Here is a 61,003-nt window from a genome sequence, read left to right on the forward strand (position 1 = left end):
GCTGAAGGTAGGGAACGAGAGAGGGCACTCCATAACTAAGCACATTCTGCTGCCAATAACTTTCCTCCAAACCCCCAGGGCAGACATTTATAGAGTGTCAGGAAAAAATGTCAGCCTGAGCTGTCATGGGGGCCTGAGGAGAGAGAAGTTCCGATAGCTAAGTTCCAAACAATTTACCATACAGTTTTTTATCAATTGGAACCAATACCTTAATTTGCATCCAATGCAAATTCATGCTGATCCCTCATTCCCCCCCCCCCCCCCCCCCCCGAGCAAGCAGGCTGTCCCATTCTGTGCTAGATGTAATTTCCAAATGGGCTACAAGCCCAGAGTAGACCACACTGCAGTATCTCAACTAGAAGGTGACATAGGCATGGATTGCTCAGGTGAAGTCTGCATCAGAAGCCATAACCTGATAGCTAACCACAGGGGAGAAAGTGGTATGAATCACTGCTGCTACCTGGATCTTTGACTGCTCTTGGACTCCCGAAAGATGGGTACATTCTACTAATAAATCAGTCATAACCTTTGCTAATTCTGCAAGTTACCCCTCTCTCTGACACAAAAGTCTCTTCTAGATCCACCTTCAACTTGTTCATTCTCCTCCAGCTCCTAGAGTGTTACACATTATAACACTTTTTTATGAAAAGGCATGTGATCAAATTATACTAGCCCCTAGGCAAGTCTAATCTGCACAAGCAGCTCAGCGACAAAAGCTACAGATTGTAGGATATAATAAAAAGAGTGTAGTCCAGGATCAGCAGAATGGAGGGTGGGAGAGGGAGGGAGAAAAGTATCCGTATAAGATCAGAGAATGAAATGAAGTCTCTGGAAGGCAGATCTCAAATTATATTATGTAGGAATAGTGGAGGTCAATGAGGTGATATTATATAATATCTGTGATGGGGTGTGCATACCTTGCACTGGGCCGGAAAGGGTTAACCCCACACTATGGGTGGAGGAAGTCCCATCCCTCAGATTGTACTGGGCATGCTCCACGTGCTATGCTAGTATAAAAGGGAGCAGCCTGGCTCAGTCTGGGTGGACCATCAGGGAGGGAGGACTTTTGGTGGAAGCTACAGCTAAGGCACTGTCACAGCCCTTGCCTGGGGGAGTCGGAGATCCTGAGATCTGTGGCCAACAGAGCCCCAGGGAATTACCCGGGCTGAGGAGCCTGCAGACCCCGATGCCCCATGGACTACAGCTTCAGGAAGCATGGTATGAAGTGACCCAGGGAGGGTGAGAAAGTGGTATAATTCACCTGTGTGAGGTCAGCATATTTCAGTGGGATTCCTTGCCAACCCAATGATGGACCACTCTGCCACTGTTAGGGCCCTGGGTCGGGGCCCGGTGGAGTTGTGTGGGCCTGGGCCCCCCTACTTGGGCTGCCACTCCTTGGTGGCAGCCCCTTGGGTATTGGCCACTATGTTGCACTGCCCTGTATCTGCGGGTGGCTATATAGATTCTGGCTGCTTAGCCATCTGGCCCTGTACCTGAGGGTTGCCACCTTGACACCTGCCACTAGGCCACACTACCCTGTACTCAAGCAGCAGCTCTTATTGCAGCTGCCAGCTCTTTGCCATTTCCTCTCCCCATGGCTGTAGCTCCCAGCTTGCTGGCTCCAGCAGCTGCTGTGCTGGGAGGAGGCCCCGGCAGCACCATGTGACCAAGCGGACCCAGCAAACCCTGACAAAAATTTGGGGGTGGGCCTGTGACCCCATGTGACCTCCACACATATTGCCTCTGGCTCCTGCCCAGTGGGGTGGAGCGTCTCAGTGCTTCAGCCATGCAGTGTGTGCCTGGGACTGAATGCAAGAATGGGACTGAAGCCCTGAGCTCTGGCAGATGCGCCCCAGCTCTTGAACTTTTGAAGATTGTCGTATGCGGCTAGAGGGTCAGTACATTTGGCCACCCCGATATAGTCAAGCCCTTTTGTGGTTAGGTATCTGCGGATGTAGCTCATGTACTTGTTTATATACATCAATTCATTGTCATGACATCTTGTGGTTGGGCATGTAGCTGTGGTCAGAACTTCCCTTTAAACACTCTATTTTCAGTTCTCCAATACTTAAACAGCCAATGGAAACTCTTATCTGTTTGTCAGTTCAATGGTTATAGCTAGAGCCCTGCCCGGATATACAAATGTGCATCCACATCCGACCTGCCATCCGCAGGATATCCACAGATAACCACGAATTTGCAGGGCTCTACACTGGCAACCGGACTGAGGCTCCGAGGCATCCCCCTGCCAGAGCCCGGTCGGGCAGAGCCACGGGCAGTTGTGGGGAGTCCGCATGGAGTCGCAGACTCGCCACCTGCCCTCTGCCAGGATGCTCTCCTCTTCCCCACCCCCCACACCGCAGGCAGGTGGAGGGTCCACCGTGGCTCCCCACAGCTGCCCACTCAGCTCTTACATTGGCCAGGCTGTGGCTCAGAGCCACCCCCTTCCCTGGCCAGAGCCGAGTCGGGGAGAGCTATGCTGGCAGCTGCGGGGAGCCGCAGAGGACCTCCACCTGCCCTGGGTGGGGGGCCCAAGCAGCACCTGCCCAGTGTCCCTGCCCCCCCAGACACCTGCCAAATGTCCCAGTCCCTCTGCCCAGTGTCCCTGCCCCCTAGTCCCTCTGCCCAGTGTCAGTGTCCCTGCCCCCCAGCCCCTCCACCCAGGGCAGTTGGAGAGAACCAGCTGCCAGCGTGGCTCTCCCTGACCCAGCTCCAGAGGAGGGGGTGGCTCGGAGCCGCAGCCTGGCCACGGTAAGAGCCGGGGAGGCAGCTGTGGGAGCTGTGGCGGACCCTCCACTTGCCATAGGTGTGGGGACCAAGCAGCACCATGCTCCCACCCAGTGTCCCTGCCCCGCATGCCCCCCTACCCAGGGCATGTGGAGGATCTGTGCTGTGGTTCTTCACAGCTGGCCACTGGGCTCTTACCGTCAGAACCCTGCACAGATACAAAATTTGTATCCACAGCTGCACTGCTATCTGCAGAAATGATCCACGGATGCAGATATCTGCGGCTATAAAGCAGATACCTGTGGATTTGCAGGGCTCTAGTTATGGGCCTCAAGCATTATGCTAACTTGCTGCAGCTAATATCTTGCAGGATATAGGTTTGTGGGCTCCTTGCATTACTCACAAGGGTGAATTCCTTGCATTACTGCTGAATATAATGCAAAGCAGTGAATATAGACCTTGCCTGGACACTACTAACTCACCTCTTCCAGAGATCACACATCTCTGGGTTCTGAGGAATCCTTTTTCCTTCTTTTGAATACTCTAGACTATACCAAGTTTCAATCATAGATGTGTGTGTATATATATATAGATATATACATCACACCCCTGAATCTCTTTCAAAATCTTCACGTCTGTTTCATGTTACGTGGCCTGAAAACTGCTTGATCAATATTCTTTTTTGTTGTTGTTGTTCCTAAAAAGAATTTCCAATTAAGCTTTTTTTAACCCGTGTCTGCCCAGTGATATTGCTCCCTCCTTTATCATGGTTCTAAGGAAGCAGTTGGTTGTGTGTAAATGAGAAACCAAATGAATATATTCCCCCAGGCTGTCAGTCTGCTCTCCTATGAGCATAGGCACTCAGGACTACCACAAGTTAACTTGTGATAATTTGAGGTAGGGTTACCATATTTGAACATTCAAAAAAGAGGACACTCCATGGGGAGGGGTATTTGCTCACGCCCCCTGGCCCTGCCCCAACTCCACTTCCTCCCTGCCCCATTGAACCCCTTCCCCAAATCTCCACCCCGGCCCCGCCTTCTCCCCTGAGCACGCCGTGTTCCCCCTCCTCTCCCCTCCCTCCCAGCGGTGCGAAACTGCTGTTTTGCAGTGCAAGCGCTGGGAGCTAGGGGGAAAAAGCAGGCACTCTCTTGAGTGATCAACATTCACTCTTTCTTGAATGATCAACTCTTCTTTGGGGAAAAATAATAATGGCAAAATCCCAGACGATTTTAGATATTTAATAATTCCTCCTGGATGGTGATTTAAGAACTAAAAAGCCGGACAAGTCCGGGAAAATACAGACATATGGTAACCCTAATTTGAGGGAGCTCCTTAAGAAAATATTGGCAGCCCATTGATGGGCAACACTGTGTCCCTCTGAGCTGAACTGCGATCTGAAACATCTGATCTGTTGTGGGGGTTGGGTCCCAGAGTAGCAATGTATTTTCAGATGTCCCTTTGTGTGTGAGAGACTCCAACCCTTGGAATCCTACCCCTTTTGGATTTGCTTCCAGCAAAAATAATCTTTACATAGCAAGCCGGGGGGATGGGGGGGCTAACCACTGGGTATAGCTGTTCCTCCCACTGCAGTTCAGGAGTGAAACTTTGTGAGATGAAGTGTTGCAAAAAAGGGTTAAATGTGAAAATGTTCATTTTCTTGAATCATTATGAAACAATACAAAAGGTTTATCAACACCCTACCCAGTGGTGCAAGTAGAAATCATTTCTTGCCGGTACTGCACTCCTGGCACGGACATAAGGGGGGGGTGCATGTGACCTCCCCATGTGACCCTCCATGTGACTCCTCCCACCCCACCCCCAACCCAGGGCCCCCACGCTCGCCCTGTCCCCTCTGACACCTTCCTTACCTGTCTGTCTTAGTGGCTTCTAGAAGTTTTGTAGCTTCAGTGGGAGCAGCTGAATTTTTGTGTTCATTAAGTTTTTTTGAAGTGATGTGAGCTGTGTTTTTCTGTTTTTCCCAAAAGATGAAATCTGACATTCAGCCCATTGAGAAGCAATATGCACGCCTCAAGCAGAGAAAAGCTTTCAGCTGGAAACGTGTCTACATGTTCTATACCCAAGTTTTCCACTGGATGCAAACAATCATTTTTCCTTTGGAATTCATCAAAGTGAACCCTTGACTGCACAGTTGGGTATTGCTTTTCATCAGTAGGGTTACCCCGTGATTCAGCAGACCTGTCGCTGTCCTCAGGCTGTAGATTTGGTCTTTCTATGGCTTTGTGCGGTGTTGGTGACTCATTTGTCATTTTTCTACTTTCTCCCCATCCACCCTCTGCTTTACGCTTGAACATTAATGTTTGTTGCACTGACATTGTGATCAACCCTTATTAACCCAACAACCACTTAATTAAAACCTAAGTAGCTAGCTAAATTTGGTTTCTCAATTTGACGGTCTTCAATTTCACTATCTGCCCAGATTTTTTATTTTTGTGCCATGCAACAGCAGCATATAACTGATGTTTAGTTGGGTAGGTTTAGAGTGAAATTTGTTGCAGAGCTACCTAGTGGAAATGCAGTTGCTTTACCTTTCTGGAGGAAGGCTGAGAGTCCGAGTCCGGCTCCTGAGATTGTGAATTTAGTTCTCTGGATCAGGTTTGTAGCAGTGATGGAATAAACTGCTGGCTTAAGTCAAGTCTTTGGTTGCTTCCAAATCATTAGAATGTACTCAGTCCCTTGCAATGTTCCCTCTAATTTTTGACAGCCTGTGTGCACAAATAATTTCTTCTGAGCAAATTTTTGTGTGTGCAGTGTTTCGCCGTGTGCATGGGGCTTAGGATCTGCGTGCATGCGCACAGCTTAGTGGGAACAGTGGTCCCTTGGTTAGAATGCTCCCATTAGTATATGTTCATAGTCCAGAGGCAGGAGCAGGAAAGTGGCAAAATGGAGATGTTTCCAGGCCAGGGCCTTCTAGCTTCTGCCACGTGCCAAGTGAAGGGAAATCCGTTCTCTCTGTGAAAGATGGTGTTTGGAGTCACATGGGCAAGTTACACGTCTATCACCTCCACCCATATTCTAGTTAGAATGTTTACAGGAAAAATCCATTAAGTGTAGACAGGCGTTTTCCAGGGTCCATTGTGAACTAAGTGTTCCTTAATGGGCCACTCAACTTGACCCTTCATGTGCTGGCTAAATATCTTGTGGGCATTACCACAGGAGCAAATGTAGTAAACATAGCTAATACTCATAGCTTCAGATACCAATATGATTATACATGCATAGAAATAGCATAATCATAAGTACCAGCTATTTCACCTACATGACGATTCCCAAAATCGATGAAGCTGTAGCTCACAAAAGCTTATACTCAAATAAATTGGTTAGTCTCTAAGGAGTACTTGTGGCACCTTTTCTTTTTGATTCCCAAAAGAGATTCTGAAAAATTACACCACATACCTGAGACCCTATGTGCCAGCACCATGCCCCACTGGAATTTTGTTATCTGTTATGTAACAACAGAGATGGAGCCAGTGACATGAATCTGTTTAGCCTAAAAGGGAAACGTTAATTTATTTGTTCAGATTTAACTACACCTTTAGTCAGTGAGGGCATATTGGCTGGCACACATCCAGGTTAATGGGCTTCAGTGTTCGTTTGCAGTTAACTTTTCAATGTTCATAAACCTGGTATGTGCTGAGGTGGTTAAAAGCATGACAGGTTTTTATTTTTACTTATTGCTGGTCATAATGTGGGAGGGTATCCGCTCCATCCTCTGCTCATGAGGTTATGTATGTGCCCTGTAGCACTCTTCTGAACACCAGGTGGAAGGATTTTTTTTTTTAGTAAGTGTGGACTGATTCTTTTCTCTTAGAAGGCATGTAATTTTTTCAGGTACACGCTGTTTAACACAGAAAACAATTGGGGCTGTTAATCTTTCTTCAAATTCCATAGAAAATTAAGTTCAACTATATTTTCCAGTACAGTGATGAAATGGATGTTTGTATATACAAACATCAACATGCTTAACTACTCATTTCCCCCAGATATGTAGTATTTCAATCTGTTTATATGGGAGTTGGGTCAGGAGCCATTTCAGCATATGTATTTAAAAGACAAATTTTAAGTAGAACTGTATCCTAAATTGCATTATGGTATTTTTGCATTTCATTGAACTCCTTTATAGGAATAGACTCCTGAACCGCTTACTACAAAAGCAGTCCATAGTCATCCAAATAGTCCCATTGTCTTCAATGGGATTGATCAAATGATTAAGGGGATTAGGTTCCAGTTTGTAAATCGTTCTGGATGAAAACTGACAATGCCTGAGCTGTCAGATCAGAAGGAGCTTCATTCGAATGAAGGTGGGCAGACGTGTGATAAGTCTTAGCTCAGATGCTAAGACGAGGAACATATTTTCAGCCAAGTTCTTAGCAGATTCCAAGTCTGAGGCAGTTGGTTTAAGGCTGTCAGTGTCCGGCATTATAATCTTCACTTATAGTTCTCCCACGAATGAGGAAAATTAGGCATTTGTATTTTTTGTTTAGCTGATCAGTTCCAGCTAACAAGATGCACGTTAGACTAGTTTGGCTGCAAAGAAGAATTCTATGTTTTTACACTGGGGACAACACCACTGATTCCTGACAGGCTGCAGAACTGGGCTGACATCAGAATCCAAACGTCCTCTGGTCAGTGGAAGCAGAGGCATTCCTCTAATGATTTGTACTTGATGTGATGCAGTATGAATATCATGGATAATTCAGACCACTGGGGAGAAACAGAATCAAGAACATTGTTTTAAAACACTTTCCATCTCCCCCCACCCCCTACTTCTCCCCTCTTGAGGACTCCAGTCCTGGCCAATGTAAAACAGCACAATATATATGATAACAAACTTAAGCAAAGCCTTTGTTTAAGTTTGTTAGCATATGTATTATGCTGTTAAAGTCATATAAAGCATGAATGCCCTCCCTAGCCACGTTCTGCTCCTTTGAGCAGAGCGCAGCCCTGCCCACCCCCGTCTTTCCGGTACCCTGTACCGGCTAGAAATCTCTTGCCGGTACTGCATACTAGAGGGTACCGCCCTACTTTCACTCCTGACCCTACCCCCATTTCGATGCCTATGGACTTGGTTTCTCTGAGCCATTATGCCAGTATTAACATAATTATCTGCTGTTGACTTATGTTGTCACTTACTATCACATAGCTAGCCAGCATTCCCCGGGGGAAACGGCAAGTGGCCAGAAAAACCTACCGATGAAGAAAACTGTTCCAATGGTCCATTCAGTCTGAGGGGGCGGGAGTGGGGGAATGGTCTAAGAGGTACAACACAAAACTCAGGCCATGTGGGAGGAGCGGCTAGGGTGGCTTTAAGACATTTTTGCACCTTCCTGATTCTGGGCTGCTGTTGGAGCTGGTGTGGCCTCTGGAGTAATTGAGGAAGTCTGTCCCAGCAGCACCCTAGCATACCTACTGTGTCAGTGCTCGCAGTGGGGGGCTCACAAGGAAGTGTAAGGTACTTTGTGAAAAGCCTGCACTAGGGGAATACTCCCCTGGTCAGCTGTGGGACTCTTAACAGCAGCTACACCAGAGAGCTGTGGTGGAGTGGAATATCCCTCCCCTGGAATCTATTCTCAATTTACTTCAAAATTCTGTTCTTAAAACTCAGAATTTGGATTAAAAATCGTTATTTCTGAGGACTTCACACATGATTTCTTTGAATGTTTGGAGTTGGCAATAGTAATTAAATATGTGCTCAACTTTAAATGATCCACTGCCTTCAGCAGAACCAAAGTTGAAACATATTTAAGCATGTGTTTAAGTGCTTTGCTGGAGAGGGGTCAAAGCTATGGAGGCAAAAACACGCTTGTAGGAATCTCTCCAGTCAAATCCCACAGAAGTTTTGATCCTGCACTGTGCCAAGTGTGAATAAACACAAAGTCAAATGGGGTGAGGTGGACAGAAAACACAGGTGAGGCCAATCCAGCATTGACAGCAGCACACACTGATGCTGCCATGTTACCCTGCTAAATAGTCAATTTCCTTTGCATGATAAGTAAGCTTGGAAGGAGTAGACTTTGTCTGTAAATGTTCGTTCCACCATGTGAACACAGACAAAACCATATTTCTATCAATAAAAAATTATGGATAGGCAAAGTAAGAAAAATGCTGCTTGAGAACTTAGTTTGATTTAAGGAGATTTACTCCGTATATTTTGATATGTGATCTTGACAATTTGTTTTTTAAATGATCACAAAGCTTTAACTTTTTGAATTCAGCATCTACTGTCATTAAATAATTTAACATTTAAAAAGTGAAGCTATACTCTTGTAACTGCATGAAGGAGTAAGATAAAGACCAGCCCTTCTTGACCTTGTTATCTGAAGAAACATATCCCATTTTATTTTATTTTTTATTTAAAAAAAAAAACACGCCAGCATTGGTCATTGATGAATGAAATGAAAAACACAGTAACATTAAAAAAAAAGACCTGTCTTTACAGTATAGTGGATGTTCTGTAGAGCTTTAGTGAAACAAAAATGTTTAAGATACACTATCCTAGTGTATGCGGGGGAGTAGTCCCGCTCTTGTGGGGAACTTTCCTGGCTTCTGCACTACCCCGGTGAAGTGGGCTAGCGAAAGGATCTCAGTCCTCGCTCCCATTTCCTTTACCCAGTGGCCTCCCTGCCCTTGAGGACTCCCCTTCCACTCTCCTGTCTGGCAGAGTCCTCGTAACCCCAACAAGGCTGGGCCCAGGATTCCTTGGGGGTTCGACTGCCAACCCTGCTGTGGTCACGTAGGACAGCGGCTAGGGTGTCCCCACTCCGGGGTACTCTCTCTGCACTGGGCACTTCTCTGACCCACTGACCATTACATACAAGTTAAAGCAAATGCAAGTTATTTAAATCAATAATTAATTTTAAAAAGAATAAGGAAAAATGGGAAAGGCTAAAGGAAACACATCAACCCGCTCTGTGGCAGGGAACATCATAAACAGTGTCTCTGGAATGTCAGGGCAGTTCACAGTCTGTTCCTTGTAAGTCCCAGGCCTCCTTCTCAGGCCCTGGCTGTGCTGCAGGGATGCTGTGGGTTGGACACTTGCTCTGGTGGTGGCCACACACACTCAGGCTCTAAGTGGTAGGACCCTTCTTCCCAGTGTCGCCCCCGCCCCCGTCAGGGTTACGATCCAAGTCTGGCCTGCAGAGCCCCTTGGCTGAGGCGTCTCCCTGTGCTGGGCCTGCTGCCCAGGGTCCCCCTCACTCTGCCCAGCTGCTCACCGCACCCAGATCCGGACTGCTCCAGCCCCAGCTGCACCACTCTGTCTCTGCACTGCTGCTGTTACTGCTGTTGCTCTGACTCCAGCTCCCTGGGCTGCTTCTCTGGCCCCTCTGGCTCTGGTTGCTGCAGCTCTGCTCCCAGGGCAAGTCTGCTCCCTCTGGGCTGTGCCTCTGGTTTTGGGGCTGCAGCTCTGCTCCCAGGACAGGGTCTGCTCTCTCTGGGCTGCTTTTCTGGTCCCTCTGGATCTGGCCCAGCTCTGCTCCCCAGCTTAGCTTGGGCCCCTGCTTTCTCCTTAGCTCGGCCCCACTCTTCTGACCCAGGCAATTCCATCTCACACGGAGGACGGGACCTGCCTGGCCTCCTGACTCCCTGATTAGTCTGCTCACCCTGTCATTCAGGATGACCTGGAGCATTGGCCTCTCCCCACTGTTCCTGGGGTCTGTCAGTCTCAGGGTCCTGATTCCCCATCCACCCTTCCCCCTCTTTAGTACTGGGAGCTAGCCAACCAAAACACCCCCACTGAATGTTAGTAAGGGGGCAACAGTCCCCTTACACTAGCATTAGCTTATTTTTAAAGTAATGACTACAGAAATTCTTAACCTAACAAAAACTGTTCTTCTTATACGCTGTAAAGAAAGCTTTACATGCCAGCGTATACTATAAAAATCCTCAATTGAGGGGGCTTCCAATCAAATTTTACTTAAAGCACAGTGGGAAATGTCACTATGGATAACCCATATTTACGTATGTGTTTCAACTAAAAACAAAGCTTAAAAAGACAAAAACCATATGTCAGCACGAATGATTGTGTAACTACTAAGGAGAGAAATGAGCGTGGGGCATGTTTCAATCAGCATGTTTCCCCACATCCCCTTTTGCTTTTTAAAATACTAACTTTTGCAGTGAAAGAGTTTTTCATCACAGGATTAAAACTAAATAAAATGAGGATTGAAATAAAGTGATTAAAAGCTATATTGTCAAATTTTAAAAATAATGAAAGCATTCTTTGACATCTGAAAGAATTTCCAAGAGCAGGAAATAGATTAAGATAATTATTTAGTTATGGAAATTAAATTATCATCCCTGTGACCTAACTTAGATAAAGATTTTTTTATACAGTAATTTTTTTGGTCATAATGACTTGCACAGTAAGAAGAAAAAATTCTGTAAAAATAGTTTTCAGGAATGTAAACTGTGAAGAAATAACTTCCTGGAGAAAAAGCAATATTATACAAAATCCTCCTGTAAACCAGGGTTTTACAATTAAAAATAAAAGTAAAAAGACATGTCATAGGTTTCTAAATGTTTAAAGGGACTCTTTAAAAAATAGGGCTAGTTTGCTTTTTAGAGTTTTGCCTAAGTGAAATGACCAGAATACAAGAAAAGCCAACTAAACAAAAACTGCTCTAAAGACTAACCATTTGTAAAGAAAGTTTTAAACATTAGGGTACGGTATAAAACCCACAACTGATAGTTTTTACAATTAAAAAAAAATTAAAAGACAAAAGCCATAGCTTTGTGATCACACAAAATTCAGAGATAAGGCTATAGCCTATGACTCCATTATCTGAATTAACTGCCCCACCGTACCTACCCACTCCCTGCTCCTCCTTTTTGAAATTTAAAACGGTCATCTGTTCATGTTCTTTAGCTAAACTTAGAATTTATAATCCCATCAAAGTTTTAAATGAAACTTTAAAAGGTTTAACAAGTAAAACAGGATCGGGGGAATAAGAACTGTCCTCGATTTTAGGGGAATATTGATAACTGTCTGAAATATTTTTTAGTGGAACAGCTTTGTAGGTAGCCATTCTTTGTTTGTTATCATGCTTTAGCATGGGCAAGCGGTTGTCATACAGGAGCATTTCCCCATTTTGTGAGGCTTTATTTCCTCCATTCAGTGGGCTATCAGAAATAAATAAATAAGTCTAGAAGGAACACTGGGGGATTACTTTTTGTGAGGCTCCTAGGGCAACACACATACCCCCTTCCCTCATAAACTAAGTGGTGTAGGACAGGCTCAAAGCTTTATTTCCAGACATAAGAATGTTTACTTTGTAAACTATTGCAGTTGCCAGATCACAGATTGTTAGATTGCCACTTAAAAAAAGTACATATGGTTGTGAAATCTGTTGTTTTCCCATAGGGTTCTTAGTAGCATCCAGTTCTCCAGGGCTATAACACTACAGATCAGAAATGCAACACTCATTAAGCCTATGCAACCTGTTGGTTCAAAGTGGGGAAGTGTTTCTATATGGCAAACACTTGCCCATGCTAAAGCATTACAACTAACAAAAAATGGCTACCGACAAAACTGTTTCATTAAAAAAGATTTCAGTCAGATATCAATATTCCCCTAACTGCTGAGGCTGACTCCCCTGGATTTTACTTACAACTACAGATAAAATCAGAAAAAAAAAATGCTTTAAATAGTGATACCCATCAAAATTATTTAAAAAAATAATAAATCAAATTCTGCCAAACTTAATAAGGATCACACTTAAGTCAGTGTTTCCTCACACACTCCTGTGCCCTCACTCTTGCATAAGAGGATATGTACAAGAGGCATCAGACTACTGCTTAGTACAGAGGACTATGTTCAGTAGTTAACCTCTCCTGGAACCATGTGTAGTTTCTACTTTCATTTACCACTCTAGTATGTGTGGACAGGCAGGGGGAAAGCCCAGTTAGTGCTGTGCCAGCTCTGCCCACCCAAGATGCACCAAGTAGATCTCACAAAGGAGTGAATTCAGCTTAAAAAAAAGTTTTAGGCCTAGGGTACCACAGATTTGGACTACTGCCTTGAGCTTAGCTAAAACATAAGATGTTATTCCACCCTTTAGGTGTTATAACGAGAAGCAGCCTCCTCAGATGTGAAGCCTCTATGGAGATGGATGTATTTCTACATATTGTACAGGTCCTGTAGGACCAAAAGGACTCCACAAAATATTCCTTCTGAACAGCATGAAGTACTTACACAGCTCCTAGGATGTAGTGCACACACTAGGAAATGTGATGGGTACAGTGGTGATTAAAGGGCTTAATTCTGCAAAGTGATGAGCAATTTGGCCTCAGACCAGCACCGCACTTAAGCACCTGCTTAACTTTAAGCACCTAAGTAGTCCCACTCACTTCAGTGGGGCTTCTCATATGTTTATAGCTAAGCGTGTGGTTGAGTGGTCAGTACCTTGCAGGTCCAGTCCCATACTGAGAACCAAGAGACCTAAGTGTTCAGAGATCACTCAAGTACATTTCTCTGCAGGAGAGAGGCGCTGAAGAACATTTCAGTGAATAGCCTTCTAGAAATGTGTTCTTAAAACATATTTTAGTTGGATTGAAGACTATGAAGCCAATAAATCCTGTGTAGACAAAGAGAACTTTCTTTTTAACCACAGTTTATTTCTTCCAAATGAAGTTTCAATCAGCTGGGGTTAATTTTAAGATGCCTGTCAATCTCTTTACTTTTCTACAAGCTTCATGCTGAAGAAATTAGCTCATTAAGTGGGTTTCTGCCATACACTGTCCATAGATGTAAACAGTATAACTGAGAAAAGAGGAACTAGATATGTGCTCATCTGAAAGATTTCACCATCTTGGATTTAACTGAAAAAAACTGAGGCAAGCATAATGCGGAGTAGGCTAATTGTTGTCTGTCTGCACAGCACCTTGCTTAATGAGGCTCTGGCCCTAACCTAATAATAATAATCAAATGTGTTAACAAAAAAAAAAGCTGATGGGAAAGCTGAATAATTTAATGGAATGGAGATGGAATTATTGTGGCTTGAAGCTAGGGGCTTTAAAAGCAGTAAGTTAATATAACAGTGTACCTATAGGTTATGAGTCTGCTTTTTCAGAAGTGGCTAGTGATTTGGGGAACTTTAATTTGTAGGTGACCAGCTTGAGACAACTTAAAATGCTGAGCACCTGCTCTCTGAAAAGTAGGCCTCTATAAATTGTCTGAAATTGGGGCACCTAAAAACGGAGGCATGTGAAATCACTGGTCACTCTTGAAAATTCAGGTCATGTGTACCACTAGGAAACTATGGAGCCAAAAGTTTGATTACATATGGAAAAAAAAATAAAGGATCAGCTATAAGAAGGGACTGGAAAAGCTTCAAAATAGAACTAAAGGAGTAAAACTCACCCTAAAACTAAGGTGGAGAATGAAAGGTGACACTTTTAATAAGCTATTACATTTGTAAAATATCCCCAAATACTGAAAAAATAGATCTGTCTCCAGAACAAATGCCAAGGATAATTCTGAAAGGCAAGCTCTGTTGGAGCAGCTCAGAAAAAAAGGATACTATGAACAAATATTCTAAAGTTGCCCAAGAACAAATACGTTATTGATATGATGTTAATAAAAATCATACATTTCAATCCTATCTATCTAGAAAAATCAATGACTAGACAGTTCATATACAGAGGCTAAACAGGTCTTTGGCTGCAAAAGATTGTATTTAAACATTCTAAGTAGTGGATATGTCAGGGCCATCAGGGAAAGAGTGGACATCAGATCTACTCTAATCGTGAGCTATTACTGAGACACAGAGGTGGTTGCCCCTGTAAAACGCTAATGTAAGCTGTTGCTGGAATGTCTAATGCTCACTTGCACATGTGTGATTGTTTTAGTACAATATGGGACAGATCTCTGGCTGGCGTAAAGTGGCATAGTTCCAGAGACTGCAGTGGAGTTACAATTTATACCAGCTCAGGATCTAGTCCTAGAATATAAATGTGTTGGAAATAAATTTTAAATGCTTGGGATCAGATTCTGCTCTCAGATAAGAATGTGACACTCCTTAAAGTTAATGGAACCTTTGAAATGTGTCCCATACCAAGTTTAAAATGCAGAGGAACTATGTGGTTTTTTTGTGCTGACAACTATCTTCAGTGCAGCTGTGTTGTGAAATCATTAGCTGCCAAAGGAAGGAAATAGTGGACAGATGTTAATTGTGATAGGTTGACATTTTTTCATATGGAGATGAAATTCATTCTTCAATGCTTTCTTCCTTCTCACCTTAGGGAAAACCAGAATCTAGACAACAGTGGGTAAAAATTAGTCAGTCTATGGCAATGACCAACCTTCATTTTTCTCAAAATACACGTTGGGTAGGCAGACAGAGTTCCTACCAACATTTCAACTACTGGTCTTGATGTCCACCAAACATACAAGAAATCATCATGACTCCATGTAGCAAAATCAATAGACAACAGTGGATTAGATAGCTTGTTTCCTAGCTGCCAGTTCACCATTCTTATGCTGCACTTTTCTGGGGGTGTTAAGAAAGCTAGTGAATGCCTTGCAAGTGTCATTCTGACAAATACCAGTGTTAAAGACCATGAGGCAAAATATAATCTGTCATATCTTTGATCTTACTACAATCATCTTTACAACTAGTTTGTTACCCATACATTCACTTGGTTATTCAATATTATCAAGCAAAAATTAGCTGTATGGACAATAATAAATTTAATAATCAATTTCAGAATGGCTGCCTACAGGTATCAGCCCCAGAAACTTGTGAGGATAAGGGACAAGGAGCCATTCAAAAGAGCTAAGGACTTAAGTTGAGAAAAAAATGACTCAAGGTGCCAGAAAGTTAAGGTACAAGTGGAGTATAAGGAATGAAGAGCTCATAGTTATCCTCACATTAAACTTTTCATGTGAACGGATTTCAGGAAAAACAGTTTCAGGAGAACCAAAATGGAATTTGTCAGATTCCTAGCTGCCTGCCTGGAAGACTCTTGTTAGTTTCATTTTCTGCCCCTCTGTCCCACTTCAGGATGAAAGTTTTTTCAAAAAATGCAAAATTTTTCTCAGGAGGGGACTTCAGTTTTTCAGCCAGCTCCAATCACATTGTTTATTCACCCAAACTGCACGAGCAGCGAAACTCATAAGTGTTCCTACTACTGTAGACACAATAAGAGGCTTGCTGCAGGGACTACCTTTCCTGTGTGCCTTGGATGGAATTTACTCCTGGGCAGAGGGCCAGCACATGATATAGGCACTACTTAAATTCCATTTTGAGAATTGAAGCATTGTGTGTGTATCTTATACTAGGGCACTGCATGGGAATAAATTTCATCCTCAAGGCGTTTCGCAGCTAGGGAATGGAGATATACATGCAGTCTTTACTGTGGTATGTCTTAACTTGAATGCTGAACGGTGCAACCATGATAGCATCTTAATGTCTGTCACTTTTGGTACAGAATAATTTGTTTAGCACTCCTAATTCAGGCAAATTTATTGGGGTGGGGGTGGCAAATTACATTTTTAATGATGATCTCTAGACTGGGTCTATAAAGTTAAGGCAATATGTTAGCCTACTTCACAAATCTCCTTCTAGAAAGGTTACTTACATCTTATGGGGGAATCTTTTTAATATTCTCATGCTCAAAATAACTGAACCATTTTTGTTCAAATTCATCTTCAGATAGAAACAAATCATGGAAAAATTCAGCTCAAAAAGAGTTTCAGAAAACAAGCAAATTAAAATTGGGCTTGTCACTTATGAGCTCCCCCAAAATCCACACAACTCCTGGTTTCATGTATGTCTTTGATCACAAGAGATGACTGGGAAACTGTCTTCCCCTCCCACTAATATGTGAGAGTTTGATTACCCTCTCTCCCCCCTGCATTTGAACGGGACAAAAATCAATCTCAAAAATATTTATGAACTAAACAAAATGAAATTTTGTTTTGGGGCAATAGAAACATTTTGTTTCAATTTTGATTTCAACTTTTTTCAGTCTATTTAGCTGAAAATTTCTAAACAAACAATCATTTTGATCCAGAGAACGGAAATCTTTTATTTTGAAAATACCAAAACATTTCAACAATTTAAACTTTTTTCTCAACACTTTTTTATTTGGGAAATTTGTCTAACTGACCCGGTTTTATGAACAGTTTTGATTTGTGACTAATCAGTATTTTTCAATGAAAAATTACTCGTTTAAAAAAATCTGGACCAACTCTACTGGTCACCTACCTTTCAAAGTTGTTATATATACTACGGACTTGTCTCTGGAGAAGTCTGTCATGAGGGTACTAAATGCAAATTTAACATGGCACATCGAGACTCACTTCAAGTCTATATAGAGCCTAACTTACACCTTCTTAGCCCTGGTCTACACTAGGACTTTAGGTCGAATTTAGCAGCATTAACTCGATGTAAACCTGCACCCGTCCACACAATGAAGCCCTTTATTTCGACTTAACGGGCTCTTAAAATCGATTTCCGTACTCCACCCCTGACAATTGGATTATTGCTTAAATTGGCCTTGCCGGGTCGAATTTGGGGTACTGAGGACACAATTCGACGGTATTGGCCTCCGGGAGCTATCCCAGAGTGCTCCATTGTGACCGCTCTGGACAGCACTCTCAACTCAGATGCACTGGCCAGGTAGACAGGAAAAGAACTGTGAACTCTTGAATCTCATTTCCTGTTTGGCCAGCGTGGCAAGCTGCAAGTGACCATGCAGAGCTCATCAGCAGAGGTGACCATGATGGAGTCCCAGAATCGCAAAAGAGCTCCAGCATGGACTGAACGGGAGGTACGGGATCTGATTGCTGTATGGGGAGAGGAATCCGTGCTATCAGAACTCCGTTCCAGTTTTCAAAATGCCAAAACCTTTGTCAAAATCTCCCAGGGCATGAAGGACAGAGGCCATGACAGGGACCCGAAGCAGTGCCGCGTGAAACTTAGGCTTGCCTCAGCTCCTTATCAGAAAACCAGAGGGGCAAACGGCCGCTCCGGGTCAGAGCCCCAAACATGCCGCTTCTATGATGAGCTGCATGCCATTTTAGGGGGTTCAGCCACCACTACCCCAGCCATGTCGTTTGACTCCTTCAATGGAGATGGAGGCAACATGGAAGCAGGTTTTGGGGACGAAGAAGATGATGATGATGATGAGTAGGAGGAGGTTGTAGATAGCTCACAGCAAGCAAGCGGAGAAACCAGGAACTGTTTCTCACCCTGGACCTGGAGCCAGTACCCCCCGAACCCACCCAAGGCTGCCTCCTGGACCCGGCAGGCGGAGAAGGGACCTCCGGTGAGTGTACCTTTTAAAATACTATACATGGTTTTAAAAGCAAGCATGTGAAAGGATTAATTTGCACTGGCATTTGCGGCTCTCCTGGATGTACTCCCAAAGCCTTTGCAAAAGGTTTCTGGAGAGGGCAGCCTTATTGTGTCCTTCATGGTGGGACACTTTACCACTCCAGGCCAGTAACACGTACTCGGGAATCATTGTACAACAAAGCATTGCAGTGTATGTTTGCTGGCGTTCAAACAACATCCATTCTTTATCTCTCTGTGTCATCCTCAGGAGAGTGAGATATCATTCATGGTCTCCTGGTTGAAATAGGGTGCTTTTCTTCAGGGGACATTCAGAGGAGCCCGTTCCTGCTGAGCTGTTTGCCTGCAGCTGAACAGAAATGTTCCCCGCTGTTAGCCACGGGGAGAGGGGAGGGGGTAGCCACGCGGTGGGGGGAGGCAAAATGCGACCTTGTAACGAAAGCACATGTGCTATGTATGTAATGTTAACAGCAAGGTTTACCCTGAAAGACTGTAGCCACTGTTTTATAAAATGTGTCTTTTTAAATACTGCTGTCCCTTTTTTTTTTTCCTCCACCAGCTGCATGTGTTTCAATGATCACAGGATCTTCTCCTTCCCAGAGGCTAGTGAAGATTAGAAAGAAAAAATAAACGCACTCGTGATGAAATGTTCTCTGAGCTCATGCTGTCCTCCCACACTGACAGAGCGCAGACAAATGCGTGGAGGCAAATAATGTCAGAGTGCAGGAAAGCACAAAATGACCGGGAGGAGAGGTGGCGGGCTGAAGAGAGTAAGTGGCGGGCTGAAGACAGGGCTGAAGCTCAAATGTGGCGGCAGCGTGATGAGAGGAGGCAGGATTCAATGCTGAGGCTGCTGGAGGACCAAACCAGTATGCTCCAGTGTATGGTTGAGCTGCAGCAAAGGCAGCTGGAGCACAGACTGCCACTACAGCCCCTGTGTAACCAACCGCCCTCCTCCCCAAGTTCCATAGCCTCCACACCCAGACGCCCAAGAACGCGGTGGGGGGGCCTCCGGCCAACCAGCCACTCCGCCACAGAGGATTGCCCCAAAAAAAGAAGGCTGGCATTCAATAAATTTTAAAGTTGTAAACTTTTAAAGTGCTGTGTGGCATTTTCCTTCCCTCCTTCACCACCTCTCCTTGGCTATCTTGGTAGTCGTCCCCCTATTTGTGTGATGAATGAATAAAGAATGCATGAATGTGAAGCAACAATGACTTTGTTGCCTCTGCAAGCAATGATCAAAGGGAGGAGGGGAGGGTGGTTAGCTTGCAGGGAAGTAGAGTGAACCAAGGGGCGGGGGGTTTCATCAAGGAGAAACAAAGAGAACTTTCACACCGTAGCCTGGCCAGTCATGAAACTGGTTTTCAAAGCCTCTCTGATGCGTACCGCGCCCTCCTGTGCTCTTCTAACCGCCCTGGTGTCTGGCTGCGCGTAACCAGCAGCCAGGCGATTTGCCTCAACCTCCCACCCCGCCATAAACGTCTCCCCCTTACTCTCACAGATATTGTGGAGCACACAGCAAGCAGTAATAACAGTGGGAATATTGGTTTCGCTGAGGTCTAAGCGAGTCAGTAAACTGCGCCAGCGCGCCTTTAAACATCCAAATGCACATTCTACCACCATTCTGCACTTGCTCAGCTTGTAGTTGAACAGCTCCTGACTACTGTCCAGGCTGCCTGTGTACAGCTTCATGAGCCATGGCATTAAGGGGTAGGCTGGGTCCCCAAGGATACATATAGGCATTTCAACATCCCCAACAGTTATTTTCTGGTCTGGGAATAAAGTCCCTTCCTGCAGCTTTTGAAACAGACCAGAGTTCCTGAAGATGCGAGCATCATGTACCTTTCCCGGCCATCCCACGTTGATGTTGGTGAAACGTCCCTTGTGATCCACCAGAGCTTGCAGCACTATTGAAAAGTACCCCTTGCGGTTTATGTACTCGCCGGCTTGGTGCTCCGGTGCCAAGATAGGGATATGGGTTCCGTCTATGGCCCAACCACAGTTAGGGAATCCCAGTACAGCAAAGCCATCCACTATGACCTGCACATTTCCCAGGGTCACTACCCTTGATATCAGCAGATCTTTGATTGGGTGAGCTACTTGCATCACAGCAGCCCCAACAGTAGATTTGCCCACTCCAAAATGATTCCCAACTGACCGGTAGCTGTCTGGCGTTGCAAGCTTCCACAGGGCTATCGCCACTCGCTTTTCAACTGTGAGGGCTGCTCTCATCTTGGTATTCATGCGCTTCAGGGCAGGGGAAAGCAAGTCACAAAGTTCCACGAAAGTGCCCTTACGCATGCGAAAGTTTCGCAGCCACTGGGAATCGTCCCAGACCTGCAACACTATGCGGTCCCACCAGTCTGTGCTTGTTTCCCGAGCCCAGAATCAGCGTTCCACAGCATGAACCTGCCCCATTAGCACCATGATGCATGCATTGGCAGGGCCCATGCTTTCAGAGAAATCTGTGTCCATGTCCTGATCACTCACGTGACCGCGCTGACGTCGCCTCCTCGCCCGGTATCGCTCTGCCAGGTTCTGGTGCTGCATATACTGCTGGATAATGCATGTGGTGTTTAATGTGCTCCTAATTGCCAAAGTGAGCTGAGCGGCCTCCATGCTTGCCTTGGTATGGCGTCCGCACAGAAAAAAGGCACGGAACGATTGTCTGCCGTTGCTCTGACGGAGGGAGGGGCGACTGACGACATGGCTTACAGGGTTGGCTTCATGGAGCTAAAATCAACAAAGGGGGTGGCTTTACATCAAGGAGTATTTCAGGCAGGACTTCATGGAGGGTTCCAATATGAAATGGTGCACCTAAGTTATTGTTCTTATTGGAACAAGGAGGTTAGTCTGGCCTCTGATTGATACATGGCTAGATTTACCTCGCAGCACCTTCTCTGTGAGTGACTGCAGTGCGACCTAGAGGAATGAGTCCCCTAGACGGGGGCTGGGGGTGGGGGGAAGCAAATGAGTACAAAACAAATCTGGTCTATTTCTTGTTTTGATCCCCTCCATCTATCTTTTACATCTTTGGCTGGCAGCAGACGGTGCAGAAGGACTGCATGCCATCCAGATCTCATGGCTGCCCGGCAGAAGATGATGCAATAGGACTGCTAGCAATCCGTATCGCCTGCCTGCTCACCATAAGATGGTTCAATAGGACTGACTGCAGGACTAAAGAGAATGACCTGGTCAAGTCACTCCAAATTTAGTCCCTGCGCCCATGTCTGCCCAGGCGCTCCTGGCCGACGTGGCCAGGAGCACCTCGGACATGACGAGGACGGCTACCAGTCATACTGTACCGTCTGCTGCCACAAGGCAAGGGGTTGATGCTGCTGTGTAGCAATGCAGTACCACGTCTGCCAGCACCCAGGAGACATACAGTGACGGTTACCTGAGCGGGCTCCATGCTTGCCGTGGTATGGCGTCTGCACAGGTAACTCAGGAAAAAAGGCGCGAAACGATTGTCTGCCCTTGCTTTCACGGAGGGAGAGAGGGAACGGGGGCCTGATGATATGTACCCAGAACCACCCGTGACAATGTTTTAGCCCCATCAGAGTGCTCCATTGTGACTGCTCTGGACAGCACTCTCAACTCAGATGCACGATTGTTTGCCGTTGCTCTGATGCAGGGAGGGGCGACTGAGGACACGGCTTACAGGGTTGGCTTCGGGAGCTAAAATCAACAAAGGGGGTGGCTTTACATCAAGGAGTATTTCAGGCAGGACTTCACGGAGGGTTCCAATGAGAAATGGTGCACCTAAGTTATTGTTCTTATTGGAACAAGGAGGTTAGCCTGGCCTCTGATTGATACATGGCTAGATTTACCTCGCTGCACCTTCTCTGTGAGTGACTGCAGTGTGACCTAGAGGAATGAGTCCCCTAGACAGGGGAGGGGGGGAAGCAAATGAGTACAAAACAAATCTGGTCTATTTCTTGTTTTGATCCACTCCATCTATCTTTTACATCTTTGGCTGGCAGCAGACAGTGCAGAAGGACTGCATGCCATCCACATCTCATGGCTGCTCGGCAGAAGATGGTGCAATATGACTGCTCGCCATCCTCATCTCTTGCCTGCCCGGCAGAAGATGGTGCAATATGACTGCTATCCATCCTTATCTCTTGCCTGCCCAGCAGAAGATGGTACAGTACGACTCCTAGCAATCCGTATTGCCTGCCTGCTCACCATAAGACGGTTCAATAGGACTGACTGCAGGACTGAAGAGAATGACCTGGTCAAGTCACTCCAAATTTAGTCCCTGCGCCCATGTCTGCCCAGGCACCGTCTGCTGCCAGAAGGCAATGGGTTGCTGCTACTGTGTAGCAATGCAGTACCGCGTCTGCCAGCACCCAGGAGACATACGATGACTGTTACCTGAGCGGGCTCCATGCTTGCCATGGTATGGCGTCTGCACAGGTAACTCAGGAAAAAAGGCGCGAAACGATTGTCTGCCCTTACTTTCACGGAGGGAGGGAGGGAACGGGGGCCTGACGATATGTACCCAGAACCACCCGCGATAATGTTTTAGCCCCATCAGGCACTGGGATCTCAACCCAGAATTCCAATGGGCAGCGGAGACTGCGGGAACTGTGGGATAGCTACCCACAGTGCAACGCTCCGGAAGTCGATTCTAGCCTCGGTACTGTGGAAGCACTCCGCCGAGTTAATGCACTTAATGCACTTAGAGCATTTTCTGTGGGGACACACACACTCGAATATATAAAACCGATTTCTAAAAAAACGACTTCTATAAATTCAACCTAATTCCGTAGTGTAGACATACCCTTAGATAAACCCTCCCTAAGGTCTAATTCAGGTGCAGTTTTATATTAGAAACAGAAAGTGGCCTGTTAATCATAAATAGGTAGAGTGGACATCCTCGCCTAGAAGGCAGTTAGAATCCTGATTAGTTGTCGCACAAGTTCCTTTCGAATTCAGTCAATATACTTGTATTACTATGACTTTGGGGAACAGTCTTTATAATTTAAGTTCTATCTTAAATAATTAAGGTTGAGTTCTACCTTAAGGCTCCTTTTCTCAGTCACTCATAACTGCCCCAAAGATTCCTTTTGGGCTGAAATTTTCCAAGCTTGGTTTCAGGCAAAAGGCAAATGTTTCTGGAAAGTTTAACTAAAACTTATTCAGCTGTCTGTTATTCAGATACGAAAATACTTTCCCTCTATTTTCCTCCAGTTCAGCAGCTGAGCTTGGTAAATTCCTGAAGCTACAAAATGAACTACCTGTGCACACCGATCATTCTTAAAGTAGGCCGCTAAATTTTAACCTTTTCTTCTGTGCACACTTAACCCTCCATTTCCAAACCTTTGTTATATGTATATTTAAAAAAAAATCTGCATTCAGACATTTACTGCTAGTGATCTATCATGTTAGAGGTTTTTAAGTTCAGCTTTTCTGAGGTACCCCCCTGGGGGAAGGGGGCACGCGCGGCTTGAAGAGAAAAAAACCTGTGAACTCTCAAAAAAGTCTAAAAATCCCCCTTTGAGCAGACAGCAAAGAAAGTGGAATTTCAGTCCTATGGGGCATGTGAAGCAGGGACTTGGGCTTGGAACTGAAGAGGGCAGCGAACCTGCGAAGGGAGCCCTGCTATTGGGCGAGGTACAGCGCCAAGCACCGGGCCCGTGCCCAGCCAGTAACTAGAAGCCAGGTTAGGAGGCTGAGCGCTGCGCTTAGCAGGAGCAATCATCAGCCTCAGCCAAGTCGCTGCATCCGATCCTGGTTGCTTCGCTGCCTCTGGTTTCATGGGCGAGGGCGCTGCCAGAGCCAGCGCGCGGGAGGGCCGTCCCGCCCCGCGCTGCCAGCAGGGCGGGGGTCAGCTTTGCAGGACACAGCCCGTGCGCTGCACAGCTGGGGATCGGGGCCTTACCGGCTAATGGGCCACCGGCTCCGGGCCTCCAGAAGCAAGGGGGAAAAAAAAATGACACCTCCCCGTCGGGGAATCGAACCCCGGTCTCCCGCGTGACAGGCGGGGATACTTACCACTATACTAACGAGGAGCTATATGACACCCATCGCGCGTTCAACCCCTAAATCCTTTTCTACTCGCCCCTGGTGGGTGGAACTCTTAAGCAGTCGGCAGTATCCAACCAAAACTTCCCCAGAGGCCGTTGGGCGCGGCTTCTCGCAAAGCACCACGGGCATTATTGTCCTCCAAGGCCCTTCCTCAGCCCCTTTTCCAGCAGTGCGGAACTACCGTTCCCAGGGGGCCTCGCGCGGCCCCTCCCCGGGCGCGGCCCCGCCCCTGACTCTATCCGCCGGCGCTGCCCCGCCGCCACAGCGAGTTCGAGCCTGAGCCATGGCGGAGTCGGACCCGAGCTCCTTTTCCTCCCCTGCCGACCATCTCACGCAGCACCTCTACCTGCGCTGCCGCGTGGACTTCGGCTGCCGGATGCTGCGGGGCACGGCGGCCCTCACCGTGCGGGCCGGGCGGGACGGGCTGCGGTGCCTGGTAACGGCCCGGCCTGGGGTCCTGGCGCCGGGCGGGCTGCCCGGGAATGGCGGGGAATCTCCCGCATGGGGCGGGGTGGGGGGCGCTGGCCCTCACACGGCCACTGGCTCAGGGGCGTCCTGCCGCGGGAGGCGTCGAAAACAGCGTTGGCTGGGACAGGCTCGGACCCCTCAGCGGTCCAGGGAGCCGGAGGGTGGGGGCGGGACAGCAGCATCTCCCCTCCCCCCCCATGGACGGCGCGGGGCTGGGAGCCTGGGGCGGGGGTTAACCCCCCGGCTGGGCTTTGAGCGGAGGGTGGGGAGTCCGGGCAGTGCCCGCGCCCTGTGGGGCGGGTCCGCGGGCGGGCTGGATGCGAGAGGGTCCGTGTGTCCATCCCTCTCCCCCGCCCGCACGGCGGGGCCCCTCTGCGGGCAGCGCTTTGCTCCGCCGCGCCCCGAGCTCCTGTCCGGCCTGGGCCGCCTCGAGGTGCAGGGCGGGGCGCCCCCGGGGCTCGCTCTCGCCGGGTCAGCGCCGCGCCTGGTGCCTCCGGGACCGATGTGCTCTGGGCCCTTGGGAGGATAACGCTGGTCTCGGGCTGAGAAATCACCGCTAGGTGGGCAGAGCTCTCGATCCCGAGGTGAGGCTGAGTGAATGTGCAGAGAGAACCAGGGGGGATAAAAATCAGATTTTTTTTTTAAAAAAAAATCAAAAAAAAATGCGGCTGATCTTTTGGATAAAAGGCTTTCTGAGGAAAAAGCCTATCTAAAGGTAGTTTTAATTCAGATACGTTATAGCTCAAAGGTATCTCATTATGGAATAGGGATTATACATTCTAATTCTGTAGTGTGAGGCAATATATTCGTGTCACGTTTAAGAAAAGTTGTGCAAATGAGTTCCCTAAAAGAGACCCAATTTAGGAATAGTACCATAGAGTAACAACTATATTTTTTGCTCAAACATGAGAAATTCAAGAGTAGTCCAGAAGGAAGACAGGCAGTCCTTAAGAAAGAAGTATGAAATAAAAGTTGACCAACCAAAAAAACCTGCCTGTGCAGACATGTTCCTTTCATCATTTTCAATGCAGCTTCCTCCTGAGAGGGAACACTTCTCATGATGATGTTTCATTCAGGCAACCAGGCCTTGGATTTCTTTGTTGCACTGTTTGCATTTTGTACGCACGCCGGTCTTACCCACAGGTAGAGGAACTTCATTAAAATATTCCCAAACTGGGTCTCTTTTGTGGCCTTTCTCTTCTTGTGAGCGAATGGTATCATAGATCTCAAATCAATGAAGGCTACGCTCAGAAAGACCTCAAGACTTCTGGAATATGCTGCTCAAACAGTTTAACTTTTGTTTCTGCTGCCTGTCTCTCCTGTCTCACATTTATCTCCAGACTTCTTTTCCTTGTCCAGATCTATTCCGCCCCCAACAATCTTCTGTTCCTTGAACTTCTTGAAATTTTGCACTTTTAGAGAGAGGTAAGGGATTGACTCTGTACACAAATTTGCAGAGGGACAATAGGGTTGCTGTCTTTTCTATATTTTTATCTACATTTTTGCTGTTAACAAGCATATTATCTCTGGAGACACACATCCACAGTTTCAGAACTGCAAAACTAAGCATCTCTGATGGTATCTTCTAGGCTGAGCACTGAGTCCCATTGGGTAGATAGAAAGATTAACCTAAATAATCTGTACAGAAGCTCCTGGAACCCCATAAAATTGGGTCCCTAATCCATGAACTATTGAAACTCATTTACAAAATTTTTCTTAAACATGACATGAATATATTGTCTCATACTATAAAATTAGAATTTATAATCCCTATTCTGTGATGAGATACATTATAGCTCAAAGGTATCTTAATTAAAACTGTCTTTAGATAGGCTTTTTCCTCAAAAAAGCATTTTATCCAAAAAATCCGTTCTTTTTTTTTTAAAATTGGATTTTTAAAATTTAAATTTTTTTTAAAATCATTGATTTTTATCCACTGTGATCAAATTGATTTAAATCACTAGTCAGGAAGACTCGATTTACTTTAAATCAAATCCACCCTGATTGTTGGTGCACATTTTATGCAGTATAAGCCATACACTCATAGGTTAGCATCCCTTAGCATATGATGGCAACCATTATTTCAGGCATTGTCTTTGAGTGTATTAAGAACAAGATAAAGGAAAATGTAGGTCCTAGCATGGAAGGTGAGCTGATGACCTCAATATATGGCTGAGGTGTTTAGGGAAGACTGAAAGAAAATAGGCATTAAAGAGGTTAATAGTGACTCAACACAATTAATATTAACAAGGGGGGAGGGTAAGAAATGCAAGCCAAAACAGGCAAAGAACAGGTTATAGACTATTTTGATAACCTAGGGATGGCTCTAAATCTAGCTTATGGCAAATTGGGGGCCCCCCTACCAACATCTCCCCCCCACACGCCTCCTGCCTTGCCGATCAGTGTTTTCCCTTTCCTCCCAGTGCCTACCGCTTCAGTGTGTCTGGAGGTCCTGGGAGGAAGGAAGGAGGGTGCAGCACGCTCGGGGGGGAGGGGTGGAACTAGGTGGAGAAGAGGCGGGGTGGGGGCCTTAGGGCAAAGGATGGAGTGAGGGCGGGACCTGAGCAGAGCTAGGGGAAGCATCCCTCTCCCCCCCACCCAGCAGATAGAAACTTGGTGCCTATGCCCCGGGCCCTGCACCCTCCTAGGGACAGCCCTGGCTTGATGTATTCAAGACAAAAGGGCCTGAAGAAATTAATCCTACGGTACTTACAGACTAGCAGAAGCCATCTAAGACCATTAGTAATGATATTTGAGAACTCCTAGAGGACTGGTGACGTTCCAGAGGCCTGAAGAAGGGAAAATATAGAACCTATCTTTAAAAAGGGGAACAAAGAGGACCCAGGGAATTATAGTCCAGATACTGGAACAAACTATTAAATCATCAATTTGTAAGTACCTAGAGGATAATAATGGTATAAGAAATAGCCAGCATAGATTTGTCAAAAACATGTCACGTCAAACCAATCTAATTTTCTTTCTTGATAGGGTTACTGGCCTAGTGGATGGGGGAAGCAATAGATGAGCTATATGTTGATTTTAGTAGGCTTTTGACACAGTCCCACATGATATTCTCAAAAAGCACAGTAGAGAAATGTGGCCTAGATAAAACTACTATAAGGTGGGTGCACAACTGGTGAAAGACCATAGTTAAAGAGTAGTTAACACTGGATTACTGTCAAAGTGGGAGGGTGTATTCAGTGGGGTTCCACAGGAGTCAGTCCTGGGTCTCATGCTAGTCAATATTTTCATTACTGATTTGGATAAAGAAGTGGATAGTATGCTTATAAAATTTGCAGATGACACCAAGGTGGGAAGGGTTGCAAGCACTTTGAAGGACAGGATTAGAATTCAAAATGATCTTGACAAATTAGAGAACTGGTCAGATATCAACCCGATGAAATTCAGTAAAGATAAGTGCAAAGTACTGCTCTTAAGGTGAAAAAAATCAAATCCCCAACTACAAAGTGGGGACTAACTGGCTAGGTGGTAGTACTGCTAGAAACGATCTGGGGGCTTATAGTGGATTACACATTGAATAGGAGTCAACAATGTGATGCAGTTGAGAAAAAGGCCAGTATTCTGGGGTGTATTAAGAGGAGGGTTATATGTAAGATATGGGAGGTAATTCTGCTCTGCTCTGCACTGATGGGTCCTCGGCTGGGTATGTCTACACTGGAATGTCTAGCCATATCCATAGTCTCTCAGTCACAGATGTGGTGAAATTAAATTAATGCATTCCAGGGGCGGGGGGAACAGGAACAGCATTAAAGGCAGAGCTAAGAAATTGTGCTGTTGACTTCAACAAATCCTTTTCCACTCTAGATTTAACATGGTTACTAGATGTTTGAACTAATTCATTAGGCAGAGACACTTTCAAGAACACAGAGCTGCCCTGGAAAGATATATTTTATTTATGAGTTTAAAGTGTTACTTAGGTATTTTGTAGTCAGCACCTAACATTTGTTTGGTTACAGGCTTTGGATACAAAGGATCTTCAAATATCTAAAGTGGCAGTTAACGGACAGGAAACAAAATTTGCTCTTGGACAAAGACACAATTTCAAAGGGACACCATTGGAAATCACTCTTCCTTTTGAACTGAGAAGGTATGCGTACCTGTTTGTGTCCTCCTCCTCTTTGTACAGACCTGCTAGGGATAGTCTATCTACAAAAGTGGCATGCTAAAGTATTTACTGAAAAAGTGCCAAGTATTTCAAACAGTCTAGCATTTCCCATAAGTGATCACATTTGTACTCTGGCTGGTTTGTGCAAGTTTGCTTTTGTTCAGAATTGTGCTGATGAGTTTCTTTTATAGTTAACCCTAACCCTAAGTGTTTTCACTCATCAAGGCCTGAATTCTAGCCCTGACATGTTTCTGCTGCAAGCTTGGTAAGAAGGGGGACTGCCCAAGATTTTCTGCCAACATCACTAATGCCTATAGTGGTGTATAGAGTTGCAGTCTTTGTATTCTTTGCTCTTTATAGGGGCCTCTTCTTGCATTCCTGGCAAACCCCAAGTTGCCATTGTAGTCAGTTGGGAATATGAGAATACAAAGAATGCAAGTTCAGCTCATTAATTACAGCTGTGCAAATGCAAAACCCTAAGAATCTGAACTCCTCAGGTTTTGGCAGCTCAGTTGAGAATGAATTCGTTTTCAGAAAGCTGCTTTAAAATGTTAAGTGAAAAAGCCACTGCCAAACAACTGTTGCAATGTCTTTAACAACTGAGACCCTACCATATTTGCTGTGTGATGTACCCAAGCTGAAAGCTGTATTTTTTGTATATTGGACTTGCCTGGTTTGAATTAGACTGGTTACTGAAATTGTCTGTTTTACGTCATCAAAACTGGCCACTATTTCTGGAAACACAAGTTTGGGTCATGGTAATCACTAGGGGCTGTTGATTTAATTGCAGTTAACTCTCACGATTAACTCAAAAATATTAATTGTGATTAATCACACTGTTAAGCAATAGAATACCAGTTTAAATGTATTAAGTAATTTTGGATGTTTTTCTTCTTTTTCAAATATATTGATTTCAATTACAACACAGAATACAAAGTGTACAGTGCTCACTTTATATTTTTATTACAAATATTTGCACTGTTAAAATGATCAACAAGAATATATCAATTCACATCATGCAAGTACTGTAGTGCAATCTCTTTATCATGAAAATGCAACTTACAAATGTAGGGTTTTTTGTTACATAACTGCACTCAAACAAAACAATATAAAACTTTATAGAGCCTACAAGTCCACCCAGTCCTACGTCTTGTTCAGCCAATTGCTAAGAGAAACAAGGTTGTTTTTCTTTTCTTTTCTTTTCTTTTTTTTTTTTTTACAGGAGATAATGCTACCTACTTCTTATTTACAGTGTCACCTGAAAGTGAGAACAGGCATTTGCATGGCACTGTTTTAGGTGGCGTCCCAAGATATTTACGTGCCAGATGCGCTAAAGATTCATATGCCTCTTCATGCTATGGCCATTGTTCCAGAGAACATGCATCCATGCTGATGACACTCGTTAAGAAAATAATGTATTAATTAAATTAGCGACTGAACTCCTTGGGGGAGAATTGTATGTCTCCTACTCTGTTTTACCCACATTCTGCCAAATATTTCATGTTATAGCAGTCTCGAATGATGACCCAGCACACGTTGTTCACTTTAAAAAGAATTTCACTGCAAATTTAACAAAATGCAAAAAACACACCAATGTGAAATTTCTAAAGATAGCTACAGCACTCAACCCAAAATTTTAGAATCTGAAATATCTTCCAAAATCTGAGAGGGCTCAGGTATGGAGCATGCTTTCAGAAGTCTTAAAAGAGCAACACTCTGATGAGGAAACTACAGAACCCAAACCACCAAAAAAGGAAATTAGCCTTCTGCTGGTGACATCTGACTCAGATGATGAAAATGAACATGCGTCTGTCCGCGCTGCTTTGGATCGTTATCAAGCAGAACCCATCATCCACATGGATGCATGTCCTCTGGAATAGTGGTTGAAGCGTGAAGGGACATATGAATCTTCAGCGCATCTGGCATGTAAATACCTTGCGATGCTGGCTACAACAGTGTCATGCAAAGGCCTGTTCTCCCTTTCAAGTGACATTGTAAACAAGAAGCAGGCAGCATTATCTTCCGCAAACGTAAACAAACTTGTTTGTCTGAGCGATTGGCTGGACATGGACTTGTAGGGTCTAAAGTTTTTTACATTGTTTTATTTTTGAAGGTAGGTTTTTATTGTACATAATTCTATATTTGTAAGTTGAGCTTTCATGATTGCACCACAGTACTTTTAGTAGGTCAATTAAAAAATACTATTTTTGTCTTTTACAGTGCAAATATTTTTAATTAAAAATAAAGTGAACACTGTACACTTTGTATTCTGTGTTATACTTGAAATCAATATATTTGAAAATGTAGAAAACATCCAAAAACATTTAAATAAATGGTATTCTATTGTTTAACAGTGCGATCCATCACGCAATTAATTTTTTTGACAGCTTTAGTAATCACCTCTCACTCCCTGAGCCAGTGGGTACTGGGCAGATTGTGGAAGTAATGGTCTCATCTTTATTTTTGTGGGTAAAATGGGAGAGAAAGGAGTTGCACAGCAGTGATTCCTTTGGCTAAACATAAACATTATTGATAACTTTCGAAGAAAGTCTCCTCTGGCTCATACTTCTTGGAAAGCTGGTCGCTGTGGCTTTGGGCTAGACTCTTATAAGAGAAACAAGCAGCTGTGCACTTTACAGCACCTATAGAGAGAAATTGGTTTTAGATACAACCCGGTTTGGGTGTGGGTGATGAGGGTGTAACAAAACAGTGATATGGAAGAATGAGCTATAGCTATAAGCACAAGCACTTAGTCGCATGGTGGATTTGATTTAAATCAAATTGATGAGGAAGAGTGGGTTTTAATCATGGATTTCTAGATAAAAGTGCATTCTGGAATATGCTGCTCAAACAGTTTCACTATTGTTTCTGCTGCCTGTCCCTCCCTAATCACATTTATCTCCAGACTTCTTCTTCTTGTCCAGATCTATTCCGCCCCCACCAATCTTCTGTTCATTGAACTTTTTGAAACTTTGTGCTTTTAGAGAGAAGTAAGGGATTGACTGACTGTGTACACAAATTTGCAGAGGGACAATAGGGTTGAGGTCTGTTGTTTCTCACCTTGATATATTCTTTATTGATTTTAAAACATTTTTGCTGTTAACCAGCATGTTATCTCTGGCGACACAAATCCACAGTTTGAGAACTGCAAAACTTAGCCTCTCTGATGGTATCTTCTAGACTGAGCACTGAGTCCTGTTGGGTGGATAGAAAGATTAATTTAAATAATCTATACAGAAGCCCCTGGAACCCCATAAGATTGGGTCCCTAATCCATGGACTATTGGAACTCATTTACAAAACTTTTCTTAAACATGACATGAATATATTTTCTCATATTATAGAATTAGAATTTATAATCCCTATTCCATGATGAGATATCTTTGAGCTATAATGTATCTTAATTAAAATTTATGTTTAGATAGGCTTTTTCCTCAAAAAGCATTTTATCAAAAAAATCCAATTTAAATCTGGTTTTTTGTTTTTGTTTTTAAATTGATTTTTATCCACCCTGTTTAGTCATAACCATGTGTACAGTATAATGATTCAAATGAATTTTTGGGTTACTAAATAATAGTAGTCTGTTCTGATAATACTGCAAATTATTTGGCTGATCTATCTAAAATGTTTGACTAGTTGCTTCAGCTTCTGAGTTTAACTACCATTCATTTTAATTTATTATTAGGGTTGAATTCAAAGAGATTCACATTTGTGAATCTAGGAACTTTCATAAAATGGGGTAATGATCAAGTACTTCAGTATAACCACTTACAGCAGTGATTTTTATTTATTTATTTTTAAAAGCTAGCATGCAGAAATTGTTCTTTGTATCTTAGAACTCTTGTTAGTATATCAGCATTTGCGTTATCCACTGCTCTTTGCTTTCGTTGATTATGAACTGTTGAATCATGAGTTCTGAATAAAATTGGGGCATGTCATATTTTCTCTTTAATGGCATTAATCAAATGGGATTGTTCATATGCCAGTCTTTCTTCTTCCGCCATTCTTTTGCTTATATTCAGTAAATAAGATATTCAGTCTAAATCCAGTTGGGAATGCGATATTTTTCATTCCAAAGTGCACAAAGCCCACTTTTTTTTTTTTTAAGATAGATGCTACTTGAATGTGTGATGATACATAACAGGCTTTATTAACTTCTGCCTGGCTCACTACTGTGTTTCCATACTGAAGTGGTAAGTAGCTTTTGATGGTAGGCCATTAAACAGTTGTGGAAACCTTTGTGAGGCTTCTTGAAGGAAAATCCAATTTCTAGCTCCTTTTCGGTTGGGGAGAGGAGAAATTTCTCATTAGAGGATGAAAGAGAACCCCTCCTGGGAGGGTATTAATATTCGAAACCTAATGGGTAGTTGTTGGTACATTTGTATCCTAGCCACAAGCAAAAAGTGGCTTCCGTACACAACTTCATAGCTTCACTTCAGCTGAGACAGTGTTACAAAACTGTCTGTTGTACAATATCTTCTGAAAGGCTTTGCCTTACAGTTCACCTCTCTGACACACAGGGCATGTCAGAAAACGCTTACCTGTTTAATTTGTGCAGGGGACAAGATGTGATTGTGGAAAGTTCTTTTGAAACCTCTCCAAAATCTTCAGCTCTCCAGTGGCTTACTCCAGAACAGACTTCGGGGAAGAAACATCCATTTCTCTTCAGCCAATGTCAGGTTAGGAGGATTTTCTGAAATTAGATGTTGTCTAGATACCTTAATAATCCTTCATAGTTTAAAAAAGGGCAACAGAGGGGAAGACACAGACTGTAGGTTTATTTAGTATAGGCTCTAAGTACTTGTATAGCTCTTGTCACGTTTGTTCCTAGATGTTCGTTATCTAAAGGGTAGTAAGTGAAAGTACAGCAGTCCACAATTTTTAGTTATTGCCAAAGGCCAAGGATAAAACAGTATGCAAATGATGGCATTTATTAGTGCTGAGGCTATAAAACTTAATAATTGCAAACTTACTGTCATATCTCCAAACTGCTTTCATTATTCAGTTCTTGCAATCAGTACATGATGGCGGTTAACTTTTTTTCTTATAGCATTGTCTTCTAGGAAGTTTTTAGCTATGAAAACTAGCATAGACCATCAAAAAGTAGGAAGTATGGATTCCTGTTACAGTTAAACAAGCTACCCCTGAAGAGTGTAAACAGTGGAAGAAGTGTGCTTTAAAATATTGGAGTGGGAGGTCAAACCTTCTTATACAGGGAGCTATAGTCCAGAGGAACAGATTTAACTGAAAGCTAGAATGGTAGAACCACACACATTTACAGCAGGATGACGATCTCAAGATACACATCTGAGAACCATCCTGCAGAACTCGTGGCAGAATTTGGCCCTTGGATAATAAAACTAAAATAGCACAAAACCGTTCACCCCAGAACAGTTTACAACACTTGTATTATATTGGCTTTGAACCTTTGCAATTTGAACCTTTGCAATTAAAATAGCTAGTCAATTAAAAGCTTTACACTTTTATTACCTGATGGGCAGCCTCTAGTAAGGGGTGTGGAAATAGTGTGAGAATTCAATCTGTAGGTATATTGGCAGGCAGAGATTTCTTTGGGGGATTTCATATACAGACTGCAGAATATGGCCTATTATGAAACCACCGAATGGGGATTTACCTTACTATACATCTTTAACAACTAAGTACTTTTTTACTGTACATACGTCTTTAACAACTAAGTCTTCAAGATCCATGTTTCAATTTTTTAAAACATCTCAAACTAGCTCTAAAGTGGTACTGGTTCTTGCTCACATGCTCAGGGTCTAACTGGTTGTTATATGTGGGATTGGGAAGGAGTTTTCCCCTGGATCAGATTGGCAGTGATTTTGGGCTTTTTCACGTTCCTCTGCAGCGTGTTGGTATGGTCACTTATCAGGATTATCTGGAAGATCTCATTTAATCATTTCTCTTGCTATTTTGGGGGCATTGGGCACTGGTGCACCTCGATTACTTGTATGCTCTGCCTGTTGCATGAAATAGTCTAGTCTCCTGTGGGCTGTAATACTTTGGTCTAATTTTGGTGATTGGGTTCACTGTGTGGGTCCTGGGTCATGGTAGTGCTGCAGGTCAGGTTAGATGACCTGGTGGTTCCTTCTGGCCTCAAATTATAAGACTGAGAAATTGTGCTTCCCTTCTTTGTCATTGAGAGTTTTTTCTGTAATGCTGAAGATGCATTAATAGCATACGTGTAGTTCAAAACATACTCCTTTCTCAGTATATCCTTCCATATCACTTGATGCTTCTGCAGTTGCAGTGAAAGTTGCCCTATACCTAGAAACATTTGCTAGACAGGCTTCATTTTCTGTATAGGAAAGGAGCAGAACTGGCCCTTGAGGAAGGAACTTTTAACAGCAGTCTGATATACAATGTTACAATTTTGCTGGTGATATTACATTGCCCTTCTGTTTGGCTCTTATTCTTCTGTAACTGTACACCATATGTTTGTGTAATGTATTGCAAAAGCTGCATATAAGAAATATCTGTAATGTGTCTTTTTCCAGGCTATCCACTGCAGAGCCATCCTTCCTTGCCAGGACACACCTTCTGTGAAACTAACCTACTATGCAGAGGTAGATGAACACAAATCATGCATATCTGAATGAAGAGCACAACTAGAATGAGAGAGCCTCTTCTAGCTGGCAGGTTTTTCTGTGAACAAGACTGTTTGCAAGAAATTTATTAGAGCATTCAGATTTCACTGCCAGATAGCAACTTGCTTATGTAAATTTTCACTCTACCCTGCAATTAAAATAGCTAGTCAATTAAAAGCTTTACACTTTTATCACCTGATGGGCAGCCTCTAGTAAGGGATGTGGAAATAGTGTGAGAATTCAATCTGTAGGTATATTGGCAGGCAGAGATTTCTTTGGGGGATTTCATATACAGACTGCAGAATATGGCCTATTATGGCTGGGGGTGCAGGCTCTGGGGTGGGGCTGGGGATGAGGAGTTTGGGGGTGCAGAAAGGGGCTTTGGGGTGGGGGTGCAGAAAGGGGATTGGAGTACAGGCTTATCTCCGGTGGCTCCCGGTCAACAGTGCAGCTGGGGTACAGAGGCAGGCTTCCTGTCTGTCCTCGGACCACACTTCACCCCAGAAGCTGCCAGCAGCAGGTCTAGCTCCTAGGCAGAGGCGTGCAAGCGGCTCTGCACATCTCTTGCCCGCAGGCACCGCTCCTAGCCAGTGGAGGTGCGGAGCCGGTGCTCGGGGCAGGGGCAGCATGTGGAGCCCCGTGGTGGGGACCCTCACCTAGGAGCTGGACCTGAGGGAGACATTGGGGGAGATTCTGAAAGGTTACTGAATAAAGGTGGCCATGCAGGCTTCCTAATCTTTTTCTAAGCAATAATTTTGCCTGCAGAAAGAGCACTTATCTGGCATTTGTACACAAAGCATTCCATCTTGAATCTTAGTTGACTTTATAGATAAACTTCCCTTTGGTTTTCCATAAGAGCCTCTTGATTTAGGTAGACAGCTGAACAATGTGGGAACAGTTCTGTGGCTTGGTCGAGCACATTGGGCCTTTCACCAGTTTATGGAAGCCACATCTGCAGAATCCACTGGTCTTTTATGATGACTGTGGCCCTAAATATTGGATGGGTGATGGCAATAGAGATTCAGTCCCCAAAAATATTGAATCCTTATAAACTGCCTCAATGACGTGTCAAACTCTCTCTAAAAGGAATGAAAAGGTAGTAGGGACTTTTTAAAATAAACACAATTATGAAGTCTTCACAGCCTTACAAATCCTGTGCAATAAGGAAGGTTTGACCTGTGGTACAGACTGATTGCTGAGTAATTCTAAGCTAAACATGTGGAAATGTTTCAAAATATGGGAATGTTTAAAGCTATAGAGTCAACTTAAAGTCACATTGTGAAAAATCTATTTACAAGTAATGCCTAAGATTACCATAGCTGAAAGGTTGAAATAAAAATAATTTCCTCTGTTGATTTCAGCTTGTTTACTTGTGCATTTGACAGCACTCTGTGTACAGTTTTTCAATCTTACCCTGTATATTCAGTCATTTCCCTCTATTCATGTATATTTTTATTTTCACACAGCAACAGGCGGGAGATTATTCAAATCAGGAAAATCTGATTGTAATACCACAAAAATTGGCATGGAGGAGATATTTGAAACTACTCTTAACTCATCTTATGGAGGGGTTAAATTTTCAGTTAACTGTCCCTTAAATTCATTAATCCTCTTTTTTTTTTTTTTTTTTTTTTTTTAGTCAACATATGAACAAAATGCTCTTGGTGTGCTGGTAGTGATGGGTTGTTTTTTTTTGTTCCCTTTTTCTCCTTTTTGAGATAGTAAAAGCTGGGAGTCCATTGAGACAGTGAGTTGGGAATCTAAAAAGGAGAAAGTAACATGCATCATCTAAAGCAACACTTCTGGCTGATAAAGCATTGCTGGTTTTAGAGGGAGGCCAAACTGTCTATTTCTACTTGACGTGAGATTCTAGTTGTGGCAGAGATCAAAGGGGGAGAGAAGCTAAATGTAAAATATTAGCTCCCACTACACTTAGGTTATGCTACTTGCTGTAGCAGTTTTGAGCATGTGGTATAATGTTTGAGGGTGGCTAATGCTGTCCAAAGATGACTGATATCATCTCAATTGTGCTGACTTAAACTCCCTCATAATTCAATATTTCCTCTGTCATTATTTAGGTGTCTGTTCCTAAAGAACTTGTGGCTCTCATGAGTGCCAATCGTGATGGAGAGATGCCAGACCCAGAAGACTGCAATAGGAAGATATATCGTTTCAGTCAAAAGGTAAGACCCATGGTCTTTGTAAATCAAAACTAGGAAACTCTATGAAGCCAGGCAGAGATTTGTATTAATTTAAAGTATTGTGTGCATGAAACCTACGCAAGTACAGATTTGTGTGTGCGCTGTAATTTGTCATCTGTAGGCTCATGGAAACTTTACTGCACATGTGAACAAGATGAGATTTGTTTTTTGTTTTTTTTTTAAAAGCAACAGATTCCATAAAACAAATTCTAGTCTGATCATTGGCCCTAAGAAGTAGGCTTGCCAAACTTTTCTAAATATTTTCCCTAGCATTTACTTCCTTGACCATGAGGGTAAGAGGTTGGTCTTCATTGCACCTTTTTTTCTTTTTTAAGAAAGTTCATGTTCTGTTATCCACTGAGATCTGAAACTTTAAACCATTGGTGGCATACCAACCTGCAGTTTAAAGACCTGTTAGAACACAAATAAATGGATTTGAGCATCTGTTCTTGAGTCCTTTGCAGTGAACATGTAAAACACCCACCCCAAAATCATGTGGTGATGTGATCCTTTCAATAGGTAACCATATGATCACAAATTATTTATTTAATGACCATTATAATTAGTTTGATAACAAATGAAGGATATAATCACAACATGGGAGTTTTTACACAAGAAGAGGAACAAGAATTACAGCAGTTCGTTTTGATCCCAAATATGGAAATTAACTTTGTTTCTGTGGTTGTCTTCTATATTCTTAAATCCCCTTCCTGCCTATGTGGTGGTTTATGAAGCCCGTGTGTAGACTAATCTCTCTAGTGTTGCTCAATGTACAAGATACCATACACTGAACAAAACACCTCTCTGAGGCTCCCTGGTGTATCTGGTATAACTTCAAACTGCTATGTTCCCATGAAACAGTGGCACTTAAAAATGAATTGTTACAACAGTAAAGTATCCTAGCATGTCACTAACATGAATTAATGCGAATGTGCAATCAGACTTTGCAAGAAATTGTAGTAAATTTGGTATTTGTCAATATTGAATAGTGCATATTCCGTTTCAGAGACAGTGTTCTTAGGTATGAATGTGGAAGAGGCAGGGGATCTAGGCTTGAAAAACTGAGGGAAGGTGTTTGCATCTTTTTGGAGTGGTTAGTTTGGGAAGGAGGAGCGTCCTGGAGAAGACCTACAGGAAGAGAGGGGAGGCTGGAAGAATTTTCATATTGGAATCTGGAAGGAGAATGTTGACCCTTCTTATGAGGATAAGAGCCCCATGGTATGGTGGGGATTTGTGCTGGTGTCTTTTGCAATCCTTTTTTTTGAGATACTCTTGTTTCAGCAACTGTCCCATCTTCGCAGCTACTGCAGTGTAGTTTTCAAAATGACCACTCTGCCATACCCTGAACTGTGGAAGCCTGAGGTTTTTATATACTCCTAGGGAAATTGTACCTTAACAATTCTGCACATAATATTTTAAAATTCTGTATATTGTGTCAAATTGACACAATATAATCATTCCAGTTTCAATTTATTTTGGTAATTTATTTCAAAATACTTGTCAGCAAATTTGTCTGTAACAACACAGACAACAAAACAGTTTCAGAAACTGCTGACCCCTAACCTCTCCCATTCAGTTAGGCACATCTGCCCCGTCCCAGTGTGTCCCTGCACCCCCCCATGTGGCACTGGCTCAGTGCTGTCACCCCACTAGCTCCTATGCCCCTACCCAAGTCTGTCCTCTCCAGATCCTGTGTCTGTCTCACTCCCAGACAGGGTGCTGTGAGAAAGCAGCCTCTCCCTCTCTGCACCTGGCTGCTCCGGCCCTGCACCCTCTCCTGGAACCACAGCAGCCCCTGGTGGGTGAAAGATGTAATTGCAGTGATTTGCTGGCAGAATTTATTTTCTGAGGAGGAGGAAAAAATCTGCAGGTGACATGTATGCACAGTGGTGCAGAATTTCCCCAGGAGTACTGTGCAAGAGAGTGGTCGTGAGGGTTAGGATTCCTTAGTTGCCTGTGGTACTGACCAAAGGAGGGGAGTCAAGGCAGGAAGAAATGGTGTTTCGTTAAACTGGGATTGAGATGCTTAATTGCAATACTATTGCTTTCAACACCCCGATGCCAGGTATGATATAAGCACGCTCCCCGAAGATAATATAGGACACATTGATCTCTCCTAAAGATAAGGTCAGGATGCCAGGGTGATGGATAGAAATGTTTTGATCAAACCAGCATGTACAAGATAAAGGGTGGTAACTAACCACGTCAGAGGGGCAATAAGTAACTTGTCTGTGTATAAACTTTTTTCCAGTTTATAAAAGAGGGGTTGTAGAGAATTTCTTTGTCCAGACAAAGGGGGAATGGAAAGTCCCACCATTCATTGAGCTGAGTCCAGCGCCACAGGCATACATGTGCTAGTGTAACTGTAGACTTTGATCTGGGAATCTAGGACCGTGGTTTGTTGACAATAAACCTGGCTGAGTGCCTTTGCTATGGAACCGAGTCTGTGGTCTTTTTGGGCAGTTCGATCGAGCTCTGCTGGGCCAGCTATCTGCGCAGAACTGGCACAGCACACAGAACACACACACACATGCAGCCAACAACTGGCAACACGCTCTTGATCTACTTCTTTGGGCTGGGGTTGAAGATTAAGTAGTCTACAAGTAGGTCTGTCACAAACCAATCATTCTCTTTTGAGTTTGGGGCACAATTGTCTCTTGTCCTAACAGGATCCCTCGATGGCCCACAAAAGCAAATGGAACCAGGGTATTTATAGAAAGCCAGGAGGGAAGATGTGACACTTCTGTAACGCACATCAAAGGTTCCCAGGGTGGCTTTTGTATACTGCGAAGCAAGGAGATTCTTTTCCCATAGAATCAGGCAGGCACAGACAATACTGAAGGGGTTTGTTCACGGTAGTGGGAAGACTGATAAACAGCTTCAAAAGTGTGGGATTGCAGTGACCAGTTATACCTTTTTCTTATCACTTCATTTCTTATCACTTCTTGTTCTTCCAGAGACAAACATGGTTTCAGAGACAGAGAAAGCACTTAACAGGATACTGACAGAAACAGAACATACACATCAAAACTATTTTGATTACATAGTTTATCTATAAGTGCCAGTTGGTTCCTTAACAATAGAATCATAGAATATCAGGGTTGGAAGGGACCTCAGGAGGTCATCTAGTCCAACCCCCTACTTAAAGCAGGACCAATCCCCAACTAAATCATCCCAGCCAGGGCTTTGTCAAGCCTGACCTTGAAAACCATTAAGGAAGGAGATTCCACCACCTCCCTAGGTAACCCATTCCAGTGCTTCACCACCCTCCTGGTGAACAAGTTTTTCCTAATATCCAACCTAAACCTCCCCCACTGCAACTTGAGACCATTACTCCTTGTTCTGTCATCTGCTACCACTGAGAACAGTCTAGATCCATCCTCTTTGGAACCCCCCTTCAGATAGTTGAAAGCAGCTATCAAATCCCCCGTCATTCTTCTTTTCTGCAAACTAAACAATCCCAATTTCCTCAGCCTCTCTTCATAAGTCCTGTGCTCCAGCCCCCTAATCATTTTTGTTGCCCTCCGCTGGACGTTTTCCAATTTTTCCACATCCTTCTTGTAGTGTGGGGCCCAAAACTGGACACAGTACTCTAGGTGTGGCCTCACCAATGTCAAATAGAGGGGAATGATCACGTCCCTCAAATGCTGGCAATGCCCCTACTTATACATCCCAAAATGCCATTGGCGTTCTTGGCAACAAGGGCATGCTGTTGATTCATATCCAGCTTCTTATCCACTGTAACCCCTAGGTCCTCTTCTGAAGAACTGCTGCCTAGCCATTCGGTCCCTACTCTGTAGCGGAGCATGGGATTCTTCCGTCCCAAGTGTAGGACTCTGCACTTGTCCTTGTTGAACCTCATCAGATTTCTTTTGGCCCAATCCTCTGATTTGTCTAGGTCCCTCTGTATCCTATCCCTACCCTCCAGCGTATCTACCTCTCCTCTCAGTTTAGTGTTGTCTGCAAACTTGCTGAGGGTGCAGTCCACATCATCCTCTGGATCATTAATGAAGATATTGAACAAAACTGGCCCCAGGACCGACCCGTGGGGCACTCCGCTTGATGCCAGCTAGACATGGAGCCATTGATCACTACCCGTTGAGCCCGACAATCTAGCCAGCTATCTATCCACTTTATAGTCCGTTCATCCAGCCCATATTTCTTTAACTTACTGGCAAGAATACTGTGGGAGACCATGTCAAAAGCTTTGCTAAAGTCAAGAAACAACACGTCCACTGCTTTCCTCTCATCCACAGAGCCAGTTATCTCATCACAGAAGGCAATTAGATTAGTCAGGCATGACTTGCCTTTGATGAATCCATGCTGACTGTTCCTGATCACTTTCCTCTCCTCTAAGTGCTTCAGAATTGATTCCTTGAGGACCTGCTTCATGACTTTTCCAGGGACTGAGGTGAGGCTGACTGGCCTGTAGTTCCCAGGATCCTCCTTCTTCCCTTTTTTAAAGATGGGCACTACATTAGCCTTTTTCTAGTCATCCGGGACTTCCCCCGATCGCCATGAGTTTTCAAAGATAATAGCCAATGGCTCTGCAATCACATCCGCCAACTCCTTTAGCATTCTCAGATGCAACGCATCTGGCCCCATGGATTTGTGCACGTCCAGCTTTTCTAAATAGTCTCGAACCACTTCTTTCTCCACAGAGGGCTGGTCACCTCCTCCCCATGCTGTGCTGCCTAGTGCAGCAGTCTGGGAGCTGACCTTGTTCGTGAAGACAGAGGCAAAAAAAGCATTGAGTAAATTAGCTTTTTCCACATTCTCTGTCGCTAGGTTGCTTCCCCTCATTCAGTAAGGGGCCCACACTTTCCTTGGCTTTCTTCTTGTTGCTAACATACCTGAAGAAACCCTTCTTGTTACTATCACTGGCTGATAAATCTGTTACCCCACATCAGGCAGAAGAAAAACAAGGTCCATGGGCTAATGCAAGGCAGAAGGTTTTGAAGAATATGAATTTACAACTATGCTTATATAACTTTTTTTCTTTGATTAACTTGGTGGGTGATAGTTCTGATATTACAAATAGGATTTTAAATAGATAATTTTAATATCTTCCATTAGGTTCCAATACCCTGCTACTTGATTGCATTCGTGGTTGGGGCTTTGGAAAACAGGTAAGTGTGTATGGTACACATTGGCTAAATTTTATCAATTACAGAAAGTTTGAGAGAGTCTTGACGTTAGTTGGACTCCTGATCCTAATTTGAAAACTCTTGGTCAGTGGAAGAGTGTTAAGATGCTCCTTCATATAACATTCAAATATGTACTCCCCCAACCTGGAACACTGCTGAGCGTATTAGCTAGTCTATAAGTCTTCATTTATTATTCTCATCTCAAGGAGTATCTAGCCACAACACAAGAAAGAGAATGCTACTGAGCCTGCTCTCTCACTGTAAGGGTAAGAAATGGAATAGAATCTAGCCACTGAGTCTTTGTTCCTCTCTTCCCAACCTTTTAGTCCCGAGAATAATCTAGAAACTAATCACTCACTAGATGAGCCTTTGTCTCCTCCATAAGTCCTAATATACTAGCGTCAACCCCATCACTCATTTGCACAAAAGTATGTTAATCAGGCCCAGAGTGGTGGTGGTGGTGGTGCTGTATTAACACTGTAAAAGCACGAACTTCAGTTTATCCCCCATCTAGATAGTCAATCCAAAAAATATTATTTCCTGTGGATTTTTTTTTTTTTAAACTGCACTTGCACCTCTTCTCTACCTGTCCTCCTATGGAGGACTAGAACATTAAGTCTAGAAGCAAAGACGTGTGTCTAAAATTAAACTAGTCATTCCTTCTCTCCTTTCCAATCCCCCTTCAAACATAGCAGTGAAACGAGGGTGGCGGAGGTTTCTCCAGAACCTCTCCTCAGTAATATGGGTTACTGTGCGTATATTAAACCCATCCTCCACTATGCTCTGGCTTCCCATAGAACATCAATTCAAGTTCAGTATCTAACTGAAATCTGTACTTCTACAGACAGATTGGCCCCAGGACGCTGGTGTGGGCTGAGAAGGAGCTGATCGATAAATCTGCATATGAATTTGCGGAGGTTAGTTACAAAGAGTTTGCTCACTATTCGCTCACTTTACATAGTATTAAAAATAAACAGCCAATACTACAATTGCTCTCATTTTAATTTTTTCCCCTCTCCTCCCTTCCACCAAAGGGTGTTCTGTTTTTCTAAAGGAACATCAAATAACTGCTGATCTTGCTACACAAATGACAAGGCACAATCTTGCCATTGGTCTGCATGTGGAACTTAAGATGTCTGAGAGACTTGTGTGTGGATCATTAGGATCATACTGATAACCTGTATTTACTAATTGTAATTACAAATCTCATTAAAAATCAATGTTAACTTTTTGTTTCAGACTGAAGCCATGTTGAAAACAGCAGAAGATCTGGCAGGGCCTTATGTGTGGGGACAGTATGACTTGCTAGTCTTGCCTCCCTCTTTTCCTTATGGAGGTATGGAGAACCCCTGCCTTACTTTTGTGACACCTACTTTATTGGTAAGTGTGAAACTTATGCACTTTATTCTTCAGCTTTCCATCAGAACCTATTCTAAAATCTATCCAGGTGTGTGCATAGAACTCTGGACTTATGTTCCTTAAAGAACGATAAAATGATCCTTAGACTATCAGAGCCATAGAACTTACATGAAACAGATGTGTATAGTGCATGAATTTTGAGTTTAACTTGAACCAACAAGGTAATTTGATTTTTGTCTTTTCTAGGCAGGTGACAGATCACTGTCAAATGTAAGTATAAACTTTATTCGGGTCTTCAAACCAAATACCGTATAACTTTAAGTTAAATCTTAAATCGTTCATAGCAGTGAAAATATGAGAAATTTCTAAATCTTAAGTCTTCATTTAGACATCCTACTTATTTTCTGTTAACTAGTTACAAAATGGAAAAATACATAGCAGGTCCGTTTAATACCAAGTTGTATTGCAAAAATTTCAGGTTCAGGGAAATCTTGTCCCTATCATTTTTGCAGAACAATACCATCTTTATAGAAGGAATCTCCTTCCCATTTAACGATATTGACAAATGACCCTCTAAAACAGTGTTTCTCAAATGTAGCCACCAGGGGATTTTCTTGCGGCCATAGCCTCCTGGACTGTGTGCGTGTGTGCTCAAAATAGTGGCCCCTCCCATTTCCTGTTGCTCCTGGATGCACCACCTTGTTCTTGCTTGCTGGGGCCACCTGCAGGGGTTAGGCCTTGCTCCTTTCTGGAGACACCTGGGGCACAACGCTGAAGGAGCAGGCAGCTGGTGAATTCCCCACCTTCCCAGGGACGGTGGGGCTCAGGCTTTGGCCTTCAGACCTGGAGTGGCGGGGGCAGTAGGCTCTGGCCATGGGGCTTTGTGCTCTGGTCGTGAAGCTTCAGGCTCTAGCCCCTCTCCAACCTCCCCAGTGTGTCTCCCAGCCTTCCATCCGGGGCTTAATTTATCCCCAGGCTTGGCAGAGCTGAGCAAGTCTGCTGTGAAACGTGATACTTGTATGTTTGTTAATATCACGTTTCACAACAGACTTATAAATAAATTATAGTGATTTGGATGTGCATATGTGTTTTTCCTAAAACTAATTAAGTATTTTCAGAAAGTGTGAGAGTGGCCACCAGCAAGAGTTGGTGGCTGCACTCTGAGAAAAAATATATCCTGAGAACTCCTGCATAAAATCTACAGCTCAGCCATTTAAAGCCTTTGAAAGTTCACAGCCATAATAACACTACATCTTATGAGAAATCTACATTACTACTATACTGAACTCCCAGCCACTGTTCTCAGTTGGTCTTCCTTCTGGGCCATACTAGCATGTATGCTGCTATTGATACAGTTTAATCAGATATGAGGCAGCAAAGTTGAAAGCTTCTGTCTCTGACCCAATGTAAGAACTGAGGGCTACAGATAATTAATCACAAGAATGTTAAAGGGGAGCAGTTTTTAGTTCTAGATAAATCCCACATATTGGAGTTAGGAATAGCCTAGCCGCTGGCAAAGCCATGTTAAAAAATGTAATTAAATTGATTCTGGAGAAAAAGGTGGGATTCTTCAGGCTCTTATGCTAATGGTATTTATTGGTCACCTGTTTCTCTGGTATCGAGCCACTAAAACTGGTTGCAGTAAGTTGTGCATAATTTTTTAATTGGAAATTGTACTTCAGTGCTTGTCCTAGTTATATTTTAATGTTTGTCTGGAGAGAGAAGTCTGGATGTCAATTCATCTAATTATTAAATCTTTCCAGTAGAGGAATATAGTCCCTTAAATGAACGTAAGTATTGTAATGCCTTCCAACAGGAGTTCTAAAATTTTCAATGTGCACCACATTTTTAGTATCTCGTATGATTCGGCACCCTATTCATGATCACATGAATCATATCTCCTCCCATTTGTAATGAAATAACATCCCTGCACTACAGCAGTTGCATACCTGAAAAAGCAATATCAGGAAAGCACTAAAACACCTTAAATAATCTTTCTTTTAATGTGACTTAGCAGTTTAAAACAAGAAGAGCCATCACTGTGTGACCAACCAGATCAGCGCTGCTAACCAGGGAAGGCTCTATTCACAGACCACAATTTGAAAACTACTTTTTCAAAGGGTGTGTGGTGTGGGACATTGTAACACCTGAGTGAATCTGATATCCAGAGGCTTACTTACAATAAATGGCAATCTGCTTTGTATATATAATTGTTAGCCCATTGTGATTCCTGCTGCTGCCCCTCTCTCCACCAGTTGGATTTGACAGTATATTCTCTGGGGTAATCTAATGAAATCTACTTCTGACATGGGATGGGTTGCTTTTTTGTTTTTGTTTTTGTTTTTTAGGTTATTGCTCATGAAATCTCTCATAGCTGGACAGGAAACTTGGTGACAAACAAAACATGGGAGCATTTTTGGTAGGTGTAATACTGAGTGCATTACGAAAAATTGGCTCTTACCTACCGTATAAAAGTTCTAAGGAAATGTTTTGCCATCTCACATGAATTAATGTTCTTGATAATTCTCTAGGCTAAATGAGGGACACACTGTTTACTTGGAACGTAGAATTGGTGGACGGCTGTTTGGTGAACAGTTCAGGCACTTCCAAGCTTTGGGAGGTTGGAGAGAGTTGCAAAATACGGTAAACTAGTTTTGGTAGAAGTTTATTGTATGTGTATGTTTAAACTTAACTCATCAAAATTAAGTTGTCGTAACGTTTCCCTGAAATACGCAACAGAAAACGATAATAGTAATGCTCCTGAAAATCTTTGCGTTGGTAGCGGAGTACCAGTGTTCTCTCAGGTTTGTTTATGAACAAGAAGTTATTGTTCAATGTAAACATGACACTGCTAGATTACGGATGATGGTAACATTTTCAAAAAGACCTTAAGTCTCAAGGATCTTTTAAAGATTGCAGGATCTTCTGAAAGGCTGAATTTCATCCCAAACTACTCCTGAATATTGCAACAGCTAGTGAATAATAGTGAAACCTTAATGTACAGGAAATACTGCAATAGTATAAGCCTTTAAAGCAATTAGCAATTTAAAGTATAAGCCTTTAAAAACCCTTTAAAGCAAGTAGCTTACCAGTGAGCAGCTAAAAGTTGCCTTTTTGTGATAGCCATAGCCAAGACCACCCTTCTCAAACTTCAGACGTTCTGGAGTGTGATACAAGCAATTGAAATGTCTGAGAGAGAACTGAAATACTCAACAAAGCCTGGGTATTCCACATTGCACCAAACTGAGTGCTGAAGATCAGGAATCCTGATACTCAGTTTCTGCTTCTAGGAGGAGAATTTAAGCGGTTGTGGTAGTTGCCTTTTAAAAGACTTTGTCTCTGGCTTAACTTCTTAAAAATTGTCTATTTTTCCCCTTCCTCCAGTGCCTCCCAAGAGAAATGCCTCACCCCTTTAGGTTTAATAGTTTTGTTGTTCATCCGGTCAGTGGTAACTTCTGTTGGTTTTTTTTTGTGGTTGTTTGTTGTTTTTTTTTTTGAAGGACTAAATAAACTGTCTATGATTTCTGTAGGAGGAAAGAAGCTGTTGCCATGGCTACCCATCCTTTAATGGGAACAATGGCACAAATGGGAACAAACTAAACATGGGAGCATGATCACAAGGCCAGCATAGCTATGTCAGTTGAGAACGTTAATATCTCACCCCCAACTAACACAGCTATGCAGGCAAAATCTTTCAAGTGGGTGCAGCCAGTTTAGCATCTGATGTTCAGGGAGGTGGTTTAGCTGTATTGGCAAAAGGACTCTTTTTCTTTTTTTTCTTTTTTTTTTTTTTTTAACTGGTATAAGCTGAGTCTTCACTAGTGGGCTTTGCCAGTATAGCTATACTGGCAAAGCCTTTGTAGTATAGACCAGCCCTAAGATGAAAAGTTGGGCTTGTAATGTGTACTAATTCGGGAACTTCAGCAAGAGGGATGAGCTAGAGCCATGTGCACCAAAGCATGGTAATCTTAGTCTTGGATGGAAGATGGCTGTATAAGACGGCTGCAAATCCGTGCGAATTGTGGAGCCTTTCTGGGTGAGTATTTGTGTATAATATTGTTACAGATAAATACTCTTGGAGAGACAAACCCTTTCACTAATCTGATCCCTAATCTGAATGAAGTAGATCCTGATGTTGCATATTCTACTGTTCCATACGAGAAAGGCTTTGCTTTGCTTTTCCACCTTGAACAGCTTCTTGGAGGACCAGGTGAGCATTAATAGTTCTATTTTAAATAGGATTTTTATTTTACTTTGAAACATTGGCTTTATTAATTGATACTTTTTTAACTTAGATGTCTTCATTGGCTTCTTGAAGGCTTATATTCAGCAGTTTGCCTATAAGAGTGCTGTGACTGAAGATTGGAAGAAGCTCTTGTATTCCTACTTCAAGGATAAGGTTGGATGGTGCTTCAGGCTATTTGAGATCCTACAATTGTGTGAAACTGGCAGAATGTATTCTACTTGTGGCATAGCTCAGGAACCTGAAGATACTCCATATGGTCAGAGTAAAATAGGCTGATAAATAAAGTATTACTGCCTTTTAAAAAAAGAGATGGCGCTTATGCCTCTTCACCCTCATTCCTATATAGAGAATATGTAAAGATGTAGCATAAAATCTTACAAACATGGGTTTGGGTTACAGTGCATGTGTTCAAAATAGTTATTCAGAAGTAAACTACATAGGAATCAGCACTTTAGTTTTGGTTTGTAAGACCAGCTTGATCTAAAGATTTAAACTAAATTTCAAATTGCAAACTCTTTAGAGGAAAAAAACGCGTAGATGGTAAACTGAATAAAGATCTGTTGTTTGTAGGTGGATGTTCTCAACAAAGTTGACTGGAATGCATGGATGCACACCCCTGGCATGCCACCAGTAAAACCAACGTAATTGTGCTTTCTTCTCTTGTCTTTCTCGCCTAAAATTTTTGCGTTCTTCCCAAACATCGATTAACTATTTGAAAAACTTGTACTAGAGCTGGTCAGAAAACTTCTACAAAACCTTATTTTCTGAAAATATTTGGAAGTCTTTTTGTGTGGTGCGTGCATGTGTTTGTTTATCTTGGGGGGGAATATGATTCTGATACTTTTCCAAACTGAGAAATGTTGGAGAAAAGGCATGTCGTTTTTGTTTGGAAAATTGCCACAGAAAATGGAAAAATTTCAAAGTGTGATTTTTCCCCCCACCCCACCCCGTGGAAATCTCTGCAGAAACATCCCTCTTCCTCCCGCCCCCCGCTTCATGCTGTCCAACCAGCTGGAGAGTGTACAACTTCTGAATGTGTTAACGTTCTGAGGTTGACTAAAAGATATTGCTCCATCTGTGGTCAGTAGTGCATGGGGCTATCAATGAGCAATAGCAATATTCACAACAGAGGTCACAAATACCATGAAGAGTGGAATTACTGTGAAAAAGGAGAGCATGGAAATACATTTGTGGTGACTCTCATTGTAGAAGATTTTCCACATATTGCATTGCCGTGTGAGGCGCACACCTATGTTATAAATAGGCTTGGCAGAATTTTAATTTTATTTTTTATAACTTCAACAGACAATATTGATGATTTTGTTCTTAGATTTTTATTGATTTTTAAATTTTCACAGTTGTGGAAAATTGAGGGTTTTTTAAGCATTTTTTCCAATTTTTGTTGATTTATATTTTCACAATTATAGTAAATTATGGGAGGAATCAGACAATTATTTAGTGACACTTTGAGATTCAAAAAGTTAAGGCCTTATAAACTGTTAAATGCAAATTGTCAAAATCGCGTCAAAATAAAATATTCTTAAATCAACAAGTCATATCATACTATTAATTTCCTAGTCTATTTGTAACAAGCCGCATTCCAAAATTTAAATCACTAGTTTTGACTCTAATAAGTTCTCAAACATTATTTTGCTTAGTTTGCCTATCTGTAAGTTTCAGTTATTGATGGAAATGTATTTCCATTTGGTTTGTTGGTGTATGGTGAAATTTGTTTCCAACACTTACCGATAAAACTCTAATCCTTCCGAGCCCAATTATAGGCCATCTTGCCACTTTTACACAGCCTGTGCTACAATGCCCATCAAATGCACTTGGAGTTATTCACATTTCTAAAATATAATCCTTTGTTTTTCAATCTTTTTTAGATATGATATGACACTATCAAATGCTTGTGTTGCCTTGAGCCAAAGATGGAGCAAAGTGAGTTGTTAAAGAATTCTGCAGACGTCTTACAGATATTTTAACTATGACAAACTAGTTCTTAGTTCTGTATAATAAGAGAAGGGCTCACATCAAAGAAAGTATGTGACTGGTGAAGGAAATGCTGCCATGAATTTTTGCATTATTTCATCGGCTAAACTTTCAGAAAGAGTCTGTAGAGGTGCTGCAACTTCTTGAAACAAGAAACTGCATTGTACCTGTAAACTAAGTACTTACACCGCTAACTATCTAGTGCATGCGGATAATGTGTAAATTGAGAATCCCATTGTGCATAGTTTACCCTATGCCTTAGGAGTGCAATTTCAAAACTTTTTGATAGGCACAGATATGGAAGTAAGTCTCCATTACTGATTATATCCTCATACTAACACTGCCCCATCTTTTATAAATCAGGCAGTATGTACTCCTTGGTAAAATTAAGCAAAGCCAATTACAACAAATCATTGCTCATTTGTAGTAATGTGTTTTTAGTTTTGCCAATGAGTGTAGCATCCTTATTTTTGTCAATTTTGTGTGTTTTGGCCCTACTGCGCATTTGCTTCACCCTAATTCTCCTCTTGTCAAAGATTCTTTTTATGAAAAAGTACACATTGCAATTGTTGTACTCAACTTTTGATATTTTTTTTAATAAGAATCTCTTAAACTTACTTTGCACTTTTTATTTCATTATCTTTAATAGAAAATGAAATGGTGAAAACAAAAAACCACTCAACAAGCCCCACGGCTTTCCCATTTTGGGATTCTTTTTTGTTTTCTGTAACTGCGGAACTTAAACCCTAACAGCAGTATTTTTACATAAAGTAGCTTGAAATTAAATGCAGGTGTCCATTTAAAAAAAAGCAGACAGATGATGTCTTTGCTGAAAAAGCCAATTATAAACTATTTGTTTTTTATTTGCTTGTTTAGGCCAAAGAAAGCGATTTGTGCTCATTCAGCTCAGCAGATATAAAGGATTTGTCATCCCATCAGTTGATTGAGTTTCTGGCACTGTTACTACTGGACGTAAGTGTAGGCTAGGAGTAGTTTGATCTCCTAAGAATGCAAGCAAAGGCACAAATCTATTTTGTAAAACCAGGGAGCTCATACCTTGCCCACACTTCTGAAGATCCTTATTCATCCTACTTAAAATCATTTGCTGTTCTTTGGGACAGCCAGTAAGAGGTCTCCAAAACCCATTCTTTCTTAATTATTCACCTGATGAGTAACATCCAGAGACTTTCAGTCAAGGAGGTATAAACAAAATTTGAGAAGTGGTTGGGTTTGTTTGAATTTTTTGCTGTTATGTATTGTGTGACTAAGCTTTTAAATAAAATTGTAACCAGTTTGGAGTGCTTCAGTGATACTGGGGCTGTACTAAAGTTTCACAGACTTAAGCTGTGTTTATACTACGGAACTTGGTCTCCTGTGTATCCGCTCTATATTTTAAATCACCCCCCAGCGAGCAGTGAGAGCGTCTCCCACTGACATAGCCCTGTCCATTCCAGCACTTTAGTCAGTGAACCTTATGTTGGTCAGGGGTGTGATTATTTTTCACCCCCCAACCGACAAAAGTTTTGCCGACAAAAGTGCTAGTTTAGACAAAGCCTTAGTAACTATCATATTATCTGTTTCCCCTTCCTTAGTTAGGTGGAGCGGAGCAAAGGGAGGGAATATGCAAGCACTTACCCGTAGCCATCAGTTTTTTGTTAAATATTCTCTCCCTTGTAGTGAAAGTCGTCTTTCTAGGTTTTGCCTCCTCTCAGAGAACATCGTTTGAAATATACCTCTTACTCATTCTTCTAATTTTGCAACTTTTTTTTAGGCACCACTTCCTGTGTCACATGTAAAGCAAATGCAGGAAGTTTATAACTTCAATGCTGTAAACAATTCTGAAATAAGATTCAGGTTAGTAATAGTATGGAAATTGCTTCATGAAAAGTGTTTGTGTAAAGATAGTATTTTCCCTTATCAATCTGAAGTTCCATTCTACAGAAATGTAATAGGACACGCATGAATAGTAATGACCTCTGATAAATGTAATTTTTACATGTGCAGTGTTTCTGTGTACGAATTAATGATGAAATGGGAAAATGTATTCCAGTCTGAGCATCAGAAATTAACGACAACACCTAGGTCATCTAGTCTATTCCCTTGCCAGTATGATTGTACCCTGTAGTAAAAGTCCTAAGGCTTTGTCCACTTAACTTTAGATCTGGCTTTCCCCACAGGGTTTATGCTCTTTAAAGTAAACAATTATTAAAACTTAAATGGAAATTTAGGAAAAGCATCAGAGGAAAATATTCCTTTCCTCCCATTAATTCTAGTTTATACCTATCACTGTAAATTCCTTTGTATCTCATATTTATACACCCTTAAAACATGTCTGAACCCCAAAGTATGTTGTTGGAACTCTAAAAGAATATTTATATTGGGAGGTATTATATTATAACTTTTAAAAACTAGCAAACATGCGCAGTTTGCCATTGTAATAAACTTGCCACAAAGTGTTTTATTGGTTAGGGATTTTGTGTCTTGTCTCTGTGTACAGTAATCCTTTGCTATTTACCATTGACAAACCTATATTGTTTAAGTTTAGAATGTAGTTCCCAGTTCACATAATGTTGAGTTCTGTTACTTTTGCTTTATTTTTGTATTTATAACAAAATAGATGAGCTTGTGCAAATAAATGCTTACTGCTATGTAATGACTTCCCCCAAATATACAGCACCCTGATCAACAGGGCCCTAATCAGTGCCTTTGGGCATTTATCATAAAACAAATAAATATATACATCATTATAAGAGAAATAATTGCAAAAGTCAGTGTGGGGAAACCCAGAGACCCAGTTCAACCTCATTATGAACTTAAAGTACTTAGTATCTGAATGTCATGTTGCATGTTTGGTAGCATGACCTCTTCATTCTTAGGGTGAAGTTAGGGAACATGATACTAGATATTAGTGGAAGATCACAAATTTGAAAACTACTACAAACAAAAACTGGCAACGAACTTGGAGGAGAAATTCATGTTTAACTACATTTTTTCAGATGGTTACGCGTCTGCATCCAAGCCAAGTGGGAAGAAGCCATTCCTCTGGCTCTAAAAATGGCTACAGAACAAGGCAGGATGAAGTTTACTCGTCCCTTGTTTAGGTAAGACTTACCTACAGAACTTAAAAATGCACTTCTTTTTTTAATAATTGTGGACGCTCCTGTATAACACAGGCTATAGGACTCCTTTGAATTAATTCGTTTTTGAACTAGAGCAGGAAGTGACTCACTGTAGAACTTCCAGAGCACTTTGAACATGAATATCTCTACGTTTGCAGGATAAATTGAAGTGCTTATATTTTATTAATATTTTTAACATAAAAACCGAGCAAACTTAAATTGCAGGGTGGAAAACCATTATATAAAGCATGGGTAGGCAACCTATGGCACCCGTGCCAAAGGCGGCACGTTAGCTGATTTTCAGTGGCACTCACACTGCCCAGGTCCTTGCCACCGGTCCGGGGGGCTCTGCATTTTAATTTAATTTTAAATGAAGCTTCTTAAACATTTTAAAAACCTTATTTACTTTACATACAACAATAGTTTAGTTATGTAATAAAGACTTATAAAAAGAGACCTTCTAAAAACGTTAATGTATTACTGGCATGCGAAACCTTAAATTAGAATGAATAAATGAAGACTCGACAGACCACTTCTTAAAGGTTGCCGACCCCTGATATGAAGGATAATCTTAACATAAAATCTTCAAAGTAAGAATAAAACTTTTAGGTGAAAATCTATATTTAGACTAGTTTCTTATTTGTACTTATATTGTGGAATTTTTTGCAGGGACCTCTACAACTTTGAGAAGTCTCGTGATCAAGTTGTCAGCTCGTTCATGCAGCACAGAGCGCGCATGCACCCAGTGGCTGCAATGCTGGTGGCCAAAGACTTGAAAGTGGGTCAAGGACAGACTGCTTAATTTCTTTAAAAAGTTATGGCAAATTACTAAAACAGAACTGGTAACTCTGCACATTATGCTAACATGCATGCTTGATTATCTGTCTGACTTCGTGTTCTGCTACTGTGGCAATAATTTGGCTTAAATGGATCTTCAAGATGAAGTTTAACAACTTCAGTCTTGTACATGGAATGAAATTTTGGAAAACTGATAAATCCTTTGAGAGGTGAATGAATGGCTCTAGTACAAACAAATTATAAAGTACTTAAAGGAAAAGATGACTTTTCTGAGATGCATTTGTGTTTATCAATCGTGTGGACTTTTTTAGAAATTTTGAACGAAGTCAATCTTTTTTTCGTACAAGCTTTCATACAGCAACGCACAGTTGAAGTCCTGAGTCTTTAAAAGATTTTGTTCCCCAAATAGTTAAATAAAACAGCTAACTTGTCTGGTCTTGTACAATCAACAAGTGTAGAAAGTAAAAAATAAAATGTCATAATAAATAGCTTTTCCTTGCTGACTTCAAATATTCTGATTTCTACAATAAACCTGGAAGAAAAGTTGAATGCGCTTGGAACTTAAAAATCATGTTTGTATAAAAACTGTTTTTACTTTTGTGGCCTACATTACTTTAGTATCTGAACAATTTTGTTTCTCCTTCCAACCCTGATTTTTCATGGTTTTGTTAACATGAGTTAAAGTATGACATGAGTTACAGAACATACTGTATGTAACAGCTGGAGCTGATTGTCAAAATTCAGTTTTTTGTCAAAAAACTGAATCACAATATTTCAAGCTGAAATTTCAGTACTAAACTTTCAGGCTTTGTCCTGTGTTCTGTTGGCTCACTGTATTTTTATGTAAACAGTCCTGATATGGGCCCTTAATCAGTCAGGCATTTAAGCACATGAGTAGCCCCTTGACTTTACCTGGCTGGCTCAGGGGCTGCCTGATAGCAGCCTTCAACTACCTCACGGGGAGGTTCCAAAGAGGATGGAGCTCGGCTGTTCTCAGTGGTGGCAGATCACAGAACAAGGAGGAATGGTCTTAAGTTTCAGTGGATGAGATCTAGGGGCACTCAATTTGATACCGGCTTCCAACTAGCCATCAACCCATTGATCACTACCCTTTGAGCCTGACAGTCTAGCCAGATTTCTATCCACCTTATAGTCAATGGTCCTTCTAATTTTTGAAGGCTGTGTGTGCAAAAAATTTCCTCTGTGCAGATTTTTGTGCGTGTGGTGTTTTGCCATGTGCGCAGGGTTTAGGATCTGTGTGCATGTGCACAGCTTAGAGGGAACAGTGCTTATAGTCCATTCATCCAATCCATACTACTTTAACTTGCTGGCAAGAATACCGTGGGACACTGTATCAAAAGCTTTGCTAAAGTCAAGGTATATCATGTCCATAGAGCCAGTTATCTCATCATAGAAGGCAATCAGGTTGCTCAGGCATGACTTTACCTTGGTGAATCCATGTTGACTGTTCCTGATAATCTATTCAAGTTCTAGTTAGAAACTGTTGCATTAACTTGATAGAAAGCTCTCAAACGGAAAGTGATTCCTTCTGAGGGAGCTGCACTGAATCATTCCAGTTTTCTGTGGATAAAGCTTTATTGAGGGTATGTCTTCACTACCCCCTGGATTGGCAGGCAGCGATCGATCCAGCGGGGATCGATTTTATTGCATCTAGTCTAGATGCAATAAATTGACCCCCAAGAAGTCTCCCCTTGACTCCTGTACTTCAGCGCTGCGAGAGGTGCAGGCAGAGTCGACAGGAGCGGCAGCAATCGACTCACTGCGGTGAAGACACCACGGTAAGTCAATCTAAGTACGTCATTCACGTAGCTGAAGTTTCGTAATGTAGATCCATTTCCTTCACACCTCACCCCCTCCCCCCCCGGTAGACCAGGGTTAAGCCACCCTTTCCCATCTTATTCCTCAGCGTAGAATATTAATGTCTGGTTGAGACAGAGGTGAAAGTAAGCAGGTACGCCCTGGTATGGCATACTGGTAAGAGCTGGTGCGCCGTACTGGGGTCAGCTTTCCCAGACAGCAATTTAAAACCCTGGGGTAGCTGCGGCAGGGATTTAAAGGCCCCGGAGCTCCAGCCCTCGCTACTGCCCTGACCCTTTAAATCACCGCCACCGCTGCCCCAGGGCTTGGGCAGCAGGGCTCAGGTGGGGATTTAAAGGGCCCCGGAGCTCCAGCTGCTGCTACCCTCCACTCCCCGCCCCTCCCCCGGGGCCCTTTAAATCCCTGTCTGAGCCCTGCTGCCCAAGCCCTGGGGTAGCAGCAGTGGCGAGGATTTAAAGGGTGCTGGAGCTCCAGCTCCCACTACTTCCCCGCGGCCCTTTAAATTGCTGCCTGAGCCCTGGGGTAGCGGCGGCGGGGCTCTGATGAAGATTTAAAGGGCCCCGGAGCTCCAGCCACCGGTACTGCCCTGAGCCTTTAAATCCCCACTGGAGTCCTGCTGCCGAAACTCTGGGGTAGCAGCGGTGGGGCGCTGGAGTGGATTTAAAGGGCCAGGGTGGTAGCAGCGGCTGGAGCCCTGGGGCCCTTTAAATCACTGACGGAGCCTGGCCGCTGCTACCCCAGGTCTTGGGCAGCAGGGCTCAGGTGGGGATTTAAAGGGCTTGGGACTCCGGCAGCTGCTACCACAGTGGAGCCCCAGGCCCTTTAAAGCTCTGCCAGAGTAGCGGTGGCAGCTGGGAGCCCCCAGGGCTCCTCAGAGATTTAAAGGGCCCAGGGCTCTGCTGCGGTAGCGGCAGCTGGAGCCCTGGGCCCTTTAAATCGCCCCTGAGCTCTGGGGTTCCCAGCTGCCTCTGCAGCTGGTAGCTCGGGGGTGATTTAAAGAGCCCTGGGCTCCCAGCTGCCGCTACCGCAGCAGAGCCCTGGGCCCTTTAAATCTCTGAGGAGCCCTGGGGGCTCCCAGCTGCCACCGCTACTCTGGTGGAGTCCTGGTTCTTTTTGAATCAAGATGTAAAGGGCCTGGGGATTTAAGGCCCTGCCTCTTCCGGTTAAGGCCACGCCTCTTCTGGTTGAGGCCATGCCCCCTGCTCAGGAAGGTAAGTCCTCTAACTTACTTTCACCCCTGGGTTGAGATCATGGCATTTGAAAAAGGATTCTTCCTTTTTCATTGTATATGTTAACTTATGGGGTGGGGGGTGGGGGTGGAGAAACACTTTCCCCCATTCCTGAGACAGACAGACACACACACCCCACTCCCCAAAATATGGGTATTCTGTGGTAGTGAGGATTTTGCTACTATTTTTTTTAGCCCTATGTCTGCCTTGGTTTCCCTATGTACTTGGTACTGCTGTGCACTGAGTGTAAAAGGGAAGGCACTAAGTGTTTGAAACATGTAGCTGTCTGATTGGATACTAGACACATTCACGTGTGTGTGTCCTGTTCCATTTGTTGATGGATGATCAGAAAGAGACCATGGAAGCCACAAGGACTGGGAAGCAGAGGCACGCTGGACATGTGAATGCCATAAAGGACAGATGTGAACAGACTGCTCTTAGGGCTGTTGCTGTGAACAGAGGACAGATTGGGAGAGAGCGTCAAAATGGATCACAGAGAATCGGGGTCTGGCAAAGCCATGGCTTCCACCAGTGTGATGTCTGTCTTTAAGCTTACCTTTCCAGTGTTAACATCTTCAATTCTTTAGGGTATGTTCCAGGTGACTAATAAATGCCACCTTGGTTTGAGAAGTCTGCCTTACCTCACTGCAGATATCTGCTGTTTGCATTGCTGTTTGAGGTGGAAAAGCCTCTCTCTCTCTCGAGTGATCTCAGTTGTGTAGGGAATCACCACTGGCTTTGGGAAGATTGCCGAAACTGTTGTTCCAACTAGTAAACTCAAGTATGTTGTATCTGTATCCTTCTTTAACTTAGAAAATGGGTATAGAAAGTAGATCCATATGATTTCTACAGTGTCCATTTTTAGCCCATTTTTCTTCCTAAACAGTGAGGGATATTTTCTCAGATTTGTGAAAAACATTTTCTCTTTTTTAACACTGTAAATTGTTTGGTTTTATGATTTTCCTTGGAGGAAACTTCAAGTGAATTTAATTTAGTCACATTCCACAGATAGTGGGAAATTGACTTCAAATTTTTCTCTTCCACAAATTCCTACAAGTCTATACTAATTAAATGTGATTTGTAATCGCTTCCTAATGGCCTGAAAAATCTGCCTTTCCTCATGCTAGCACTGATACAATAGGTAGTGTAAAGTAAACGTGTTAGTATATCTTACGCAAGGCAGGTGAGGTAATATTTTATTGGAGCAGTTTCTGTTGGTGAAAGAAGCATTTGAGCTACATAGAGTTCTTCAGGTCTGGAAAAGTAATCACTGTCAGGGTTACATACAAGGTGAAACAGATTGTTTAGCATAAGTAGTAAACATGTTGCAAGAGACCATTTAAGATGAAGAGGGTGTGTCTTCCTCTTTAAAGGTGAAGCTATCCAAGATTCGTATGCTGAAACAGACGTTATACCTAGTATATGTTTTACTTGGTGCTCGTCAAGCTGGCATTTTTCTACACCGTATTTTAATCCCTTCCTGCTTCCTGAGTCTACAAAGAAAGCTCAGTACAGCAGTGGTCTAGGGGTATTCCTAGTATGTCCTCCTGTTCATAGTAACTCCAGTTGCAGGGGAGCCCTCTAGTGATTGATATGGACATGACAAAGGGAGGAAAGGCGCGCGCTCTCTCTCTCTCTCTCCCATCTGATAGTATGGTGATATCTTCATTCCCGTGAACAATTTGTGCTGACTCGGAGTGTACACGTGTAAAGGGAAGCTGGGAGCAATTTCCAGCCATACCTGGGCAATGATCGTCAAATCCTAAGGTTTAGCTCCTTATTTAGGCAAAATCTCATTGATGTTTGGACTCTGTGTAAGAAGGGTCACTTATACAATTTCAGAGCCAAGGGCTGCCTGGGCTGGGATTCTCTCTTCCCTCTCTCCGCTGCCCCCCCCCCCCCCAAAAAAAAAAAAAAAAAAGATAATATATTTTGTAAACTTCTCATGAATCCTGCCATTTGTAGGTTGTTTTTCTTCAACGTGGATTTGGAAAGAACGGCACACCAATAGGCCACGAAAGATATTTTCTGCTTGTTTACAGTTTATGAAAATGGCCAAATAGTATGGATTGAAATAAGCTGAAATGCAGATGCTGACTGGACTAGTAGAAATTTACACCTGTATGAGGAGCAGAAAAGAAAGCAAAAACAAGTAACTATTGTATTTTGTAGGAGGAGAAAACTGAATACCCCATAGTTTTTTTGGAAAGGAGTGAGAATGGCTACTGCTCTGCAAATATTTCTAGATTAAACACAGTTGAGAGCAACTTAAAACTGACAGCTAAAAAGATCTTTCTCCAGTACATGCTTCCAAAGTTTTAAACAGGGTTTTGATAGGTTCAGCAGAATACACTGTCTTGTCCTAAAATGTTTGGATTTGGGTTGCTATTGTGTAACTGTCTAGCTATTAAATCATTTCAGACAAAACTATCACAGCCAGAGGCATCATCTCCTACATGTTCACACTGGCCCTGCTCTACTCTGTAGTTTGATTGGGAGCTAGAATCTGTTAGAGGCCAAGAGTGAATGAACAGCTGTTGGTATATTACAGTCTGGGTCAGAGAGAATGTGAGCACTGATGATGGCCATGTCTTTTATCAGCTGCTTTGGAAAATCTTTTCTGCAGCAGATTAAGAAGAGTATCAAAGTAAAAGGGAATTTCTGTAACAAGACCATACTAATTTAATGTGATCTGTAATAGCCTCCTGGTGGCTTGAAAATATCTGCCTTTCTACATACTAGCACTGATTCAACAGAGTAGGGTAAATTTGTTGGTATATCTTACGCAAGGTAGGTGAGGTAATATTTTATTGACTCAGCTTCTGTTGGTGAAAGAGACAATCATTTGAGCTACATAGAGTACTTTTTCAGAATGGAAGAAATCAGTGTCATGGCTAAATACAGGGTGAAACAGATTGTTGAGCATAAATGGTAAACGTTACCCATTTCATCTTAAATGGTCCATTGCATGCCTTCCTCTTTAAAGGTGAAGCTATCCACAATTCCTGTGGTGAAATAGACATACTAGTATATTTTACTGGTGCTCTTCAAGTTGGTAATTTTCTACACCATATTTTAATTCCTTCCTGCTTACTAGGTCTACAAAGAAAGCTCAGTACAGCAGTGCTCTGTGGTCTATGGATATTCCTAGTATATCCTGCTGTTCACAGTCACTCCGGTTGCAGGGGAGCCCTCCAGCAATAGAGAGACTTTCTTCCTTGATCATGTCCATATCACTCTCCCATCTGATTGGATGGTGAAATCTAAATTCCCCAACATAATTTCCACTGACTTGGAGTGTACGCATGTGTACAGGGGAGCTGGGAACAAGTACCAGCAATGCATGGGCAATGATCATCAAATCCTAAGGTTTTGCTCTTTATTCAGGCAAAATCCGGTTGATGTTTGGACTCCGTAAGAAGGGTCACTTGTCACTTATACAATTCCAGCGTCAAGGGCTGCCCTGGCTGGGATTCAACCCCCAAGTGCTCAGTGCTGTTCAGCTTTGCAACTTGCAGAGTTGGGCCTGCAAGGAAATTTGTGTCTAAAGAGGTAGCAGAGAAGCTGGTTTCACCATTTTTACATTAAAATGTAACGTACTCTTATGGGATGTGCCAGTGTCAGTTTGCGTGCTGCGAGTCTGCTGTAAATATTACCTTTTAATGAGTGGTTGTAGTGCTTGTAAAAGGGGCCCGGAAGCCAACACCAGGAACCAAAGTTCTTTTGTAGGATGCAATGTTACATATTCTCAAAAATACACCAGCATGAAGATCAGCAATGCAAGCTTCCTCTTGC

At 42.9% G+C, this 61,003-nt stretch overlaps 1 protein-coding gene, 2 long non-coding RNA genes and 1 other non-coding gene across 4 annotated transcripts; 1 reads left to right on the forward strand and 3 right to left on the reverse strand.

The window, feature by feature from the left end:
- Window positions 1–7,395: 7,395 nt before the first annotated feature.
- Window positions 7,396–24,404, reverse strand: LOC122465658. Its single transcript, XR_006290653.1, has 3 exons — window positions 24,045–24,404; window positions 7,882–7,935; window positions 7,396–7,452 (listed from the first exon to the last, which is right to left on the reverse strand). It is a non-coding gene; the product is annotated as an uncharacterized LOC122465658 (long non-coding RNA).
- On the reverse strand, window positions 23,990–24,061 carry TRNAD-GUC. The gene has a single exon. It is a non-coding gene; the product is annotated as a tRNA-Asp (tRNA).
- On the forward strand, window positions 24,327–54,643 carry LTA4H (leukotriene A4 hydrolase). The gene is made up of 19 exons (XM_037884824.2): window positions 24,327–24,513; window positions 28,523–28,653; window positions 33,229–33,349; window positions 35,189–35,257; window positions 37,357–37,461; window positions 42,556–42,608; window positions 43,471–43,543; window positions 43,866–44,006; window positions 44,232–44,255; window positions 46,334–46,404; window positions 46,517–46,628; window positions 48,051–48,195; window positions 48,281–48,384; window positions 48,802–48,872; window positions 50,118–50,172; window positions 51,100–51,195; window positions 51,995–52,077; window positions 53,220–53,324; window positions 54,012–54,643. Exons 1-19 carry the CDS (start codon window positions 24,361–24,363, stop codon window positions 54,142–54,144), a joined length of 1,845 nt encoding a protein of 614 aa, XP_037740752.1. The 5' UTR covers window positions 24,327–24,360; the 3' UTR covers window positions 54,145–54,643.
- LOC122465656 lies at window positions 31,549–36,397 on the reverse strand. The gene is made up of 3 exons (XR_006290651.1): window positions 36,386–36,397; window positions 31,732–31,742; window positions 31,549–31,673 (listed from the first exon to the last, which is right to left on the reverse strand). It is a non-coding gene; the product is annotated as an uncharacterized LOC122465656 (long non-coding RNA).
- Window positions 54,644–61,003: the final 6,360 nt, after the last annotated feature.

Source organism: Chelonia mydas, chromosome 1, assembly GCF_015237465.2.
Source record: "Chelonia mydas isolate rCheMyd1 chromosome 1, rCheMyd1.pri.v2, whole genome shotgun sequence".
Classification (NCBI taxonomy): domain Eukaryota; kingdom Metazoa; phylum Chordata; order Testudines; family Cheloniidae; genus Chelonia; species Chelonia mydas.

What these genes read in the sequence shown, in the direction of transcription:
- LTA4H (XM_037884824.2), top strand. Translation starts at nt 24,361, where the DNA reads ATGGCGGAGTCGGACCCGAGCTCCTTTTCCTCCCCTGCCGACCATCTC. An exon ending in AACTAACCTACTATGCAGAG is followed by an intron (nt 35,258 to 37,356) that starts GTAGATGAACAC and finishes GTCATTATTTAG; the next exon opens with GTGTCTGTTCCTAAAGAACT. An exon ending in TATATCGTTTCAGTCAAAAG is followed by an intron (nt 37,462 to 42,555) that starts GTAAGACCCATG and finishes ATCTTCCATTAG; the next exon opens with GTTCCAATACCCTGCTACTT.